A 72,089-nucleotide genomic window follows, 5' to 3' on the forward strand; every position below is an offset into this window, starting at 1 on the left:
GCAGGGGGGCAGTGGAGAGGGGCCCTGAGACGGCAGCCACGGTGGGCCCCGGGCCCCCTAGTTCAACCCTGTATGTTGTTTACTGTGCATTATGAAAAGACATGTAACGGTAAGCTGGAGATAGATCTCTCCTGGTTGATTCTGTATTCTGCACATGAAATGCAGTTAAACTTCCTTTACAATAATAAAAATAACTATTAATAATTAATTTGCCAAGGCTCCTGTTACACTGACTTTGGAGGTTACCACACCTACCCAGACCTAACAACAGGTATGGATCTGTTGAGCTCTGACTTATGGAAAGACCTTCTCCCATAGACTCTATTATAATCAAATAATTAAAAATTAAAAAAAAAATGATTTCCATTTTCTCTGTAATAATAAAACAGTAGCCTGTAGTTGATCCAAACTGAGATATAATTAATCCTGATTGGCAAAACAGTCCTTTTGGGTTTAATTAATGTTTAAATTATTTTTTAATAGACCTAACATAGGGAACCGAAATAACCCTTATCCCGAAAACTCTAGGTCCCGAGGATTCTGGGTAACATGTCCCATACCTATATATTAAAATTATTCATCATTTAAAACAATGGGGATGAGTAAACGTTTTCTGCAGGTACAAAATTCATGGTTTTTCCAGCAGTGAAAATAATCCTCTCCATAATTGTCCCAGATTCTTCAATATACGTAGATGTATCTGCTCTTGCGTTTTGATGCAAATCTAGCACAAGTTATATCTGGGGGTTGTGTTGAAGTGCTTGTTCAAAATGATGTTTGTATTTGATTCACTAAGCAGACATCTGGTGCATGTATTGAGGCAAGTGGGAACCTTAGGAGCTATGCTAGGTCCAGGGTTCTGGTAGGTCCAGGGTTCTGGTAGGTCCAGGGTTCTGGTAGGTCCAGGGTTCCCCAGCATCAGTAAGTGCAATTGTGCAGCAGTTATCAGAAGAGACAGAACGGACACATTAACAGCCATGTGAAAGTACAGTAAGAAACCATACGTATTAGATGTACCTGAAAAGTACAGGTATGAGATCCGTTATCCAGAAAGCTCAAAATTATGGGTTTCCCATAGACTCCATTTTATCCAAATAACCTGAATCTTGATCTGAACTAAGACATAATTAAACCTTATTGGAGGCAAAACAATCATTTTGAGTTTATTTCATGTTTAAATAATTTTCTAGCATCAAGGGTCGAATATCGAGGGTTAATTAACCCTCGATATTCGACTGGGGAATGAAAGGATTTTGCGTAAATCCTTCGAATCGAACGATTCGAAGGATTTTAATCCAAGGATTGAGGGATTATCCTTCGACCAAAAAAAGTTAGCCAAGCCTATGGGGACCTTCCCCATAGGCTAACATTGGGTTCGGTAGCTTTTAGGTGGCGAACTAGGGGGTCGAAGTTTTTTCTTAAAGAGACAGAACTTCGACTATTGAATGGTCGAATAGTCGAACGATTTTTACTTCGAATCCTTCGATTCAAAGTCGTAGTCGTAGTCGAAGGTGGAAGTAGCCCATTCGATGGTCGAAGTAGCCCAAAAAACACTTCGAAATTAGAAGTTTTTTTACTTCGAATCCTTCACTCGAAGTTAATTTATTGGCCCCTGATTGTATGAAGATCCAAATTACGGAAAGATCCATTATCCAGAAAACCCCAGATCCAGAGCATTCTGGATAACAGGTCCCATACCTGTATTAGACTGTGGAGGCCTGTGACTATTTCTTGTTATTTTACCAGTAATGGCTGATCCTGCCCATTAACACTTTCCTCAAACGAAGGAGCTAAGTTAGAACAGCTATTGAAGCTACTGATAATAAAAGTGACAGCGTGTACATTGCAAAGACTTATTATTTATGGCTTTTATAAACTCTTTTCTAAGAATGGCTGAGATTGAGCTTCATCCTGTGGTGCAGCATTTAGAAATATATTCCTAGCTAAGGCAGAAAAAAAAAAAGGGAGATAATGAGTTTCGCTGGGTAATTGATCTCTCCGGAGATGGGTTACGTCTTTCATTCAGAAGGTGATCAATTTTTTATTTAGCACGGAGCAGCTGAATTATTATTTTCCAAAGTGACATACTTGTTTCAATGGCAACTGCATTCAATTTACCATGCAAGGGCTGGTGCACTCTGAGGGATGCAATACATATTTCTGCAAGATCAGAGAGAAAGTGATAATTAAGAGTCATTAGAAAAAAAACAAAATGGATTCATTTGCCGACTGCCAACAGTACCCTACTTACTTATTTATCTGGAGAGTTGTATTTTGCATAATTGCCTAGCAAAGTGGGGTGAGGAAGGAAACAATATGAGCAGCTCTGCAAAATTAAGTGATTTCAATACCATTAGGAAAGGGACCCCCAGCATTTTTTTTTATTCATGAGGCACATTACAAAAAAGTTGGAGAGAGACATAAACATACAAAAAGTCCCTGGGGGTGGCAGTTATGGGCTGTGATTGACAATTGGTAGCCCCTATGTGGACTAGCAGCCTACAGGAGACTCTGTTTGACAAGTGATGGGCCAATTTCTCCCGTTTCGCAAAATTTGCAAAATGGCAATGGAAAATCATGAAATTGGAAAGTTTCACGAAAAAAAAGTGAAAATCTGACATTTTCACAAAAAAACCCGTGAAAATCGGAAATTGATGCCTGTGTCCAAGCTGACGGTGGAGTTAAAGTCAATGGGCGTTCAAATAGTGTTGACGCGCGCCGATTTTTACGTGAGCGACTATTCGGACACGCAACCAAAAAAATTTGGAAGAATTTTCTCAGGGGAGATTTGCAAATTTATTCACCGGCGGTGAAACGTGGAAAAAATTTTGATACATGACATCGGGCTACACGTTGTCAGTTGGGTGCCCAAAGTCATGTGAAGCTCCTGCCTGTCCTCATGCATTGTGTGGAACAGCCTTTCCTGGAGTCCTCCATTACTAGTACTTGAGGATCAAAGACTATTTCAATCCTCTGGTAAATACCTTTGCTGCTTCAATACAGGGTTCACCGCAGTACTACATTAAAAGCCAACAAGTTACGCAGTGCTTTACCCTAGCTTATAACAAACAGGGAATAAATAGTGTATAACAAACAAGGGTTTACAGAGTACAATAGGATTAGAGGGCCCTACCCGTGAGAGTTTACAAACTAAAGGTTAGGGTATAATTGAGACATTAGGATTATAGAAACAATTTTATGATTTGTGATACAGCAATGATTGATTAATTAAGGTACATTGAATAAGCTTCTTTAAACAGGTGGATCTTTAAAGGATAAGTAAACTTTAAAAACAAGTGAATGTAAAATTAATGAGATATTAAAGGATTCATGTAGGAATCTTTCCTACAAGTTTTTCTGGTTAGGAATCTTTCCTAACCAGAAAAACATCAGAGCAGCCTCTTTCTTTCTCTTTCACCAAGTAGACACCTTCTTTGATGACTTGGTGGTTAGACAGAAAATGACCATCAGGTGGCCCTATTGTAACAAAATTCTTATTAAGCACTACTTGTATCCCTTAATATCTTGCAATGAAAAATAAATAAATAATGAATGTGAATGACAAAAGTGCTTAAAATAGCACCCTCATACATTTTACATTCACTCATTTTTAAGGTTTACTTATCCTTTAAGTCTAACAGTTTGAGGAAGAGAGTTCTAGAGGCCCGAGAGAATTCTTGTATATGAGAATGGGCAGAAGTGATGTGAGGAGAAGCCAGGCGAAGGTCAGAAGCAGAGCGAAGGTTGCGTGAAGGAGTGTATTTGGAGATCAGTGAGGAAATATAGGGAAAGGTTTCGCTGTTAAGGGCCTTGAATGTAAGTGTGAGTAGTGAGAATTTGATTCTAGAGGAGATTGGGAGCCGGTAAAGGAATATGCATATGGGAGTAGCTGATGTTGAGCAGTGAGATAGATGAATAAATCTAGCAGAAGCATTTAGAATGGATTGGAGTTGTGATAGGTGTTCCTTTTTGGAATACCTATGAGGAGCAGGTTGCAGTAATCAAGGTGAGAGATGATCAGAGACTGAATAAGTGTTTTGGTTGAGTCGGAACTGAGATATGGTCCTATTTGGGCAATGTTGCGCAGCTGAATATGACAAGATTTTGCAATTGTTTGGGTGTGTGGTGCTCTATTCGCATCCTGGTTTTTCACAAAATGAGGCATTAAGACCAGTTAACTGTTCATATAGGACACCTGCTCTTGGATTGTGCCTTGGCCACTATTACAGTAAATAAATTCAAGAAATTAGCTTATCTTTTCCCAGTGCACCCCATTAAATGAAAGTTTTTTTTTTCCCTAGGTCGGATAATGTGTGACCCTAAGCCTGCACTAGGGATTCCCAGAAAAATAGAAAAGATATACCTGTATGTTTCATGCTTTGATAAATATGTTCCACATATATACAAGATTACTTTGGTGAAATTGAACAAACTTTGTTTGTTTTGTGCCCCTGGCACTCTTCCTCATATGTACAGGTCACAGCCACTTATTCAACCTTTTTTGTCTTAAATTTACAGTTTAATCAATCATGTGATGGCGTCAGCCTCCCCAAAGATATGTTGTGCTATTTTTTTACCAGGAGAACCTTTGAAAACAAATCAGTTTGGCTCAGAAATGACCCAATCATTTTGTAACAGCTTCACAAAAATGCTATAGCTGATAAATGGAAATCCTGGAACAATAGCAGAAGTCAAGAGATGAATAATAGGTCTGTAGCTTCAATAGCAGAACTGAACCACAATCTTAATCGGGGCCCTGTGGGAACTGACCAAAAGCCTTTTTTTAGTACATATCATTTGCCTCTCTCTCTCAAAGTTAAGTTATGCCTTTAATTTACCCATAGTGGGAGATGTAACGCTGCAGGGAAGTTTTGCTACACAAGGAAAACGTTTTCTCAGAGAATGTACATGTTATTTAAATCCCAACCCCAGAGAAAAACACCAAGGTCCCGGCCTCTGCTCACACTTCCACCTATAATCACCACCTTTCACTTCCGGAGAAGCCCTCGGCTACTCGGATGTCGTCAGGTTTTACAGTGAGAGAACCAAGAGGAGAGTTCTGGGTAAACACTGGAACCAAATGTGTGCAGGAAGAATGAAGAACAAGGAGTGTGGTCTAGGGACAGGCCGAGTCAACAACAATCAGGCAGTGCAGTACAAATTCAGGAGACAAGAGTGTAATTGAGGTCACAGGCCGGGGCAAAATGAACAGTATCACTAGCACCACTGTTAGACCACCACGTATTCTCACAGTCCACTTGCTATTGCATTAATCTCCTTGTTCTCCCAATCACTATAGGGCTCATTTATGAACACAAGTACAAGTGCTGTCATGCTAAATGAAATCAAATGTTGTGTGTATTTGGGTCCAAACACACTTCTGCATTGTTGCACTGTGAACCAGTAAGTTGTGAGTCATGTACAAGTAAAAGGAATCACACCTAAATGCTGTTTTAACACCGAATGATGAAAGTGGTTAAAATTTGAACTGAAGCTGGTGCCCAATGAACAAACCCTTGTGCAGTTAGTTTTGTTTTGACATAGGCACAATTAAGAGTCATGAATGTGTCCTTTAGGGTTCTATTTACTAACATTTGGATTTCCTTTAATTCACAAATCTCTAAAAATTTTATTTTATTTTAGTTTATTTTTATTTCTCTAAAACTCTAAAAATTCAAGGTTTATTAAATGTAAAAACCACAAAAAACTCTAATGAACTCTAATTAAAAACGTCGCCAAATAAAAGCAGTCAAGGTCCCATAGAAGTCAATGGAAGTTGTGCTGATTCTATTGGACATTTTTTTAGCTGTTTAAATTTTTTTTACTTATAATTGTCTGAAAAACGCAACTTTTTTAAAGGTTTGTTTTTTTTGGATCATTCAGCATTTTTTTCAGTTTGTACTTTTTATATATAAATGGACATCCCCTTCTCTAAAACCACGAATGCCAAGAAATTTGTTAAAAGATCTGAATAAAAAAGTAAGAAAGGAAAAAATAAACTAAAAAATATGGAACATATAGCGAAAAAAAATCTGAAAACTTGTAAAAGTCTAAATAGCTAAAAAAAAAAGGTCCGATAGGATCATCACAACTCCCATTAAGTTCAATAGGACTTTGACTGCTTTTAATTGGCAAAGTTTTGTATAAGAGTTTATCGTGGTTCCAATATTGTATCCAATACAATTTTGAGTTTTTGCCCCAAAAAAATCCCAACCAGATAAATTCGAGGTTTAGTAAATAACCCCCTAAGTAAATCTTAAATTTTAAGTGTTTTTGAGAAATTTTTAAAACCATGGAATTTTACATAAAAACACAATTCGAGAAAAAAAGAAATCCAAATGTAAGTAAATAGGCCCTAATTGTGGTTTCAAAAAGCTCAAATAGCACTAAAATCCTACCTTCAGTCATTGAGCCTCCTAGTCTTGCCATTGATCTGTTCTGACAAGAGATTTTTTAAAGTATCTTGAATACTAAGTTCTACCATATCATCAAAATACACTGGAGACTGTTATATAGGAATAATATTTGCTACCAATATGTGTACATCATTCATAATAAAGCCTCCAATAGTAAAGACTGAATACATATATATATATATATATATATATATATATATATAAATAGAAAAATATAGAAATATACAGTGTAATGCATTAGGAATGACACCATAGAGGTGATGTTTTTGCCAACGTTAACAATTGGCATTGAGACTTCCTGACAGCTCTTCAGTGCATTTTTTATTAACCTTCAACTTAAGTGCTAACATTAATAATTCTGAGAACTTTGTAAAGATTCTAAGGACTAATTGGTTTCAGGAGTAGCCACACACTTGATTCAAATGTCAAGTATTAAAATGTTGAGGACAAAAATACATATTTCTCCATCGTTTATCCTATTATATCATATGGGTCTCATACGCTGTGGATGTGTGCTTGTGCGGAGCTCGGATGGATCAGAAATTAGTTTCCATACCTCCTGCCACTCTCTATTACCAAACAAGGCTTTCTGTATTTTCTGGAGTCAGTACAATTGAAAAACATTACGCTTCCCTCTCCCAATGGAGTTGGCCCATTGCCCCTTCCCTCATCACAACTGCCAGGAGCATTTCTTACCTCTTCTGTAGTCTGTTCACAGATGTTGTATTGACCGAGGGGACAATGTGGCTGAATAGAAATGTAGAAAAAGCACTTTTAGCCTTTCACCCATGATTTGCATAGCCACATCGGAGATGATAATTGGATATTCTTTTAGCAATGGTAATCAGTAAATAAAAGGAAGGATTTCAATCCATGTGCGAAATTGCAAATACAAATAAATGGATAATGATAAAAGGTTGACAACAATTGCCAACGAATTTATTAAGGATAGAGGGATTGTAATAAATGCTACAGTAAATAGAAAGATGAAGGGGGTTCAGAGTCCCAGCTGAGGAACGCTCAGGACAGTGTTGTAGACCTGGACCAATCTGCTTATGACTGATAATTAATTGGAAATTTTTTATTGAAAACATTTTCTCTATTGTGGAAAAAGATGTGCATGGCCTGGTTTATTCTCAATAACGTTTGTACAGGTATGGAGCCTGTTATTCAGAACGCTCAGGACCTGGTGTTTTCCAGATAATGGATCTTTCCGTAATCTGAATCTTCATACCTTAAGTCTACTAGAAAATCACGTAAACATGAAATAAACCCAATAGTTTGGTTTTGTCTCCAATAAGGATTAATTATATCCTAGTTGGGAGCAAGTACAAGCTACTGTTTTATGAATACAGAGAAAATGGAAATAATTTTTAAAAATGTGGTTTATGTGGATAAAATGCGGTCTACGGGAGACATTCTTTCTGTAATTTAGAGCTTTTTGGATAATGAGTTTTCGGATAACAGATCCCATACCTGTAGTAGTTCTACATGCTTTCTCAGAATTGGTTTTTCATAAAAAAAAAAAAATAGGCATCAGAATTTTATGAATATCTGAAAATATTGTTTCTACTACAAAAATAATAGTTAAAAAAAAGCTATAAGATTTATGGCAAATAAACAGCTGTGTATGGGATTTTATAAGATGAAGTATAAATTTAGAAACTATTTTCTGTATCTATCTTATATCTTCCATGACGGATGCCTTTGATGGGACATACATATTTTAAAGGGATTATATTTTGTTTACAAAATGCATCAGTTAATAAAATAGCTCTCCTCCAGCAGAATCCTGCACTGCAAAACATTTTTCAAAAGAGAAAACACTTTAATATATAATTTAGAATTTTTACAAGTGCTAGATATGTGTCATGTGACTTGTTCTCTGATAAACTTCAGTCACTCTTTACTGCTGCACTGCAAGTTGGAGTGGTATCACACTCTATCATTCCCCATCAGCCTATCAACAGAACAATGGGAAAGTAACCAGCTAACAGTTCCCCGACACTTGAATTGCTTTAAAAATGCTCACATGCCCATCTAGTGGTAGATATGAGAACAGTACTCAATATTACAATTCCCAAGTCTGACCAAGACTCCTCCAATTACATTGAGTAGGAGAAACCTTAGCTTATCTGAAAGCAGTTCCATTGTAGGGTGCTGGATCTTTCTGAAAGCACATGAACAGGCAGAATGACCTGAGATGGCTGCCTAAACACCAATATTACTACTAAAAAATAACTTGTTGGTTCAAGAATAACATATTATTATTGTAGAAACAGTTACCCGACACTTGAATTGCTTTAAAAATGCTCACATGCCCATCTAATGGTAGATATGACAACAGTACTCAATATTACAATGCCCAAGTTTGACCAAGACTCCTCCAATTACATTGAGTAGGAGAAACCTTAGCTTATCTGAAAGCAGTTCCAATGTGGGGTGCTGGATCTTTCTGAAAGCATATGACCAGGCAGAATGAGGGCTGCCTAAACACCAATATTACTACTAAAAAATAACTTATTGGTTCAAAAATAACATTTTTTATTGTAGAATGAATTATTTTTAATGTGCACAGTGTAATTAAGTAATAAACATTATACCAGGCAAATCATAATATAATCCATTTTAAACTATGAGAGCTTTTGTGCTGATCTGGGTAGATTGCAAGGTGTCAAACAGAACATACAAGAAATGTGTTTTTATGTTCCTGCATTTCTACCACAAATTTCTTGGTCCAGCTGCAGGTGTCCACCTATGCAAGTCTTATGCCTGTTTGTATAAGGCAAGAAAAAAGTTATATTCATCAGAAAGGTACACAAGTAAGCTTTGGAAAGATCATGTGAACCCAGTGGTACTTAGTGAAGGATTGAATGTATTAATCAAAGTTGCTGTTGATGAGGCACAGAACCCCATTAATACAGAAAACAAACAAAACTAACCCACAAATCAACCAATATCCATACACTCTGATCTAATTTAAAGTAATCACAAGTAAATGTTAGCTTTTTGTTCTATATTATTTCTTTTTTGCTTAATTCTTCATTAGAACAATCATTAAAATATTTATCACCATGTAGTTTACGGACAAGAAGCTTATGATTTAACCTCATATTCTATGGAACACATTTCATATACAGTACATGTGTGTAAAATATAATGATCTAATTTATCTAGGGCAGTGCTGTCCAACTTTTGGAGTAGCATGGACTGGAATTTTTCTGGCCTATGTGGTGGAGGGCCAATAATGGCAGCCAGTGTTGACCACTTCCTGTTTTTAAACCACACCCACTTTAAACTACACCCATGTTATAAAATAACAGGAAAGTCTGGAGAGTCTTTGCAAGTGTGTAGTTTTATTATCGCACTACATGTTTCGGACCCATCTGGTCCTTCCTCTGGTGCATGCACCAGAGGAAGGACCAGATGGGTCCGAAACTTGTAGTGCGATAATAAAACTACACACTTGCAAAGACTCTCCAGACTTTCCTGTTATTTTATGTTACTGAGGTGGAGATGGCTACTCCATTGGTCTGTGGAAGAGTCTGACTTACTAAACTAATTGGCGGATCACTGAGGAATAATTTCCAGTTTTCATTCTACACCCATGTTACTACAAGAACCTTAAGACCATATCTAAATTAATGGTGGTAGCATGCCAAAAAAACAAAACAAATGGTTGGTGCTCACTGCAGGGAAATCACTCATCACTCATATGTGAAACAAGTTTAATAAGTCATATTAAGACATAACCTTAAATTCATATGCCTTATCCTCCTCTGTGAATAACATAGCAACCCCCAGCACATGATTAAACACCTTGGGGACCCCTAACAAGTATTTCCAAATGATAACAAATCCTCACCAGGTTCATCTCCCACAAGCAGAGTATGGCACGCACAGGCAAATTAAGACAGGCAGAGTATGGCACACACAAGGAGCATAGGTGTAAACAATGCAGGGACCTGTTAATCTCTGTACTGATACCTTTTAAAGCTCACACAAGGTAAGCAGGCAGACTTTCATGTGGAGGGCCACACAAGGAAGGGGTCATCCGGCCCATGGGCTGCCAGTTGGACAGCACTGATCTAGGGAGTGTAATTTACAGATAGCAGGTGATTAAATATGCTAGGAATTGAGGACACATGACATATTGTATAATTAAATCATAAACAACACACGTGAATGCAGAGCTATTAATGAACAGTTGGCTCCATTTTACCATCCAACTGGTTGATAGGGACAGGCTCCTAGTAGAAGTAGGGTTAGAAACAAGATGACAGTTAGGAAAGAGACTGAAAGTGTCATGAAAGGTATGCAACATGTCTCCCATGGATCACAACTGGTACTTCCATATGCATGAATTGAGTTTAGAGCCGATTGCATGTGTGATAACCTTTCAGAGCAAAATTGTAAGTGGTATCTTTCCCCATGGTATGCAAGACGATTCCATCTGAAATGCTTCCCTTTGTGCTTTATACTTAAGGTGCAGGGAGCATCTAGAGCAGGGCTGTTCAACTGGCTGCCCGCGACTAGGGATGTAGCGAACCGCCGATAATGTGTTCGCGAACGCCGTTCGCGAACACCGGCAAAAAATGCGAACAGTTCGCGAACAGTTCGCGAACTTCGAACATCCGAAAATCGTTCGATTCGAATGATCGAAGGATTTTAATCGTTCGATCGAACGATTTTCGTTCGAATCGAACGAAAATCGTTCGATTTTAGCGACCGAATGGTCGAATGGTCGAACGATTTTGACGCGAACGCCTATTGGCGAACGTCGCTTGACGTTCGCGAACTTGCGGCGGACGCGAACAGCCGATGTTCGCGCGAACAAGTTCGCCGCAGAACAGTCCGCGACATCCCTACCCGCGACCCCCCTTGTGTGGCATCCATCAAAGTCTGCCTGCTGTGTCTGCTTACCACGTGTAAACTTTAAAAGGTATCCCTACAGAGATTAGCTGGCCCCTGTATTGTTTAATCAAAATCAGACTGTAATCCCCTGTATTGTTTACACATGAAATCCCCCCTCATTGTTCACACCTGTGACACCCCTATTGTTCACATCCTGAAGCACCATCACTGTGTACATCTTGGAGAGGTCCTGATCAGTGGAAACTGTCTTCTGCTTTATTCTGCCTTCCTTAGTTCCCTGTGTGTGCCATACTCTGTTTGTGTGTGCCCTGCTCTGCCTGCTGAACATAAGGCTGGTATTTGTTTTAGGGGTTTATTTGAAAATAAATTATTGTTAGGGGCCCCTAAGGTGTTTAATCATGTGCTTGGGGTCCTGTGTTAGCCACAGGGGAGAAGGCATGTGGATTTAAGGGTAGGCCTTTAAGGAACAGTTCAATGTAAAAATAAAAACAGGGAAAATAGTCTGTGCAAAATAAAAAAATGTTTCTAATATAGTTAGCCAAAATGTTTTGTATAAAGGCTGGAGTGAGTGTATGTATAACATAATAGCCAGAACACTACTTTCTTCTTTTCAGATCTCTGAGTTAGTCAGTGACTATAAGGGGGGCCACATGGTACATGACTGTTCAGTGAGTTTGCAATTAATCCTCAGCATTCAGCTCAGATTTTATAAGCAACAGATATGACCCATGTGCCCCCCCTCAAGTCTCTGATTGGTTACTGCCTGGTAACCAATCAGTGGAAACCAAGAGAGCTGAAAAGCAGGAAGTAGTGTTCTGGCTATTATGTTACACATCCAGTCACTCCAGCCTTTATACATTACCTTTTTGGCTAACTAACCATATTAGATACATTTTTTATTTTGTACAGACTCTTTGCCCAGTTTTTATTTTTACACTGAACAATTGCTTTCATATGACAACTTTTTTCACATATCAGTGGTACGAAATATCCCTGCAGTGAGCATCAACCATTTGTACTTTTGGCGTGTTACCACCATTAATGTGGACATGGTCTTAACGGTTCTTGCAGTAACATGGGTGTCGTTTTAAAGTGTGTGTGGTTTAAAAACTGGGAGTGGTCATCACTGGCTTCCATTATTGACCCTCCACCATGTAGGACAGAATAATTCCGGCCCTCAGTAGCAAAGAAGTTGAACAGCACTGATCTAGAGCACTAGACTTCATCTGTTTCAAGAAGTGTTTATGGGGTCACTTCAGTGGTTTGGGGAACTATGCCCAATCAGGTTGGGAGTTTAATAAGTCATTTTTAATAAGTTACTCTTCTATGTCTGTTCATATGTCTGTTCATACTGACTGGAATGTTCATTTTTTGATAAGAAATGTTGTTGAGGCTAGTATGCCCAGCCTTATCTGGATGCCATAGTTATGTTTAGTAAACATGGGTGGAACATGAGCAGGAATGTAGTAGGGAGAGTTAGGCAGGTTAGATTTACCCTCAAATCAGGGAAGTGGCACTTTGACATGACTGAGGTGCAATTCCTAGGACAGTGGGAGGGGAGCAGGCTGGTGGTGCCAGGTGGGAGCCCTCCAAGTTGTAGCATTTGTGAATTGTCCCACTCCCATGATGCAAAGACAGGTGTTATTTCTGGGGATGGCAGAGTACTAACACTACTTTATCCTTAACTACAGGTAACTTTTAGCATGTTATAGACTGGGTAATTCGAAGCAACTTTCAATTGGCCTTCATTTTTTTTTTTATAGTTTTTTAATTATTTGACTTTTTCTTCTGACTCCTTCCAGCTTTAAAATGGGGGGCACCCAATTAACTACCCGAGCTTCAAGTTGCTTCTGGAGAAGTTGCTTAAGCTACTCATTTTGTTTTTGCCAATGTTCTTAAATATCTTGAGGCCATCTATATATCTTTTTTTCTTACTTTATGTCCCTGTTATAAGGTGGAGACACACAGATGGAACAACCTTTACTTAGATACGGTCATATGAAAAAGTTTGGGAACCCTTCTTAATTCTTTGGCGTTTTGTTTATCATTGGCTTTTGCAAATGTAACAGCCTCTAGACGCCTCCTATAGCCTTTGATGAGTGTCTGTATTCTGGATGGCAGTATTTTTGACCATTTGTCCATAAAAAATCTCTTTAGTTCAGTTAAATTTGATGGCTGCCGAGCATGGACAGCCTGCTTCAAATCATCCCATAGATGTTTGATTATATTCAAGTTGGGAGTTGTGATGGCCATTCCAGAATATTGTGCTTCTTAATTTCATACAACTGAATAATACTGTTTCACTAAAAATTTTTGTTTGGAAAACACCCCAGTACTCAGATGTTCCTGGGAAATGAAAGCCATACTACTGTTATCTTTTTTGTTGAAAGTGGAGTCAATTATTATGCCGGCTAAGAGGGGTTCCCAAACTTTTTCATATGACTGTAATTGCACCAGATTTTATTTTGCTTCAATTAATGGGGACAGAAAGTGACAAACCATTCCTTAAATGTGTGTTAGCCTGTTATGAATTATTGAAAGCCCACTGGATCCTTGTGTATATTTCAAACATTTGACTAATTTAGTCCTTTCTTCTGTCAGCGGGAATCAATATTGGGTGAAAATAACATTATTTTTCTTATTTATTTCTTAATCTGTGTTTTACATCGTAATAGCTGTTGGCTTAACAAGTTTTCTGTTGAATTGAAAGAATGTCATTTCTGCAGTCTGTTAATGGACACTATGCAAATAATTCAGAGAGATCATTTAGTATAGGCCATCAAAGGTGAGTATAAGGCAAGGCCTTGAAAATCTCTTTGTACGTATTCTTTGGACCAGCAGGTGATGTTGCAGAATAATACATTGTCTGTTATTAAACAGTTTGATGTTTAGAAAATGATGAGGAAATGCTGGGCAGCTACAACCTTCTTCGCAGGGACAAAAAGACAATCAATAAGGTAATAATTAACTTGGCTGGCCAAAGAACGGTCACTCTATAACGTATAATCTTCCCTGCGCAAATTGGAATGCTAACAAAGAGCTGTCTGGTTCCATGCAGGAAGCATTTAAAAAGCATAATAAATAGTTTTCAGGGGTAGCAGAAACCAGTAGAATTTGTTATGAACAGATGCATTTCGGTTCGCTTTAGCTCTAGCGCTCTAACTTTTTTTTCCCCAAAGTTATATCTAGAGCCCTTAACAAGTTATATAATTCATGGGTTCTTAGGTACAATATGTGCTGGCTCTTCATATAAACGTTATAGCTACAAAAACAATAAAAAAAAGACAGGAAAGAGGCACTGCATGTAATCTGTCTCAAAGGGTCATATTTTGTATTGTATTCCATAGAAAAAAGGGAATCAAAAGGACCATTTTCTCAGTTATTGTCTATTTATTTGTGCTAGGCAGTGCTGGAATTGGGAAGGGATGCACAGAGATGTCATGTCTCCACTTCTGTGAAGTAGCATCCCCATGGGGGAGGGATGCAAACGTTTTGGATCCTGGAACCTTTTTTATTGTAATATTGTAATTTATTGTATACTTCTGTATGCAAATGAAATGGGAGGTTAAAAGTCACAAGGAAACAGAGCATATAGAAGATAAAAGAAGAGAAGAGATTACTTGGGAGAGAAGTAGAAAAGAGCTGGAGAAATGTTAGACAGATAAAGAAGGTGGAGGCATCAGAAAGGGTTCCCAAGAACAGGAGAGAAGAAGAAAAAGGGGAAATGAGCAAAATGAGAAAATTAAGGTAAAGAACAATAGCAGGTTGAGAAATGGTGGCAGAATAATACAGGTATGGGATCCGGTATCCGGAAACCTGTTATCCAGAAAGCGCCATATTACAGAAAGGCCGTCTCCCATAGACTCAATTTTATCCAAATAATTCAAATTTTAAAAAATGATTTCCTTTTTCTCGTTAATAATAAAACAGGAGCTTGTACTTGATCCCAACTAAGATAGAATTAATCCTTATTGGAAGCAAAACCAGTCTATTGGGTTTATTTAATGTTTACATGATTTTTTAGCAGATTTAAGGTATAGGGATCCAAATTACAGAAAGATCCCTTTCCAGAAAACACCAGGTCTTGGGCATTCTGGATAACATGTCCATGCCTGTATATATGAAATAATGTGAAGCAATAGAAAATATGATTGGGTTGTATGAAATGCATTATACAGACAGGGAGCTGTGTTTTCAGAAAATGAATTGGCATCCCAGGAAAATTATATGCACAATTTTCATTTTGGGGTCCCTACAGGCCACATACTTTGGTAAATCTATGCATAATCAAAAAAGTCATTAGCAGGAAATACCAAAAACAAAATAGCTTTTATTATTATTATTTTATTATTAACATGTATTTATATAGCGCCAACATATTGCGTAGCACTGTAAAGTAAATGTGATTATACAACTAAAGTGGTTGCTTTAAAGTGGGTGAAACCAGAAAGTGTTGGTGGTTGAGGCTTATTATAACATTGCAGAAAACAAAAATTGGTATTAACCTGATTCAGTTTATATCTCAATTTTTTCTCTCGATCAGGAGCGTATTAACAAAAGAACTTTCTGACACTGAATTGCACAAGAAAATTTGATTGCAACAAAAATCATTAATTTTAACTGATAAATACAATAGCTTGAATATTATAATTACTGAAAATATACCATCAGTTGACCATAAGTGTTTGCCAGCTTCCAATATTTTTCGTTGGAATTTTCCAGATTTTTACCTAAGACTCTGAAGGGCAAAATCTGTATATATACATGAAAATATTCAACAATTTATCATCTTTGTGAACAGTGAGACAGCAGCTGAAACCACAGATTGGAGCAAGTAGGGAAAAAAACAAAATAGGCTTTAATCAAGTGGAAAGTGAAACACCTGCGTGACCTATAAACTAGTAGCTCACATGTTCCACCCTGTGCTGGTGCTCTGCTATCAAGCATTTCTCCGGGAATATAATAATCTTTATGGAAAATAATTCTGCTTTATAGAATATTGGCATTTTCGAGCACAGGTTGCTTTGTCTGCAGCACAAATGATCCTTTTTTTTTTAGCAAATGAGCTTACCCTTTTCAGTAGCATTCACGGGTTACGTGCAATTTTGCTTCTTAGTGGTGGGCAGGTTGGTATCAGTCCCTTAAATTCTTCTGTTACAGAGAAACACTGTTCTTTGAGGTCAATTTTCCAGGTTCCTGCTCTGCTGATGCTCTAGACATCCATGCATTCTCATAAGCTTTGTGAAAGTAGCCTGAACTGAAGATGTTGAAGAAAAATTAGACTTATAGGGGCAAATTCACTAAGATTCGTAGTTGCGCCAGGCGTAGTTTCGCCAGCGCTCCGCAAATTCACTAAAATCCGAAGTTGCGCACAGGGGTAGCGTAAGGTTGCGAAGTTGCGCTAGCGTTGATTCGCTAAGCGAAGCGAAGTTACGCTAGCGATGGTTAATTTGCATACGGCCCCAAATTCAAATTTCAATGGAGGAATACGTAGAATCACTACAAAAGCCTGGGAAACCTTTAAAACATCAAATAAAATTATTTTTTTTGCCCTACACATGTGCCCACTGTATAGTTAAGTTGCCATGAGTTAGGAAATGTAGGGGGGAAGGAGGGGAGCCCCAAAATTTTTTTCGTTCTTTTTCAGCCTATCACCCATAATATAGAAAAAACGCCAGCGTTTTTTGGGACTTAGAAAAATTTTGAACTTTTTTTGAAACAATCCCTATCTACTCTATTGCGCTTCGCCTGGTCTGAGGTGGCGAAGGAAGTCTAGCGTAAAAGGTAGCGTTCAGTACACTGCGCGCGTCAGTGAATTTGCGTAGTTACGTCCGTAGCGTAAATTTGCCAGGCGTAAGGGTGCGAAGTAACACTAGCGAATTTACGCCAGCGTTCGTTAGTGAATTTGCGAAGTAACGAAAATGACCAATGCTAGCGAATTGACGCTAGCGTTAGGCGCTTCGGCGCTCAATGAATTTGCCCCATAGTGTCTTAATTATGCATACTGTACCTTAATTACTTTATCTTGTGTTTGTATCCCCTTACTGTATTATAGGTGGAGCCAGCACTAGTGATGGGCGAATTTGCTTCGCCGAAAAATGCGTGGGAAATTCGTGAAACGGCAAAAAAATTGCGAAACAGCGCCGGCATCTAGTTTTTTTATGCCGCCATCCATTTTTGACGCCAGCATCTGTTTTTCTGACGCCGACGCAAATTCGCTGGCGAAAATGCGCCGGCGTCCAAAAAAATGGATGCTGGCATCCATTTGTTTTGATGCCAGCGAATTTTTGCAGTGGTTTCGTGAGAATTTGCCGCAAATTCACGCCTGGCGAATAAATTCGCCCATCACTAGCCAGCACTGTATTCTGCCTTGTATTTATGGGAATTATATAAAACTGACACTGGGTTGCAATGTATTTATCCTACCATGTTTTCTGGGGGAATAATACGTGGAATAGGAACTGCATTTATCCAGACATGTTATAGGATGTGTTATTAAGGAAAACAGTAACAGAGTTCTGGAGTATTCTACATGAAACTGGAATTATAATTATCCTGTTATGTGTTCCGGGAGCTATTATATATGAGATTGTCAATGCATTTATCCTGCCATGCGTATTCTGAAGTATAATACATGGAACTGATCCTGGGATACTATTAAAGACTACATGTTCCTATTTCTGGCAGCAATCGCCACCCATGAATAGTTGAAGTCAAGATCAGATCAGCAAATGGATGGATTTAATCTGATAACCACTATATATGAGACAAATCGCACCCCCTATATATAGTGCATGGGTGAAAGGAAGCAGTATTCCAGTTCAGCCTTAAGCATCACGTTGACGGCAACCTTTTTATAAACGAGTCACACTCCACTCGCTTCACTACAAGGACCTAAATGTTCATTAAACATTTAAATTGTGCTCTTAAGATAAGCCAAGGCAACAAAAATTGGTAGAAATGACTGTGGATCTAGTGAATCTTACAACTAGGGATGCACTGAATCCACTATTTTGAATTCGGCCAGACTCCAGAATCCTTCGCGAAAGATTCGGCTGAATCCTAATTTGCATATACAAATTATGGATGGGAAGGGGAAAACATTTTTTACTTCCTTGTTTTGTGACAAAAATCATGCAATTTCCATCTCTGCCCCTAATTTTCATATGCAAATTAGGGTTCGGTTCGGCCGGGCAGAAGGATTCGGCCGAATCCGAATCCTGCTAAAAAGGCAGAATCCTGGCCGAATCCTGAATCGAATCCTGGATTTGGTGTGTTCCTAGTTACAACTAGTCTGTACCCATTCTTCATGTTGGAGTGATATTGGTAGTCACATACTTTAGGGTTGTAGGGTTGTCATTTGTCCGGTTTTGACCCAGACAGCCTGGGTTTCAGAAGAGCTGCCTGGGTCAAAACTGCCTTCCTAGTTTTCCAAATTAGGAAAACCAGGCAGGACTCCACTAGATTGACACAGCAGTTGACCAATTGCTGATTACAACGTCATGCCATCATCCTGCCTTATGACATCACAACCACACCCTGTGATGTCACCTCCAGCACCCTGTCCAGCTTTCCAGACAAGGAAAGGTGGCAACTCTAATACAGACTCTCTCTCTTTCCCGAAACTTGAGTAAATACAGAAAGCAATGGTTTGGTTGACCCGAATAGAAAGTTTCCATGAGAAAAATACTCTTAAAACACATGTACAGTATAAGGACAGGGATAAATAGGTGCACACACTCCAAATCCTGAAAATCCTCAGTCCCCCATCCTTAGTCCCTGCCAAATATACCTTCCTTCCCTACTAATTCTCTCCTCTTTGCCTTTTGTGTCATCGTCTTGTCATACCTTTTCTCAATCTCCTTCAAAATATAGCCAAAGGCACGATCAGTTCCAGAAAATTGTCATTTTCTTCTTTACAAACCTGTGCAACTTACGGGTCACAACTTGACTCCAATTGAAGTAATTTGCTGACCAAGTCATACTAATTGAATGCAAAGTAGCTGCGGGTTTCATGTGTCAGATGAGAACTGATTCGGCCAGGAAAAGGAATTGCAGCTAATTTACTGTTTTATATGTTGAATCCATCGCCGGTTCCCATATCGCTATCACCAAAGTGATGAAGATTCCTGTGAACCTGTTATTTACAATCTGGACTTGTGCTGAAGTGCCAGTCTAAATTTTATTCTTCCAGGGTCTGTTACTGATTGACTTTGGCACTCTTCTGTTTGGAATGCTTAATCTTAATCAAAATTTTCATGATGCAGTTAATAGAAACAGTTTGCTCTTCGTCATTGTTTTTGATTACTTTTAGTTATTCTTCAAGAACAATTCCAACTAAGATTCAATGGGGCAGATTTACTAACGGGAGAATTTTCGCCAGCGTCAGCTTCGCACGGCAACGCAACACTTCGCCAGGTGCAAATGCATTACAAATACGCTAATTCACTAGAAATGAAGTTTCGTCCCGGGCGTCGAACGCTGGCGGCTTTTTACTAGCGTTACTTCGGCTGTGCGAGAATTTCATAGCGAAGATGCCCCAGAATTCATTTGTGCCTAGCTAAACTTCGCTAGTGATCTTGTGCTTAGGTCAATTTGCATACGGCGGGTAATTTAAAGTTGTATTGACATCTATAAATGTTGGTGCAAATGCTTGAAGTCACCACTTTTTATTACACATGTCCGGGGAACCTTAATAAAGACAAAAGAGTTAATATAATGCCCTACACTGAGCCCACTGTAAAATGAATGTTCCATATTTTATAAAATGTATTGAGAAAACCACTTACCCAAAAAAGTGGGTTAGGACTTTTGCAGCCAATCCCGCTTAAAAAAAAGAAAAGTCGCCAGCGTTTTTTGAACTTTGATGCATTTTCGGCTCACAGGATATGATGTAAGTGACAGAAGATTGAGGAAGATCTAGCTGCTTTATTGCACTTCGCCTGGTCTCAGATGGCGAAGGCAACTCTGGCAAAAGAGGTAACGTTCAGTAAAATCTGCACCGCTAGTGATGGTCTGTTTCACTAGTGAACTGGCGATGTCCCTGTGAGTGGCAATGCTGGCGAAAAGTCGCTAGCGTTAGCCACTTCACTCTTTAGTAAATCTGCCCCAATGTCTTTCAGTAATTGTCCATTTGCATTAAAGGCATACTGTCATGGGAAAAATAGATTTTTTCAAAATGAATCAGTTAATAGGGCTGCTCCAGCATTCTGCAATTCTTCCATTTCTCAAAAGAGCAAACAGATTTTTTTATATTTAATTTTGAAATCTGACATGGGGCTAGACATTTTGTCAATTTCCCAGCTGCCCCAAGTCATGTGACTTCTGCTCTGATAAACATCAATCACTCTTTACTGCTGTACTGCAAGTTGGAGTGATATCAACCCCCCTCCCTTCCCCCCCAGCAGCCAAACAAAAGAACAATGGGAAGGTAACCAGATAGCAGCTCCCTAACACAAGATAACAGCTGCCTGGTAGATCTAAGAACAACACTCAATAGTAAAAACCCATGTCCCACTGAGACACATTCAGTTACATTGAGAAGGAAAAACAGCAGCCTGCCAGAAAGCATTTCTCTCCTAAAGTGCAGGCACAAGTCACATGACCAGGGGCAGCTGGGAAATTGACAAAATGTCTAGCCCCATGTCAGATTTCAAAATTGAATATAAAAAAATCTGTTTGCTCTTTTGAGAAATGGATTTCAATGCAGAATTCTGCTGGAGTAGCCCTATTAACTGATGCGTTTTGAAAAAAAACATATTTTCTCATGACAGTATCCCTTTAACAATATAAAAAGAGTTCTTCAGAACTTCTTGTTGTTTTGCAGTGAAGGGGTTAATGAATATGGTTTCTGAGTCCCATTATTCCTGCCTGTGTGTTTTCCAGTGACTGCCTGCAGTGAAACACCTGCTTGGTGGCTTTGCCGCTTGCGAGAGCATTTCCATCACTGGAGCATTCATGGACCAGAAAGCTTCCATATACGGACAGTTGCACCTTGTTAGGAGGGGACAGGTGTACAGATATTAATCCTATGTAGAATGCAGGATGACAGATTTCTGATCTAATAGCATTAAAGTTAATGGCACAGGAGATTTGATCTGACAATTAAACCAGAAGAGAAAAGGAAAGCTGACAAGACAACTTAGTGGCCTAAGTGTAATGGCATTAAGTTTATACTGGGACCCGTCTCTCTTTATTCCTGCTTTAATCAAAGTTTTTGCTTTAGTCTGCACAATCTGAACTGCATAATCCAAACAGTGTGCAGGGGAATTTTCTAACAGGCTGAAGACTGAATAACAATTATGATATAGTTATAAACCCAAATACCACGCTTCTGACCACGTTTATGAGGCCTTAGTGATACCGCATCCAACCAATTATGGTTAAAGGACCAGTAACATCAAAAAATGAAATTGTTTTAAAGTAATAAAAATATAATGCAGTGTTGCTCTGCACTATTAAAACTGCTGTGTTTGCTTCAGAAACACTACTATTGTTTATATAAATAAGCTGCTGTGTAGCAATTGGGGCAGCCATTCAAAGAAGAAAAGGCTCAGGTTACACAGCAGATAAGCTCTGTAGAACATAATGGTGTTATCTGTTATCCATCATTTAACCTGTGCCATACAGCCGTTTTTCAATTTCTGCCATTGCTACACAGCAGCTTGTTTATATGAACAATAGTAGTGTTTCTGAAGCAAACAGATCCGTTTTCCCAGTGCAGGGCAACAGTACATAATATTTTCATTACTTTAAAACACTTTCAGTTTTTGGTGTTACTGTTCCTTTAAAAAGTCAAAAAGTGGGAAATTCTTATAGACGGCAAACTCCAGCAATAAAAATTAAAGGATTGTTGTTCTTGCAGGTAAAACATAAGATTGTATTTGTTCTTTGAAACCGTGGCTGTCTGCGGAGTTTAAAGGAACAGTAACACCAAAAACTGAAAGCGTTTCAAAATAATGGCACTATAGTGTAGTGTTGCCCTGCACGGGTAAAACTGATCTGTTTGCTTCAGAAACTCTACAATAGTTTACATAAACAAGCTGCTGTTTATCCATGGGGGCAGCCATGTTACTGTTCCTTTAATGAGCATAAAATTACAGTCTTTAAGTGAATTTATATCCTCTCCTTTTTGACTTGAACTCATTTAGGCTCATTTATCAACACTGGGCAAATTTCCCCATGGGCAGTAACCCATGGCAACCAATCAAATTGCTGCATTCATTGTTCTGCTTGCAGCTAGCTTCAAAAAGCTAATCACTGATTGGTTGCTTTAGGTAAATGCCCATGGGCAAATTTGCCCAGTGTTGATAAATGAGCCCCATTGAGTTTGGTTACATTTATCTATATATTGTTATTTATTAAGCTAAACAGTAAATTAAATTAAAAAACTAAAAATAATTAGGTGAGGGCTAATAGAGAAAAGTTCATGTTGGATGTTTGGTATGTGCTGTCAATAAAAGCAGTCAGTGTACACAATATCCTTTGACTAATTTACAATACAGTTCTTGCAAAAATTGTGCAAGAAATATGTGCAGCTCACACAATTTAATTTACTATGTTACTTTCTATTCAAAGTGTACTCACGAGGAGAGGATAAAAACTCAACTAGAGATTTATATAAAAAGTTTTGTGAAACAAAGTATCTCCACTTGGTAAGTCGCATATATGCATGATGAGCAAATTTCTCAAATTGCACCATGCGTTTTGTTTCACCAGGAAAAAACACATTGATTTTTACACCCATTGACTGCAATGTATTTGGTGCAAGAAAATACAAGAGAAAATATGCCCATTGACGCCAATTTATTGATCGAGAGAAATAGAAAAATACTGAACATTGACTTCAACGCATTTTATAGAAATTTCGCTATTTCGCAAATTTTTCGATGGCTTTGCATATTTTCCAGTGATGCTAATTTTTTTTTTTATCCCAGCTGTAGAAAAAAACATCAAGGGGCAAATTTACTTTGCTCGAGTGAAGGAATAGAATAAAAAAAACTTCGAATTTTGAATGGTTTTTTTTGGCTACTTCGACCATCGAATTGGCTACTTCGACTACGACTTCGAAACGAATGATTCGAACTAAAAATCGTTCGAATTTTCGACCATTCGATAATTGAAGTACTGTCTCTTTAAAAAAAACTTTGACCCCCTACTTCGCCACCTAAAACCTACCGAGGTGCAATATTAGCCTATGGGGAAGGTCCCCATAGGCTTTCTAACAATTTTTTGGTCGAAGAAAAATCGTTCGATCGATGGATTAAAATCTTTCGAATCGAACCGTTTATTTGCGGTAAATCCTTCGACATCGATATTCGAAGTCGAAGGATTTACATTCGGCAGTCGAATGTCGAGGGTTAATTAACCCTTGATATTCGACCATATGTAAATCTGTCCCAAGTGTGTATCACAGTGAAAAAACTTGTATTTTTCTCCATGAAAAATCAAGATGAATCTATTCGAGAATTTTAATAAATATGTGTCACAGAAAAAGTCACACGAGTTTTGTCACGATTATGCCACTTTTTTTTTTTTTTAAATTAAAATTATAAGGGGTAAAATCATTTATCAGCCAGCAGATTTACTAAAGGGCAAAGTGACCATCGCTAGCGAGAAATCCAATCTGCATTGCCAATTCACTAACAGGCGCAGATGACCGTCGATAGCGTCCGTTTGCACTCTATCACCACAACATTTCACTCCGGCGAATGTTCATTGCTCCGCAAATTCACTAAAGTGCGGATTTTACTGAACGTAACCTCTTTCACCTGAGTTGACTTCGCCAACTCAGACCAGGCGAACTGCTAAAATGAAGCTACATCTTCTTCAATCTTATGTCAGTGACATCACATCCTGTCTGCCAAAAATACATTAAAGTTGAAAAAAAGCTGGCGACTTTTTTTTTTTAAGCGGAATTGCCTGCAAAAGTCCTAACAAACTTTTTTGGGTTAACATTTTCCCCCAGACATTTGAGGGCCATGGAACATTCATTTTACAGTGGACTCATGTTTAAGGTATTAGAGGATCTCTTTTGTCTTTATTAAGGTTCCTTGGACATTTGTAATAAAAAGTGGCCACTTTACATATAACTTTAATGTACCTGCCCTACCTATTCAAATTGATCTAAGCGTAAGACCACTAGCGACTTTTCGCTAGGCTTAAACGAATTCTAGCGAATATATTCTATGAAATGCTCGCACTGAAGAAGTAACATTAGCGAAAAGTCGCCAGCATTTATGCCCTTCGCATTTTAGCGAATTAGCGGAGTGGTAACAAATTTGCGCTTGGCAAAGTGGTGCGAAACGGTCGCTGGCGACAATTCACCCTTTAGTAAATCTGCCCATTGTGTTATTGGACTGTCTTTAAATTTTAGAAGATATTTGTAATATTTTATTCTTTCAGAATGCTAATGATTAAAGTCATATTTCATTTTTAAAGACAGGAAAGATTCATGCCCAGTTTTCTTGACGTTTCATGGTTGTTTTACGGCTTTTGAAGAAATGTGTTCGTGGAAAATTGCCCAATGTGTTGGCCTGGTTATCCTAAGCATAGACTAATCTGCCCATTTCACAGTTATGGAGACTTATGTATTCTGTAGCCATATGTTGATCCTGTCTCTGCCGGCATGAAATCTCTGTGTCAGGGAACGATACAGTAGAAAGAAGGTCAACTTTATACAGCACCATGTAAGAAACCAAGGATGGGAAACACATCTGCCACCATTTACATAAACATGACCTCTGGTCTTTAGAGCTACAGTATATTAGGAGGCTGTAATTTGGATATTTTTGAGTTTAAAATGACTTTTAACGACATGGATTTTTATATATGTTCTAAATGCATTAGCATATCAAACAGCCAAATAAATTATGTTTTAAAGGTTCTATAACACAGTGCAAAATAATGTGGTGAGAATCCCGCAACCCCATATTATACATTCTTTAGAAAACAATCTAATGATAGGCTTCCTAGGATGAAAGGGCTGTAAGATATAATGCAGTAGAGTCACTGGCTCAGAGTGAAGGTTATTTACAGGACCACTCATTTTAAAATGGGACTTGTCAGAATGGATAACATTCATAGATAAAATACATTTGCAAGTGTCAAAGCTGAAACTGTCAGTTTCAAATACACAACAAGAGAAATGAGCTCTAACTCGTGTTATTTCCCCCTCCCCCCCATCAATCAAACTAAAGATGTATGGCTCAGAAGACTTTCCTATGTCCCATTATATCAATCTGTTTAGACAGATCATTATCAGACCTTTTTCGTTTGTAATGATAGGTGTGACATAGTGGGTTGTGTGAGCCATGCACTCACTCAAAAATTAAGTGCTCTAATGAGTTTTAATCAATGAATTTCATATAAGATCAGTTATATTCATATCGTTATGCTTTGTTCTTAGATTGTGTTCCAGGGCCAGATCTAGGGTAGAGTAGGTAGATACCTGCCTAGGGTGCAGTTCCCAGTAGACCATCGACAGAAGAGTGAAGAGCGAGTGACGGCTCACTCCAGCTGAATCAGCTATTCACCAGCCTGTTGGCCCATTTATTGGGTCACAATAATAGCAATATATCATTCAGGTTGAATGGGAAATCCGATGAGAAGGTACCACATCATGGTCATGTATTTAGTTTCCTCCCAAATGGTTTGCCTAGGGCCAACATGTGATCACAACTGATGATCAAACAGAAAAAGAAAAGGTAGGCACCTTTTTCAAATTTGAAGTTCATTAGCTTTAGCTAATTACTTTTTGACTTTTCTACTAATTTTTACATTAAGGGGTTTATTTACTAAACTCTGGTTAGGCTTTTTGGGGCACAACTCGAATTTTTTGTTTTTTTTTAAAACTCACATTTTCTGAGATTTATTACAGCCTGATGCAGCAAAAATCTGAAAATCTGGCATCTCAGACCTGCCAAGGTTGTGTATAAGTCAGCGACAGAGGCCCCTATCCTATTTGGAAGTTTCTGTGGTCTGATTTAGAATTAGCTCGAAAATCCGATCAATTCTGGGCTATTCGGGCAAAATTCGTAAAAATTCAGGCTTTTCAGGAAAATAGAGCAATTTAGGAAAAAATCTGAAAAATTTGTATGATTTGGGTTTTTGCTTTATTTTAAGGAAGAATTGAGTGAACACATCATTTTGATGCTGAGCACTGGAAGTGATGTCATGTGGGCATTTCGGCATTTTTGAGTTGATTTCCTTTCGATTTGCATTGAAGCCCAAATTTTGAATTGGGTAAGTTTAGCATAGGAAAGTATAGGTACATAAATACTGGTGTTCTCCCTAATCTCATGCTTGTGTCCAAGGCTTGAGGTCTAATTGAGAAAGGAACCAAGTGCCTTCACCTACATTCTCAAGGTGAGGGGCACTGACTTCCTAGAAACCCCAGTGCACATTTTCAAAAATAATACCCTAATATACCCAGACTAATGGAAGCAGGAATTAAGGGCATACTGTATCTCTCAACTGTAATAGTTCTTGTGTATCTCTAGGCACTATGGGGTTTTGTCAAGGATTAGTTAGGGGGCGCTGTGGAGACTGATGATTGAAGGGTGAGTCCTTGAGGCAGGAGCTGTATGTGCCTAGGAAACAAGTAAATGGAAGGCAGGAACAGGTTGAAGAGGGCGATGAGTCAGACTGGAACAGGTGCAGAGTGGAACAGGATGGAGAGGGCGAAGATCAGGACTGGACTAGACATGATGAAGAGGGCAACAGCTCAGGACAGGAACAGACTGGATGGGACAGGAAGGTGCGGGAGTATATTAGATCAAACTGGGCATAGAGTGCAGAAGGAGACTAGAGTAGAATAGTGAGAGGACTGGAGCGGATAGCAGGAGAGGACTGGAGAGGATAGCAGGAGAGGACTGGAGCAGATAGAAGGAGAGGGAGGAAAAGGCAGGGCAAGATGCAGAGCGAGACAAGAGAGGATATAGACAGGGTACAGGTCATAACAGGAAGCAGAAACCAGAAATGCAAGGTCAGGTCAAAGTAAAGGCAGAATAAGGTTAAGGCAAGATCATGTTTGGAGTGAGGAGCAGAGCAAGATTCAGAATAGAAAACAAAGCTGAGCAGGGCAAGGTCAAGGCAAGGTTAAGCAAGGAAAGATCAAGGTATAAAGCAGGACCGAAGCAGAACTGGAAGGGGAAGGTAAGGCATTTCAAGACAGGACAAAATTCAGAGCTCAGCAGGACAAGACAGGGAAGAGTTCAGACAAGATAAGACAAAGCAAGGCAAGGCAGAATAGGAAGGAGGCTAGAACAGGAACCTGTAGCTAGGGACAATGCCACGCTGCTATGATGGGAATCAGTGCTCAGGCAAGGAGTGTTTGGAGGGTTGGTCTTATACAGGGCAGAGTCAGCCCTGATCGGCTGATTATATCAGGCTGCTGCTGGGCTGAGGCTGCAGAGACCAGGAAACATATAGCAAGTAACCCTACAGGCAGCTGGCCAAATGGTTAAGGTATTGAGCAAGAAACCCAAAGGTCCCTAGCTCAAATCTCAGCAGAACCTGACAGGCTCCTATTGTATGGATTCTAGTTGTAAGGAGGAATTCAAAAGGCAGTGATCTTATACAAGTAAATGATTTATATAAATATCCCTGCAGAACAGGAGGCAACTTCTTTATACTAAATAAGTATTCTAAAATGGGAAACATCATGATACAAATGATCTCATATGAAAGCAAGTTTTATAGTGTTATTGGTCTTCTCAAAACCTCAGACGGAATGTGAGACATCCTACCTGTGAGCGTCTGTTCAAACATATATTTACAAAGAGTTTACAAAGAGTTATTTTTTCTGCAAGAGAACAACATGGCCTGTTAGAGAATCCATGAATAAATAACATCTCTGTTTAACATGCATACAGAAGAACGGAATCTGACAGCAGATAAGAACCACTCGGCTCATCTAGTCATCCCATGCATCTACAATATCTACTCAAAGAATTTGTTCATTTTCAACCCTCAAGGCATCCTTAGGCTAACCTTTTGGCTTTGTGGATAAAGTTGGCGTATGGTTTGTTATATTTCTAACTTTGTGCCCTCTAACTCAATATCATAAAAAAATATATCCATATATATATATATAATTTTCACATACATCATACCCTAATATCTGGTATCACATTGTCCAGCATTTTGTCCTATAGGTGACACCAAGGGTGTTATTTAGTTAAAATCCTAAAATATCCCATTATTTTTTTAAATATACTCCGACCAAATCTGCATGGGCTATTTCCCCTTTTTTATCAATACATTTTCCCGAAAAATTCCCATGCAAACAAAAAAAAAAAACTCCAAAAAACCATGAAAATTTTGAATCGTACTTTTATACAACCCTGGCAGGTCTGAGTTGCTGGATTTTTGGATTCAGAGTTTTATATAATAAATAATAATATATCCTGAAAAATGTCATTCATGTTTTTTTGGCATTTGAACTTTAATAAATAACCCCCCCACCCAAAACTAGACTGTGCTATGTGAACACACACTCATACACAAACATATACACAGGCTGACACACACATGCGTATGCATACACACTCACACTGCATCATTATTATCATTCTAGACCTTATTTATGCTCTATATATTTCTATTCTTTGTCTTCTTATTAATATTTCCATGTTTTGTTTCCATATTCTCATTGTAATTCCCACCTGACTTCCAGGCTCTTTATAGATTCAGTAGCTTATAAACTAGAGCCCCTTGATAAATCATATCTTATCTATGCATTGCAAGGCAGTCCTTCTTTAAGGTTTCTGATTTATTGAACAGGCCTTGCTCTAAAGGTCTTGTTTGTAAGGAAGAATGACAGATGAGGGGAAAGCCATTATTAAATATTCTCATTGCTACATTCTTATTTTTTTTTTTGAGAGATCGGAATGGATAGATAGTCTTGGAAATGCAGAAAACAGCAACTGCATGATTAACATTATTAAACAGCAGCATACCCACGCATCTCAAATAAACTGAAAAGAAAATATTGCTTTTGACTGCTGATAAGTTGTGTAGTCATTGTGATTTTTCAAAATGCATCAGTTAATAGTGCTGCTCAAGCAGAATTGTGCCCTGAAATCCATTTTTTAAAAGAGCAAACAGATTTTTTTATATTTAATTTTGAAATTTGGCATGGGGCTAGTTGTAATGTTCATTTCCCAGGTGCTCCTAACCATGTGACTTGTGCTCTAATAATCTTCAGTCACTCTTTACTACTACCCTGCAAGTTGGAGTGATGTCAACCTCCTCCCTCCCCAACTCCAGAAGCCCATAAGCAGCCTATCAACAGCACAATGGGCAGTTAACCAGATAGCAGCTACCTGACACCTGTGCTGATGGATTCGTTCAGGACCGGATTTACATAGTTGGTGCCCCTAGGCCCGCTGTAGTTTGTCGCCGCCGTCTCCTTGCTTTTATTCGTGTGGTATGTAGTTGGGCAGCATGCTGCCCCCTAAAATCCTGCTCCCCTAGGCCCTGGAGGCCTCTCCACAAATCTGGGCCTGCATTTGTTAGCATTGCTGAAACCCTGCTTTTTGCTGCTTGGGTGCTATTCTCATGTCTACCACTAGGTAGAACATGACTTGGGTCGCATTGAAATCAGAAAGGGAGAAACAATAGCTGTCTCAAAGCAGTTCCATCTTGAAGTGTTAGCTCCTTCTCAAACCTCAGAATCAGGCACAATGCACTGAGATGGCTGCCTCCACACCAATATTATGGCTAAAAAAATACATTTATTGGTTTAATAATAACATTTAAAACTATTTGCAATGTAATTTATAGATAAAAAATAAACCATAAAAATCACGACAGAATCCCTTTTAAACCATGTTTTAGAGATAATTCAGCAATGAATGTGTGAAATGTATATATACACTGAAAAAAAAACAGCTGAATCATCACATGAATGTCTTCATTTCCAGCAATCTCTTACAAATAACTTTAATATTGCACACTTCATGGACGTAAAATAATAGCTGGTGTTGATGCTGCTTCCCAGCATGCTCCTGACCCTTTCCATAGGTCTTTGGCATAGAGCATACCAAGGGACATCCTCAGAAGAGCAAACTGCACTTATAAAAGCACGAGTTGTTCTGGCAAATGCGCAAAAGTTTCGCTCAACATTTTATTTATGCACAGTTGGAGCGGCCTGAATAGAGATGGCTGAGCTCTACTTGGCATCGTAGGATGTCAGCTCATCATAAATGCTCCAAAATGGGTTTCAGCTATTTTTCGGTTCATAGCAGATTGGATTGAAGAGTCATCTGATATGTGCACCTAGTTGATTCAATATTTAATAAAACTCTTTGTTTTCCCCATTTCTCCTGTATTCTTGTACAGGTAAGGGGCATGTTATACAGCAGGGATCTTTCTGTAAGTCTGCTAAAAAATATTTTAAACATTAAATTAACTTATTTGATTAAAATTGAGTCTATGGGGAAGATTTACTAAAGGGCGAAATGGCTAATGCTATCGACTTTTCGCCAGAAATACCATCCGCAGGGATATCGCCAATTTACTAACAGGCGCAGACAACAATTTGCTAGCGAAAGAGACCGTCGATAGCGTTTGTTCGCACTCTATCGCCAGGCGTCTTATCACTTTGGCGAACGGCCGTTGCTCCGCAAACTCACAAAATTGCGGATTTTACAGAACGTCACCACTTTTGAGCGTTTTTCTCGCCACCTCAGACCCGGTGAGCTGCTGAAACAAAGCTACATCTTCCTCAATCTGATGTCAGTGACATCATATACTGTACCCCGGAATGTCATAAAAAGTGTAAAAAATGCAAGCTACTTTCTATTTTTAAAGCGGGATTGCCTTCAAAAGTCTGGCGTATAGTGATGGGCGAATTTAGTCGCCAGGCATGAATTTGCTGCGAATTCCCGCGTTTCACGACATAGCCCGGTGTCAAAAACAAATGGACACTGGCTTCAAAAACAAGACGCCAGCGCCGTTTCATGAATTTTTTGCCGTTTCGTGAATTTCGCATGAAATTATCGAATTTTTCGGTGAAATGCCCCAAATTCGCCCCTCACTACTGACCTATTAAAGATTTTTGTGTGAACATTTTTTTTAACACATTTGATGGGCATGCCACATATATTTTAGGGTGGGCTCATTTCTAGGGCATTAGAGGAACTTTTATGTCTTTAGCAAATTTTTGCTAGGCACCAACGAACACTAGCGAATCTTCACTATGAAATGCTCGCACTGAAGAAGTATCGCTAGCGTTTGGCACCCAGGACGCAACCTCGCATTTTAGTGAATTAGCGTAGTGGAAACTAATTTGCATGTTTGCAAACATGGATCCAGGTGAAGAGCTGTTTTACTTGTAATAGGATACCAAAAAACTCAGGGAGCACAGGGGGTGCAATTGTACGTAGGTCTGCACCCAATCAAACCTGCCGGAAGGGCCGTACATATATATAGGCCCCTGGGGTGCCTATCTTTTTTTTTAAACCGTCCCCACCCTCCACCATGGATTTCCATAGGAATTCCGGTGACTGAGCTAAGGGGGTGAGGGGTAGGGGGCCGAGGAAGAATGCGGAAGTGACATCACGCACATGGCATGCTGATAAGTATGTCTTGTGATGTAAGCACGCACGATGTGTGACATCAGCATTAACGACGCGCGATGTCCGTGAGCCGGCATGTGACATCTGTTCGCCGATGTGTGACGTCAGCGCACACGACGTAGAGGCGTAATTTGGTCCGATGCTTAGGGCGGCATCGGACCTAAATACAGCCCTTCCTGCTGGATGCTGCCTCGTAATAACTCTTTCTGCAGTATTTAACTTACTCTAATTATAATAAAAATAAGGTAAATAAATGAACGGTCACAAATCCTGTAATCAAAAATGTCATGTAGGTTAGATAAAATAGAAGTGAACTGAACACATCAGGAAAGAAAGTGCAAATTATAGAAATGTGCGTATTTTTCAATTCACACAACATTTTATAATTTGCCATGAAATTGCAAAAGGAGTCATTTACATTTTACATTTCTCCTTTGGAAAAACAGTTTATAGAGCGAATGAAAAGAAGCTTAGAGCAGAGGATCTTTGAACCGTTGGAAAATATGAGGATTTCAGGAGATACAGTATGTCATATCATATATATATATATATATGATCGCCTTGTCACTTTTTCTGTCTGATATCCTTCTCTTTCATTTAATCCTCAGCAAACAGCCCTAGTTTGGGATACTTGCACTATTGACCTATCTTTTCTAGGTAACTCCTAATTTCTGTCTCGCTTCCCTAAAGTTTTCCTTTATTGAGAATAATGATAACTGCATTCTATCCTCTACTATTGACCCCATGTCATTTCACAACCCCAGCACAATCCTGCCCATAATCCCCTGTCTCTGACTTAACTTTCAAGCACAATTGTCACACTTCTTAGTCTGGAGGAATTCCTGTACAGTTGACTTTCTTCATTGTTAAAGGTATCCTTTCATGCCTCAAAGGAGAAGGCTCTCTACCAGGTTTAGGGACTCTGTTAGAATAACTTAGGATATAAATTATCGACTATACATTAATCATTTTCCATACAATTTAGAAGCTATAAGCTCCAGTTCCCCAGCTGCATTTGATAGAGTGTCTTGAATCATGTTCAAATCAGCTGCCTGTGCTCTCTGACCTCTAATCCTTTTTACTTATTCTAAGAGGTTGTAGAGAATCCATAAACTTGGTGGGTAGTTCCTCAATAATTCTACTATCCCCCAATACCTTTTTACTCCCTCACCAACAGGATCGCTCACCTTTACACACTCACCTAAGGACTTCTTTAAAACATAGTAGATTCCATCCACAAAGAGATTACCAAAGTCATTCCTAAATAATTCCTCCTACCAGTAAAAAAGGATAATGGCACATGGGGTGTTTTGTTCTGCTGGGGAACAGCAGGGTTCTTATTGCCCCCACTACTGCATGCCACTGGTCCTAATGTGATACAATGTCAAATGTTCAGGTTGATGGATGCTGAGCAGTAACCTCTAAGTGCAATATATAAAAATAACAGGAGCAGTCGTTCTCCTATTCTTGTTGTGTATCCATCAAGACCACTATTGTATACAATTAGGACTAGTGGCAGATGGAGAGAGTGGTGTGGGGCACACTTTTTTTTTGCTTTTACAGTCTCCGCCATACTTTGCACAAATACATCAGACGTTTTTTCATAACAAATATGTGTATTCATGATGGAGATGTGTGAATGTCTCGCTCACAGTCTATATCGGTTTCATGTAATTTTTCTGTGCTCCTCCAAATTCCTATTAGATTATTTTCTTGCTCTATTTGATTTTGTTTTGTTCTCTGAAAAATAAATAAAAACAGTTGTTAAAAAAAAAAAATATGTGTATTCATCAAAATAAAAAAATTATGTCTCAGCAAAAGAACTTTGGCATACTTTTGGCAGCTATAATTAGTTGGCGCAAACATTTTAGAACACATTTTCTCTAACACTACATTCTTCCTACCGAAACTTTGTTAACTTACTTACGCTTATGTCAATTTAAATTCAGTGGGTATAAATAGGTCATACTGTATGTCTATATTTTTTAGTGATGTTGGTAAATTTGCTGGAAGTGGCCACTTTTTTATTAAAGGAGAAGGAAAGGCTACAATTACATAAGCTTTATCAGAAAGGTCTATATATATATATATATATATATATATATATATATATATATATATATATATATATATATATATATATATATATATATATATATATATAAATATATATATATATATAAATATAAATATATATATATATATATATATATATATATATATATATATATATATATATATATATATATATAGACCAAAAATACTGTACAAAAACCGCACTCATAGGACTTTAGAAGCCGAAACGTCGTAAAAAATAAACAGATCTTTTTTGCACCTGTATAAAGTCCTGTGAGTGCGGTTTTTGTACAGTATTTTTGGTCTACATAATCTTTGAATACTGCACCCAGGTAGCTGTTTTTTCATGCATGAGTGCTCCAGTTTTGTGAGAATATATATATATATATATATAATACACAAAAGCCATGAATATCTTGTAAATTATATCCTTATAAACGGTGAGTAGTGATGTCATCAGTTATAAACGATGAGTAGTGATGTAATTTCTGTCACATGACTCACTAAAATTTGTGTATTATAATAAATAAAGTACCCCCAGTTGTAAAATATGAGGATATTATAAGTTACCTCGGAGTTCCATGACCTGTATAAAAACACTCGGCCTTCGGCCTCGTGTTTTTATAGGGTCATGAAACTCCTCGGTAACTTATAATATCCTTATATTTTACAAGAGGGGGTACTTTATTCACTATATATATATATATACCAGTAATGCTGCTCTGTGTCCTCTGTCAAAAGAAACACAGAATTTATTTCCTTCAATTGTATTCACATGGGCTTCTGTATCAGACTTTTTTTTCAGCACAAACCTCTAGGGCTTGAGCATGCTCAGTTTGCTCCTCTCTCCCCCTCCCTTTCCTCCCCTCCCTCCTCCACTTCCTGCTGTTATCTGAGCCCAGAGCTCTGAGTGAGCAGGGAGAGACTCAGGCAGGAAGTGATGTCACACCAAACTAATATGGCAGCTGAATCCTAATTAACCAGATAGAGCTTCTAGAGCTCTTTACTCAGGTATGGTAAAGCATTCTACAGAATAAATATAGTGTTATATCTTGTTCTATTGTGGCTAATCTATTGGCAATAAACTGCTTCAGTTGGTTTCCTTCTCCTTTAAAAATGTCCAAGGAAGCAAAAGGAAGACAGAGATCCTCTATTGTCCTTGGCCATGAGTCCACCCTAAAACCAGCTGTTTGAGGCAGACTGGAAAAATATCCGGGAAAATGCCAGGAAGATGGTCACATGCGTCAAGCAAATTTAGCACATATTTAAAATTTTAGTGTTTTGGTATTATACTCCAGATAAGCTTCATAATATTTTCCTGGACCATTCTCTGGCATGTTGGACCCTTCCAACATGCTGCTTGGGAAACCTTTCCAGATAATATAAGCCAAGTGCTAATCACCCAAATACTAAACCCTAAATGCACCTTGGTGGAAATACTACAATGAGGAAATACTAACAGGATATTTGAACTTGGAATTGCCACCCTTCATAATAACATATCGCATATTACCTGGAATTATGTGACCTATGGGAACTACAAGGACTGACCAACCCATCAACCACTTCCTCAGTCTGAGACACTCAGCTGCAACTTATTCTCTGCCGTATGCCTACGGTGGTCTGGACTGGACCCTTCCTTATTGCTAAATTCCATGGTCTTTCGCAAACGCATCAATTTTACAATGCCATTGTTTTGGATATTCAATTTCTCCTCTTCTCTTGTTCTTAGTTTTATTCTTTTTCTCTCTTCTATTTTGCTTTTTTTCTGTTTCTACTTTTGTCACTTGCAGAACTATCATTATCTAAATGGATACAGATTTAATTGCTATGACTGCAGTCTATCTGTATTATTATTGTGATTAATCTGCTGTATCCAAACTGTCGCAATGTTTATGCCTAAAATTAATAAAAATATCAATTACAAAAGAATTGTAATAAAGTCTTTTTCCATGTGTGTTCTCATGAAACCAATGATGAAACTCCTGGTGAATTTGGCTCATTGTAGGGACATTCGTTTCTGTGTATTTGCAGAGTATTAGGTGTATATATATACTTATACTTTAAAGCCTTTAGAGTGCTCCCACAACCCCCCTGTTTTGATAATATATATATATATATATATATATATATATATATATATATATATATTTATATCTTGATAAAGACCCGAGTGAGGGTTGAAATGTTGATTCAAGTAAAGTTTTTTTCTATTTGCAAAAGCCCCTAGAGTGCAAGAGCATTTTTGTAAAAGAAAAAAAAAAAACTGTATATATATATATATATATATATATATATATATATATATATATATATATATATATATATATATATATATATATATATATATATATATATATATATATATATATATATATATATTAGTGTTTGCATGTACCTACAACCGCAGTGAGAATAACTGAATATTTCCATTCATAGACGTTGGCAATCATTTGATATTGTTTGTTTTCCACAAGTCACCTTCATTAATCATAAGGGAGGTCTTTACAAAATATTATTTCAGTTATTATAGCCTTTATTAATTGAATGTGATTAATAGCTTGCCAGTTGTGTTCTGTACAAATTATTCGTTCTCTTTGCATGCGCTGACGGGTTTGGTGTACAAAACCACAATGGGCTACTTGCAACTAACTGACTTCTGTAGCTGTAGATAAAAACAACAGAAGCTTAGTAACCAGAATGAATTTCCTTTAAGATACTAAAAATAATCTATTTATTATCAATATTTTGCTAATGAATAAAACATATTGTTGCTAGCTCCATAAAATGTTGAGATAGTGAATGGCTGGCTCTGGGAGTTTAAACTGTTGCCAAGATGATCTTTCTTGCATACAATCAAAATTGCAAATCCATCAAAACTCCCATTGGGCCCAGGGTTCTTGTGGATCCATCAACTGTAGTAAGACCCTAAAGACTTGCTGAACATAATTGAGCTCATTTACCACTTCAGTTGCAGTAGGATCATCAATCAATAATGGTAAAGTTAATTTAGTCCAAATACAACTGCAGGTGGTGAGAGTCAGTGGAAAGATAAAGAGATGAGCAGCTGAGGCTCCCAATGAGGAGAAAATGAGGGACTAATTTGCCGGTGGTTCTCCCCCAGTTAGGGACCCAAAAGCATATGTACTAGGGTATGTAGGACCTAGTGTTTCACAGTGCGCCTACTGAAGCAGTGGAACCCTCGAACAATCGCCACCTTCAAGCTGGGGCTAATTCCAGGGCTTCCACTGTGGCCTGCATCAATAAACGCAACAATTAAACAGTTACCCATAGTAACCCAATGGATGTTTGCTTTTAAACAGGTGAGAGTAAATGCTTCCTGGTGATTGGTTTATATACAGTAAGTGACTGGAACAGTACCACAAACCTCTTTCAAAACATAGTTCTAATATTTTATCATAGGAATATGATAAAAAATATAGAGTTTTTGGGCTTTACTGGTTCATGTCTAAAATGTGTCACCAATGCTTTACTGTTTTTTCTAATTTGCAAGATATTATGGCTCATTTACATCTGTAAATACAGTGAGCAAAGTACAATTTTTTTCTATTATGTTTTTTTTTTCCAGAATTCCAGCATCATTGCAGTTGCAAGGATGTGTTGTGCCCAATGCAATTGTTATGGACAACCCAAAATTATTGCAATTTCCTGTAAATCACGTGTAATTGTGGTTGGCATAATTTTTGATGTTCAATGAAAAGCCACATCTTCACCCAATTCATTAGTAGCAAGTGCTCCGGACCTATTAACACACAGTGCTAAGGGGACCTCCAACTCCAGAGGTGGAAGTAGCTTCAGGGTTATGAATCAATAGGTGCAACTACACACACTATAGTGATTTGAAACAACAGCACCACCTTCTATTCATTTAGGCCGATCTTGAAAGCTGGAAAAAAATAATTCATGTCAATTTCGAAAGGTTCAGATGAACAAATAATTTGTTTCCAGTGCTTTCATTTCCTTTAACATATGCTATATTGATTATAAAAATGTACTCAATGAAAGCATGTCCCATTGTACAGCAGGGGTATACTCATCTGAAAAGAGCCTCAGCAGTTCAGTTTTCTCAATTACAGCCGCTCCCTCCACTTATTTGTTATGAGATTTTTTTAATGAAAGATTTATATGCACCCTTTGGTGCCTCTTGTCTACAGTGAATAAATCAGAATATGCAGCCTGCTCTCATAAATGGAATCTTCTATTTGCCTTAATAACTTAGTGGCTTCTGCATTGCATCTCTAGGTCTGCAATATCTTCTTTTCTTACTGAATTGGATTCATAAACTGCACTGTTTATTCCAGACAAAGCTATGCTAGAACTGTGTATATTTCTTTGTTCAATCTATACTCCTTGTGATACAAGATCCTATTGCCGGTATCACGCTGACATTCAGTACACTTAAGGCTTTTATTCTCAAGTTTTGCTTTATTGTTCTTAATCAAGGATTTTCAGAACACATTTTCATTACATTGCATGCAAATCTTCATACCATGTAATACATAAACTAGATGGACTAACTGTTCAGAGCCTCCCTCCCCATAATCCTTTACATATTCATTTCACCTCCAACTTCCTCATTTACACTTATGTTATAACATGGACATATTTGCATTTGCCGAAACGTGGCTTTTGTTTTCTTCCACTGCCCTCTAATTTGGTAATTTAATTTGTTAATTTGTGGAGATTACAAATAAATCCTCATAAAACCTTATTGTTACACTGGGCCAGATTCAATTCAGTGAGAAAAAGTTTCATTACGTGGAAACTCATGGACGAGATTCAATTTCAGGCAATTAAATTCAGAAAAAAATAGCTCATGGTTTATCATCATGTGAAAACTTTATTGAAGTCTATGGGAAAAAACTGGTGGTGAATTAGGAGAAATGTTTTTTTTTCCTCGAATTGAATCTCGTCCATGAGTTTTCACATGATAGACCATTATTTTTTTACTTTTTTCTCATTATCTTTAACCCTTTCAATGCCAGCCAATTTGGCTCATTTGTTACTTTTATTGCCAGACCATTTTTGAACATCTGGCGCGCGCTCGGTTTCTCCTGCCTGCCTTCTAAAGGAGATAGCCAGGGAGGAGAAATCAAGCGCCGCCAGGTGGATTGTCGTCATATCGTCTTTTCAGAAGAGGAGTGCAAGCGGAGTATCGGTAAGATATTTATTAATAAAGTCTTTGTGAATGTAAAGTTAATTGTGTGCTGGTGTTTTTTTCTCATTAAGGGCAAACAAATCTTTTATTAAAAAAAAATGTCATGTTACTGTTCCTTTAACAAGCCTTCAAATAATTTGCCCACCACAGATGTCAAATTTACTGGCCTATAATTGCCAGGCTGAGATCGTAATCCCTTTTTAAATATTGGAATGACATCAGCTGTTTCTCCAATCCATAGGTACCATACCAGATCAAAGCGAATCTGAAAATCAGAAATAGGGGCCAGTCTAAAACTGAACTAAGCTCGCTTAAAACTCGGGGATGTATGCCATTAGGCCCTGGAGTTTACATAAATTTTTATTAAAGCTTTATGGATCATATCCTGAGTCAGGCACTGACTAGATTGAGCTGAGCCATCAGTACAGCTATGACGTGAGCCTGGGAACTCAGATACCTCTATTGTATACACTGAAGAAAATAACTGATTTAGCACATTTGCCTTTTCTTTATCTGTTACAACCATACTGATACCATTATTTAAAGGAGCAACACTCTCAACCCACATCTTTTTACTATTAATATACTTAAAAAACTTTTTCGGGTTAGTCTTAGCCTCCGCCTCTATGCACTCCTCATTTCCTTTCTTTGCCTTCCGGATTGCTGATTTACAACATTTATTACAGTGTTTATATTCATTAAATACAGGTTCTATCCCAACAGACTTGTCGTTTTTAAATGCCTTTCTCTTCTTTTCTATTAACTTCTTTACTTCTGTATTAAGCCACACAGGATGATTCTTAGAGCTTCTACATTTACTCCTTAAGGGAATAAATTGAGAACAGTAAAGATTTAATATCATTTTAAATGACAACCATTTATGTTCTGTGTTTTTAGCTGAAAACTTAATGCCCCAATCAATGCTCTGAACGGCAGCCCTCAAGGCACTAAAATTAGCTTTTCTGAAAATCATGGTTTTTGTTACCTCAGTGTATAATTGTTTTTTGCACCAAACATTAAATTACATTTTTTTGTCAAACTGCATTAAAGTCAATGGGCGTTTTTTTTCTTATGGCGACTTTTTTGTCCAAATGCAATAAAGTCAATGAGAGTATTTTAATATGGAGATTTTTTTGTTGCTGCAAATTTTTGTTGCAGTTTCGCAGATGGCGAATTCCGCCTTGAATCTATGGCCAGTGAAAAAATTCACTCATCGCTAATTAGAAATAAATCGGGAGCAACTAGACTTGCCATCTATACATGCCACCTTCCTCTTTCTGACTCTTTTGGTGCTCAAGTTCATCTAATTCTATAAGTGGAATAGTTAATATGGATCCTATATGGATTGTTCTTCCTCCAATGTTCATTAGGCAAAAGAAAGATGGCAAACATCATATATAAGTATGGAGGCTTTTTTCAGGAGGGGGCAGTAATAATAATGTGGTTGTTGTGTTTAGTGATGGGCGAATTTGCGCAGTTTCGCTTCGCTGAAAAATTAGCGAAATTTGCGAAAAATTTGTGAAACAGTGCCGGCTTCTCGTTTTTGTTGCTGGCGCCCGTTTTTGACGCCCGTGAATTTTCACGGGCGTTTCGCGAATTTATTCGCTGGCGACGAATCTCGCAAATTTGCCGCGAATTCACCCAACACTAATTAGAAAATAAACTTATATTTCAAACAGATGCATTGGTTTATGCTAAAATTCTTTCCATATATCTGAAAAAGAATTGAAAGGCTTTATCACGTTCAAAGGACAATTAATTATCCTTATGGCTGACTTTCTATGTATCCTATAGGCCCGTTGTTTTGCTAGGAAATGAAAAGCCTTAATAGAATGTTCAATAGGGCCACCTATTGTAATCACTACAATATATTGTGCAGGCAGTAAACAGAGACTGGCAATTAATAGCAATTTTCAGAGCCTGCTATTTTCTTCTCCACCTGAGCATCTTTGGCTAAATGCCCAATCTGGATTGCTTTGATATTAACTCCCAGCAGTGCTCTGTGTCAGCTGACTAAATCAAACAATACACCAGGCAAACTATTTCCTATTTTAGCGTATTTCTTGACCTACTGAAAAATGCCTTAATCAGATTTGTCCAGCATGACCTCCATGGCCTCGATTCACGCAACGCTTTCATAATATGTTTATTTGTATTCTAGGCAAGCAGCTTGTTTGCATATAATAATAGCCTACATCACCTTCTACATGACACAGGTCAAGAATATTGGGATCTTGCTTCTTACGGAAAACAGGCTTGACGTAATGTTAATTTGTACTTTGATTTCACAAATGCACATATCAAAATGAATGTAATCATAAAAGGCTCTTGCATGTCTTCTAGCATTTAGTCCTAATTCCTGAGATTTCTACTGTGAAGTTAATTTAGTAAACATTGAAATGTTGGTGTAATAATCTTAAAAATGACATAACATTATGGAGACCAACGGAACTTTTGCAGCAAAATTATTTCCAATAAGAGACATCACTAACACTGTCCAAAATTCACATTTTTCGTGGAAAAAAAACCTTGACTTTTTAGAGATTTATTGTACCCGGAAGCTGCTAAAAATCCGAATCCGAAAAGACTCCATCTTAAACCTGTTGAGGTCTTGTAAAAGTCGATGACGGATATCCCTGAAGTTGTTTCTTGACATTGTGATCTGTGCTGGATAACCCGATAAAGTCTGGGTTTTCATCCGATAATCGTTTTAACACGTTTTCGCAGCAGATGTTTTTTCGCCCGGAGTGTTTTTGAGATAAATTATTGAAAAATGAGTTCAATTCATGGAAGGGAGTTTGGTCGACTTTGTTTTAATAAAAAAATGAGATTAGAGTTTTAGTAAATAACCCCTAAGTCTTCCGCTGTGACTGGGGGGATTTTTTTTTATTTCAAAAATGTAATTAAATATATAGACACAAAGGGCTGGCCCCAAAATCTGCTGCCCAAGGCATGGGCCCTCAGGTGTCTTTATATAAATATACCCATGCATAGGACCACAAACTCATCTAATATACATCTATATATGATATAATTTGCTTCTGTGAATTAGTCATATTCCACTTGTAAATAAAGTATTTCTCTTGCTTTCCCCCATTGCTTAGGGCCAGATTTATCAAGGGTCGAATTTTGAATAAAAAAACCCTTCAAATTCGAATTAAAAAAGACCAACCAAAATTTATTAACAAAAAAATCTACATTTTTTTTTTTTTGGGTGAATAGGCTGTTTTCGAATCAAAGTAACATCATATTCGATCAAATTCAATTCGAAGTTTTTTCTAAAGTCTAAGTCCACCAATTGACTCCCCATAGGCTAAAACAGCAATTTAGATGGCGAATGGTCGAAGTTTTAATGAGGCAGTACATGATACATTTCGTTATTGTCATTTTCTATTTTTTTTCAAATCTGATTAGAATTTGGACTATTTCCTAATTGAAGTACACAAAAAAAATAGCTCGGAGTTCGAATTTTTTTAATTTGAATTTTCACTACAACCCTTGATAAATCTGCCCCTTAGTGTTGTCCTTATACTCCATACCAAGCCACAGAAGTTATTGGCTGTATTGCAGCTGTACTTTAGGAGACACCTAGCCAGCATTTAGTAGCAATAGTTTCCTTCATTTGCACCCTTGTCCATGGTTTAACTTGGCCCCTAATATCCTGATGTCACAATACTTAACTCATCACAATAGCATCCTTAATTATATATTACAATCAGTTCACAGTATTTCAAAGGCTTTAATGAGACCAACATTTATTATGACTGATCCAAACCTGGCATGCAGTTTTATCTTACATGTTTATTATACCGCTACAATCAAAACATAATCAGGAAAATATAAACTGAAAAAGTATTTGTGCAATTATTTGTTTTTTTCCATGAGTTCCTCATATCAGAGAGCCTAGTATAAAGAGTATTGCTAAATTTACTTTATTTCCCGTATTATCTGAATGTTCTTTAATTGACTTTCATCTGTCATTGTACCCTTTTGCTGGAGTTATTGGATATAATATGGAGTCTTGTAAGCAATACAATCAGCAATAATTACAACTGATTGTTATAGCAATATTTCTTCAAAGATAATGGAATTTAGATTAATATTCTGCAATGTGCCCAACGTCACCAGCAATTATTGCTTGAGTTCATGTTTTAATGAAATTTTCAGTAAAATACTTGCCTTTGTTTCCATTGGTTGAACTTTAATTAAGAAAAAAAAAAAAAGATTCAGTTCATGTTTAAATGTACTTTTAGGTTCAGCTCATGCCCTCCAGTGGAGTTTACTAAATTTCCTATAAATAACACTGACGTGAAGTGTTTAGTTCTAGTGTTTAGATCTTATAGGAATCAGACTACAGGGTTTCTGTAAGTAGAAAAACAATGTTGTTGGTTATCAAGTAGGAACTGTTTCTTAGAGAATTCTATAGAAAAATTCATAATGGAGTGGAAGAAAATTCATATGTACAACATATGGCCAAAAATTTAAATTGAATGCCATCTATGGAAAATGAACTCTGGAACAGTGTAAACATGTCCTCCGGGGTGATAAATACAGGTATGGGATCTGTTATCCGGAAACCCTGTTCCAGAAAGGGTGGTCCTGACATTCAATATAATTAATCCTTATTAGAGGCAAAACAATACAGGTATGAGACTAGTTATCCAGAATGCTCAGGACCTGAGTTTTTTTTTTACGGATAATCGATCTTTCCGGAATGTGGAAAATCATATAGGCATTAAATAAACCCAATAGGCTGATTTTGCTTCCAATAAGGATTAATTATACCTTAGTTGTGATCACGTACAAGCTACTGTTTTATTATTACAGAGAAAAAGAAAATCCTTTTAAAAAATTTGGATAAAATAGAGTCTATGGGAGACGGCCATTCCATAATTAGGAGCTTTCTGGATAACAGATTTCCAGATAACAGATCCCATGCCTGTACTATGGGGGGAATGTAATATTGGTTGGTAACACAAAAATCATTTGCAATTTGTTTGCAAAGTGAAACATTTTGCCTTTGCGAAACACTTTGCCCCTCATGTGACAGTAGGATAGTGATTGTGAATTTGATAGTTTTGAATAGTGCACAGTGCAATAACATTTTGTAATTGCAATGCGCAATTAAGATTCACAATGCAATAAAAACCTAACAAAGAATATTACATTGCAACAGGCAAATATTTATTTGCAAAGTTTTGCGAATTTTGTTACATTTCCCCTATATGGTTAAATGAATGTTTGAATGATTTTTTTAGTATGAAATTACAGAGAGACTCCCTTATCTGAAAAACCCCAGGTTCCGAGCATTCTAAATAAAAGTCATGCAGTCCCTCATCCAAGCCCTTGCTGCCATCCTTGGCTTACAGAAGCGCTACCCGACCAAGACAGCGAAGAATTAACTTACCTTCCAAGTCGGGACCCACAAAACCAGAAGTGGCATCTTAGTAGAGCGGAAGTGACATCACTCCATCATCGATTTAGCAGGACAATTGCTGAAATCACAGGTGAGGGTGGGAGGGACCAATCCAGTGTACCCAGGTGGGTTACCCACGAGCTGCCCACACAGTCAGGGAATCAGGGACTTTCTGCCCAAAACCCGACTGCTTTACGGGTATTCTGTGGTACCCAACCTGTTGCAGGACTCTACTGTATGCTGTAATTATGGAAGGTAGAATAATTCATTCTGAATAAAAACAATTTGTATCTGCAGTTGCACTTTGCACCCAGCACGTGTTAATAAATGACCCCTTTGTTTTGGATTCATCTTAAATAATCTGCCATAAAATGTAGTGTATATAATCAAGGGGTGATTCTGATTGGATGACTTCATTACACATTGGGAACTAAACTTATTGAAAACTAACCCTCATACGGCAATCTTTGTCAAGCTAAAAGTTAACCTAAAAATGAATGTTGCCATTAAATAATGCATACAGCGCTCTTAATATATCTTAGATTTGTCCTCAGCACAGTGGTAGTAAACACAGCCAAATCCTAAAATGGAAAGTTAGTTTAAAACATAAAAAAAAAAACAAAGAATATCAAAAAGGTGCTTTAAAGGTTATATATATTTTAAAGGGTATATTGATAATAAAATTGCTTGCAGCTGCATGTAGTGCAGAAGAAAGCACCTGGAAAGCTCTAAAAATGAAAACAAATATTTTTATCTTGAAGCCAAACAGCAGAAGCCCACAGAAGCTGACATATTCCAATCTCGATCAGCTAATAGCAATTTTGACATTGTGTATTCAATGTTCTTCAGAGCAATTTGTTAAAAAAAATCTATTTTGCTGTAAAAAAAAACAAACAGAAAAAAAAATCACTAAATGCCCCTGTTGCTCGGCCTCAGTGAAATGCTGTTTATTCTATTTGACTACATCTCTGCACAACTGCATCAAAGTGTATCGGCAATGTACTGTTGCTAAGAAAGGTTTTATTCCTGCCAACTGTGTGTAAATAAAAAAGTATGTCGATGATGATCATAACAATAGACCAGTTGGACTGCCTGCTTTAATCAACCTCCCAAGATTCAAAACTTAAAAGTTCCTCAATAGATGGATGGAAATAGGATTGGTTTAAAAATGCTGCCATCTTGAAGGATCTTTTAAAAGCAATGTGCCGTGAAGTGGGGGTATTGTGGACAAAACCCTGACAATGTGTTCTAGTTTTTGTTTTGTTTTACACGTAAAACCTTATACAATAAAACCCATATTATAATAATAGTTAAATAAATCATATTAACATTATTTATAGTGGTAACAATAACATAATTAGTAGCAGTAACAGTAATATTAATACTATTATTATCAATGTTTTCATCAAAATGTGAAACTTGTCAGGCACCCAAGGAGATTGACCACCATCATATCTGCAAGACCGGATCTACATAGCAAATTTTCATCATCAGGACCAGAGCAACGGGGATTGGCATACAGGAGATTTAAAAAACGATCATTTCTCCGGTACCTCCCCAGTGTTTCTGAAGCAATGTGAGTGTGGTTGGACAGCATGCCGCCCCTTAAAATCCTGCTGCCCTAGGCCCGGGCCTTGGTGGCCTCTCCACAAATCCAGGCCTGCCTACCTGTCGGTGCATATGTTACCGGTATTGATGATGTTGACAAAAAAGTTGACTGGCACCTGATCCTAACCTGCCCACTTCTAACCCACCTCCCAACTGGACCCAGCAAGCCTCCTCTATTTATAGACCCGCACCTGACCAACCCCAACATAAAGGGTGGGATGGAGCAAATGTGCCTATAAATAGAAGTGCAGGAGACAGATGTGGGGCACAGTAAGGTTGTGGGCTTGGATAGCAGAAGGAAGAGCTCTGCCCAGGAACCTAATTGTGTGTGGCAGTCGACCCTAACGAGTTGAGCTGGCCTCCACATCACTAGTCCTGGGGCTGTATATGCAGTCATACTCAGAAGCATGCGTCCTACCATGAATCTGAATTTAAACACCTTGACGCACAGCTCTCCCTTACGATACTCTGATGTCACCCTTGATACCAAATTTGAAATAAAGAGGTCTTTTCTTTTCCCCAGTTCTTGTCCAAGCTGATTCTTTTTACTTCAGTTCCTATCTAAACTTTTGTTTTGGTCTCCTGGCTATTGACTTGCTTGTTTACTGCCTGCTATGACTCCAAGCTTGATTTGATCAAGATTCAGTCTTCCCCTCTTTCTGTGGCACCCTTTGGATACAACTCTACCATGTTTAGGTTTCTTGACAGTCTGGAGCAGAAAGTTCCAGTGACCCAAAAGGACGTCGGTGAAAACCAGTCCCAGCAGGGATCTCCTACTCGCAAAACAATGCAATTTCCCAAGTAGTCCCAGGGTTCATGCTCCAGATAGTGACATAATCCATAAATATTTGATCATCCGAGATCCGAGAGAGTAAGCCGTTATATATTTAGAGTTCTAATAACAGATTCAAAAGAATAGTTTGGTAACGGATCACCTGTATTCTATTTCAATACTTAGGGGCCGATTCACTAACTTCGAGTGAAGGATTCGAAGTATAAAAACTTCGAATTTCGAAGTATTTTTTGGGTACTTCGACCATCGAATTGGTTAAATTCGTTCGAATTCGAACGATTCGAAGTAAAAATCGTTCGACTATTCGACCATTCGATAATCGAAGTACTGTCTCTTTAAAAAATACTTCGACCACCTACTTCGGTAGATAAAACCTACCGAAGTCAATGTTAGCCTATGGGGAAGGTCCCCATAGGCTTGCCTGTGATTTTTTGATCGAAGGATTTTCCTTCGATCGTTGGATTAAAATCCTTCGAATCGTTCGATTCGAAGGATTTAATCGATCGATCGCAGGATTTGCGCAAAATCGTTCGACTTCGATATTCGAAGTCGAACGATTTTAGTTCCCAGTCGAATATCGAGGGTTAATTAACCCTCGATATTCGACTCTTGATGAATCGGCCCCTTAGTATGAAGAGGACTATGGAGCCAACCTGGGTCAAGGTACTGTACAGTATTTATAAGGACAGGGGGAAACACAGTAGTGTGGGAGGACAAAGTACAGAATAAGTATTTGAGGGGTTAATTCACTTTTGGTTCACCTCAAAAACTATAAGCGGTAGCTCTAATGAATTTTTGTAAAGTTCAGCTGTACTTTTATTTCTCCCCTCCACGTGTAATAAAAATACGAATCAGTGAACATATTCTTTTCTATTGCTTTTTTTCCCTGTAGCTTCTCTGTGGAAGGTACTGTAATACACTAAGGGGCAGATTCACTAACTTCGAGTGAAGGATTCGAATGAAAAAAATTCGAATTTCGAAGTATTTGGTTTCATCGAATTGGTTAAATTCGTTCGAATTCGAACGAAATCGAACGATTCGAAGTAAAAATCATTCGACTATTCGACCATTCGATAGTCGAAGTACTTTCCCTTTAAAAAACTTCGACCCCCTACTTCGGCAGATAAAACCTACCGAAGTCAATGTTAGCCTATGGGGATCGAAGGATTTTCCTTCGATCGTTGGATTAAAATCGTTCGAATCGTTCGATTCGAAGGATTTAATCGATCGAACGAAAAATCCTTCGATCGATCGATCGCAGGATTAGCGCTAAATCCTTCGACTTCGATATTCGAAGTCGAAGGATTTAAATTCGAGGGTCGAATTTCGAAGTATTTTTAACTTCGAAATTCGACCCTTAGTGAATCTGCCCCTTAGTGATTTTTGTACCCAAATAAATTATAAATATCATAACAAACTGATATTTTCCCTTTAAAACCCATTTTGTCATATGTAAAATGAACTTCATATTCAAGTGAGTATAAATCGCATGAAGGAAATGGGCTGGAAAAACCCACAGCATAGAGCAGAAAATAACTTTAGAATGAAGCGTAAAAGTAAAGTTCAAACTAAAATAATTTTCTGTAATACTGTACCTGCAAACTCTTCTGCGACAGCCTAATGTAAAGTTGAAAATGATTGCCATAGCCAAAGGTAACTTCTCCATTTTCATCCTTCTGGATCTGCCTTCTGAATATTGCATTTTAATTTATATTCTCTGCTCCCTGGGTATCTGTAACTGAGCTGCAATCTGCTTCTTTTTGTACTGTCCTTGCTGATCCTTCTCTCCTTGTCATTGATCTCCTTGTCACTTGCAATTAGTGTGGGGGTACTTGTCCCTCTTCTGTTCTCCCTATAAACTCCTCTCTACATCTTTCTTCCCTTCCAACCTTTCTAGCTGATACCTCTCTCTTTGTGACCAGTTCTAATTAAAGATGTTACACCCTTTCATAATCTTATGTAATACAGTCATAGCTAAGTGTCTTTTTCCTAGCTATCGTCTGCTGAATGACACCATCTTAAAATTCATTTAATAAAGAAAAATCAATTATTGTCCATCAAATTTACCAGAGATAAAAAAGCTGTATAATAAAAGTCCTTTTAGAATTAAACATGAAATCCAAATTCTTTTTTTTATTAAAGCATTCATAGCTGTTGTAAACTCATTTACAAAATCTCAGCTGTCAATCAAATATTGCCTCCCCTCTTCTATGCCATAGGCATAGAGGCGGAGTAGGCAACTACTTTCGCTTTCCATTCAGCACTTACTAGATGTCACTGCACTCCGTACATCACCCCTCTCTCTTTACCATATAATTGTTTTGCCAGGGCATGGGGATAAACATGAGGTCCCCCATTCTGGTGCCTTAATATCAGTGTCCACAAAATGGCTCCTGCCTGCTTGCTATAATTATGAGTTCCCAGACCAAAGAAAAACAAGATTCAAATAATTTATATTGTGTAGTTAAAGTTATTTTGCTTGACTAACGTGATAAAATAGGATTTGGTGTATTTTTTTTTTTTGGTGACAGGTCCCCATCAAACCCTGGTCTTCTTACAACATTTACTATTAGTGCGGTTGACATTCTTATCAGCTCAGCAAGAAGCCATGGGTTTTTTTTTTGAGTACTGCAAGCTTCTGCTTCCCACCACTTTCATCACCATTCTTCATTCCAGCCTTTTACCACCAATGTTCAATCTAACTTTCACCACCACTCTTAAACCAGCATTTCACCACCACTCATCATTCAGCATTTCACCACTACTTCATCACCACTATTTAATCCAGCCTTTTACCACTACTTTTCATTCAGCCATTCACCATCATTCTTTAATTCAATTTTAACCACCACTCTTCAACACAGCCTTTCACCACTATTCTTTAATCCAACTTCACCACTATCTAATCCAGCCTTTTACCACCAATCTTCCATCTAGCCTTTCACCACCACTCTTCACCCAGCCATTCACCACAATTCTTCAATCCAATGTCACCACTATCTAATCCAGCCATTCACCACCATTCTTCAAGCCAACTTTTACCACCACTCTTCAATCCACCCTTTCACCAGCATTCTTCAGCCAGCTTTCACTGGCACTCTTTAAATCAGCTTTTAATGCCACTCATCAATCCATTCTTTCACACCACTTTTCAATCCACCTTTTCACCACTACTCTTCAATCCACCCTTTCAGTGCCATTCTTCAATCCATGTTGTAGCCGCCATAATAATGGCACTCTTCATCCAGTTTCCCCATCACTCGTCAATCCAACCTTTCACACCACTCTTTAATTCAGCAGTTTAACACCATTCTTAAATTCATTTTAATTCTGTTCCACTCAATGTATTCAATTTTTATGAATTACTTGAATTTTCGAAGAATGGTAAGAAATAAATAGAAAGCTACTATATTGAAAAAAGTCTGCATTTCTGGTAAACAACTGAAAAACAGTTTTATAAAATAACTCCTTTAAAATTAACATCTGTTATTTTTGCCTGATTTCTTGCTGTATATAACAATAGTATTTCTACATGTGAGGCATTTTTTTCACAGCAGATAATCTTTGTATGCCTTTGTGGATGGGTTAAACTCTTCATGGGAAACCATGGCTGCACCCGTAGCAAATAAACACCAACATGCAGATATTACAATCAATAAGACAAATTTAAACTACAATATGGTGTTTTCGCCTTTAAAGCCGCAGGATTCTGCATCACAGGATCTAATATAATGATTCAATTGCACTTTTCTACATTTTCTTCCAGTTTTTCTGGCTATTTGCATTTTCTCTGTCGTATAAATGAAAAGCTCTCTCTGCTTCAGGGTATTTATATAATATATGCTTTGAAAAATGGCTAAGATATATTGAGCATGGTACCATTCAAAAAGAAAAATGTATCTCGTTATTTATATCATGAATGCTTCTTTGAAGCATGGGTTATGAAGCCTCGCCCTTACTGCCTACTTTATGGAACGCCATAACTTGTACTTATAATTGACTCCCATGTTAGGGGATAGGAAGGGAGTGAAAGGGTTACTGCCTATATGCCTACCTCCGTCTGCCCCTCATAAATAACATGCTGATAAACCCTCCATTATGGAGTGCAAGGACCTGCAGCTTTGGGCATGCACCTATGTGTGGCTTCATCAAAATATTTTGAAACAAATTAGTATGTTCATTATAATATAATTTCAAGGCGCAAGTTATCATGTTTCTTAGGGCAAGGCCAGCCAGGCGTAAATACGCCACTGAAACCACATGCGACCGTCAACGTGCGTTTTTCAGCACGTAGGATTCTTTTCCCAACATGCACTTCTCATTGTTCTCATTGAGAATTTGGACGCCATATTTAAAATACGCTGCGTATTTACGCAAAGTGTGGTTTCAAACGTGCAGATCCCATAGAGTCTATTGATCTGGTAGTTTCCTGACGTATTGGCGTTTCTGCTGAAAAACGCCAATACTGGCGTCCTGTGGCGGATTTCGGCTTGCAAGCGCGAAATTGCCATAGTGCGATTTCCATTAGTTTCAGAGGTAGTGCAGTTTATGCGTATTTAGGCCTGGCTGTTCTTTTTTAAAAACGCAACGTAAAAATGCTGCAAAAACGTCACGTCTGGCCTTGCCCTTACCCACAATGCAGCATATATTTTTTTTACCATAATTCCAGCGTGACTCTTACAACATGTACCGCTTATGTCCACACTGATTGAGTGAGGTAATGGAGTTGCCTCTGATTTGGATACTTTCAACAGATTTTTCCAAAAAGACGACATTGGGGCAAAGTTTCTGATGTGCAAAAGGCATTGAGTAAACAAATAAGGTATATCAGGACAAACATGCTGATGGTAAACTAGAATTTCACATATTCGTTTTCTTATAGTAACATAACAGGGTTTTTCTCCAGCCACCCGTTACTTACCAGTGCCAGACTATGAAACGTTTCTTTCAAAACGGTTGCTTTCAGCATGTGAGTTTAACTTTAGGTTGAGGGACAATGGAAAGATCTGATAATAAGGTAGAGATACTGTATCCACTGCTTCTCCATTTTTAATATTCATTTGTCAGTCTCACTACAGTCTTCTGAATAAGTGTAGATATGGTTCAGTCCACAAAAGGAAGAACCCTTCATCTTCCCACCTACTGTTCTACTGTGGAATCTACTGGAGTTGGTATGCATGTATTAACTATCCAAGGCACTTTCACTAAGTGCCACTGTCCTCACAATTGCAATGTTCTATATATGATAGCAAGCTGAGAAAAATGAATTCAATTACAATTTAAGAGCCAGCCAACAGCCAATCTGGAAGCAATACTGTACTGCAATTTTAGATACAACAAATTACAGACAACATAAGAATGTTGCATGGCGTAGTATTACGGAATATGATTATGAAAATTGAATCTGGTGGAGTGCAAATGTATTTTTCAGGATATTCGTTTCTTGTGATGTCTGCGTAGACATGTCCTAATAAATATGCAGAGATGTCTTTGATCGTTCTGTATGTATGACTCAAAAATGAACAAATTCAACAGTTTGAAAGGCAGACAGATTTGGAGATATGGTATTGCAAACAAACAAAACAAATCAGCTGAGCTGCAAAACGCGCAGTTCTTTGCCCTTCATGCAACATACATAAAGAATACACTTCCCTAGTATTCTAGCATGGGTATGTTTCCAACAAATGGAGTTCAAGGTTAACAAAAGTCCAGGGACATGTATACACTAGCCAACAAGCTTTGGACAATAGGAACAAGAACTGGGTAATACAAATACAGAAACAGGATCAGGCTGGAACACGAAAATCAGGAACATGGACTGGGAGTCTGGCAGGTACAGAGACCTATGACCTGGCAAGGAGAGAAGCCAGTTCAGGGTTTAAATAAGGGCCCTCTGCTGGGAGCTCATTAGAGACCTGCAAGTTAATGCAGAGCAGCTGAGAATAATTAACAGCACCAACCATAGGAACCTCAGAACAGGGTAAGCCAATAACGCTAACCTGCATAATGAAGTGGTAAGGCAACAGGCTGCAAAACATGAGGTCCCTGATTCTAACCCAGCAGAGGGATGATATCTTACATGCTCCCTCCAATAATATCTGGGCCTTGTTGTCCCAGGCTCCCCAGCACCATCCACCCTGTTTCACAGGTAAAGGCCAAAAAGATCAAGAGTCAAATGCTTCATCCCACTTTATCAAACCAACCATTTTTTACCCACACACAAGCATGAAAATAGGGGGTGGCAAATAAGGGCTGATGTTGGCTATTTAGTAGCCTCTATGTTTAATGACAGCCTACAGAAGACTTTGTTTGTGTCACGATCGCCGCCCGGAGCAGGTCCAGGAGCTCCGGGCGGCGCGTCCTTCCCTGCCGGCGTCGCTCCCAAAATGGCGGTGCCCATGGCCGCCACATGGGTAGCGGCGCCGGCGCGATGACGTCAGCGCGTCGACGTCGGCGCAAGGACGCCGATGACGTCAGAATGGCGCCAAATTCAAATATAAAAGCCTTACCAAGACGCCAGAATGGCGCCCAAGTATAGGATTCATTCCTGTGAAGTTTCCTGGGTTTCCTGTCTGCTTTCCTGAAAACTTATCTTGTTCCTGTTTGTTGCTGACCTCTTGCCTGGACTTTTGGACTTTGCTGATATTCTGCCTGCCTTTGAACCCTTGCTTGGACTTTGGTTATTCTCCTTATTTACCCCTTGTTGGACACCGCGACCTTGACTCCCTTGTGGGCTTCCTCCTTGATCCTGACAACCTTCCTGGTGGGAGCATCCCGGCTCCCTGACATTATACTTGGGCCATGGATCCCACTGAGGAAGCTCAGCCAGATTTCGGCAGGGCCTTTCGAGGTCTGCATACTTGCATGGAGGCGTACGAAGCTCGGCAAAATTATGTCGGACGCACGCTGGAGGCGATTTTGGAAAAGTTATCTATGCTGACGCCGACTACTCCAACGCCGACAACGCCCACGCTAGCTGCTGCCGACATGGCTACACAGTCCTCCACTTCTGGTCCACGTATTCCTGCACCGCCTCTCTACAGTGGCGACCCTCAAGCCTGTCGTGGTTTTGTGAATCAATGCCAGATTCGGTTCGCCCTGCAACCTGCGGAATTTAACTCTGAGCGAGCAAAGGTTGGTTTCGTGATCACTCGTCTGGCGGGGAAAGCGCTCGAGTGGGCATCTCCGCACTGGGAGAAGGAGTCTCCCTTAATTGACGATTTCAAAGCCTTCCTTCATGAATTCCGGACGGTGTTCGATGCTCCCGGTCGGGTTGCGACCGCTGCTTCTCGTCTGTTCCAGATCCGCCAAGGAAATCGCAGTGTAGTGGAATATGCCATTGAATTCCGTACCCTCGCTGCAGAGACTTGCTGGAACAATGATGCCTATCATGCTGCCTTCTACAATGGTCTCTCTATCCGCCTCAAGGATAACCTGGTCTCCCGTGAATTACCCACGCAGGTTGAAGACCTCATTGCTTTGTCTGTCAAGGTGGACACTCGTCAGAGAGAACATCAAGCTGATAGGGACAGAGTCAAGAAATTTCAACCCATGTTGGCTCCTCGCTTTCAAAGACCTCTATTACCTCCTACCTCCCAGCAGCCTTCTGTTATTCCTCCGGAGGAACCTATGCAAATCGGAAGAGCTCGTCTCTCTGAACAGGAGAAACTCCGGAGACGTACGGCTGGACTTTGTCTCTACTGTGGGGGTCAATCTCACTTTGCCAACTCCTGTCCTGTGAAGCCTCAGAGTTCTCTTCTTCAAGGTAACCTTGCAAAGACTCATGTAGGGGGTGTTACTCCCAAGTCACAAGAGAACTCTCATAGGTTTCTTCTGCCTTTACAGATCCGTCTGTCCTCTAAGACCATTGTTGGCTCTGCTTTTATTGACTCTGGAGCTGCCGGCAATTTCATGGACGCTCTCTTTGCCAAGCATATGAATGTTCCCCTGTTTCCATTGACTCCTCCACTTCGTGTAACCGCCATTGATGATCGACCCCTTGAATCCGAGTTTATCTCTATGACGACTGGGGAATTGCCTGTACAGGTTGGGACTTTACACAAAGAAAAGTTATCGTTCCAGATTATTTCCTGTCCTTTTGTTCCAGTCGTCTTGGGGCTTCCTTGGTTACGCCTGCACAACCCTATTATTGATTGGTCCTCGGGGCAGGTTCCCCGTTGGAGTCCTTACTGTCAACAGCACTGCCTTCCTGCTGAACCCATCCAGAGGGTGAATATTTCTTCATCAGATTTGAAGACGCTTCCCTCCTTCTACAAGGAGTTCGCTGATGTCTTCTGTAAAAAGTCTGCAGAATTTCTCCCTCCTCATCGTCTCTACGATTGTCCAGTTGATCTCCTGCCTGGAACCATGCCTCCTAGAGGTCACACTTATCCTCTCTCCCCAGCAGAGACCTCTGCCATGAAAGAATATATTCAAGAAAATCTACAGCGGGGGTTTATTCGCCCTTCCACTTCTCCTGCAGGGGCTGGATTCTTCTTCATGGAGAAGAAGGATGGAGGCCTACGTCCTTGTATTGACTACCGGGGTCTAAACAAAATCACCGTTAAGAACCGGTATCCCTTGCCTCTGATCGCTGAACTTTTCGACCAACTGAAGGGGGCTAAAATCTTCTCTAAGTTGGATCTCCGTGGGGCGTACAACCTTATCCGCATCCGGGAAGGTGACGAATGGAAGACAGCATTCAACACTCGTGATGGGCACTACGAGTACCTCATAATGCCCTTTGGTCTCTGCAATGCCCCCGCTGTCTTTCAGGAATTCGTGAGCGACATTTTCCGGGATCTCTTGGGAAAGTTTGTGGTCGTATACCTAGACGACATCCTGATTTTCTCCAAGGACCTTGCAAGCCATCGCTCCCAGGTGAAGGAAGTACTCTCTCATTTGAGGAAGAACTCTCTCTTTGCCAAGCTGGAGAAATGTGTCTTTGAAGTGTCCAAGATTCCTTTTCTGGGCTATATCATCTCCCCAGAGGGTTTCGAGATGGATCCTGTTAAAGTGTCCGCAATCCAAGAGTGGCCCCTTCCGCTGAGCAACAAGGTGATCCAGAGATTCATTGGTTTAGCCAATTACTACCGGCAATTCATTAAGGGATTCTCTTCTTGTATAGCTCCTATCCTGGCTCTCATCCGAAAAGGGGGTAAACCCAGCTCTTGGCCCCCATCTGCTATTGAAGCCTTTCAATCCTTGAAGGATGCCTTCACTTCCGCTTCGGTTCTCCACCATCCTGATCCGGGGTTACCTTTCTTCATTGAGGTGGATGCTTCTGAAGTTGGAGCTGGAGCTATCTTGTCCCAAAGACATCCCTCTGATGGAAAGCTGCACCCATGTGCATATTTCTCTAAGAAGTTCTCGCCTGCTGAACATAACTATGATGTAGGAAATCGAGAACTTCTGGCTGTCAAGCTTGCCTTAGAAGAGTGGCGTCACCTCCTTGAAGGTTCTTTGATTCCAGTCACGATTTACACCGATCATAAGAATCTCGAATTCATTCAGTCTCTCAAGAGGCTGAATCCCAGACAGGCAAGGTGGTCTCTCTTCTTTTCTCGATTCAACTTTATCTTGACTTATCGCCCTGGCTCCAAGAATCGGAAGGCTAATGCTCTGTCGCAAAGTTTCTCTCCGGTGGATCGTTCTCCTGAAAGACAAGAGCCAATTATTCCTCCTGTCAAGATCATCGCTTCATTGTACCCTCTGTTTGCTGATCAAATCCTGGCTGGTCAATCTTCCGCCCCTCCTGATACCCCCATCGGAATGGCTTTTGTACCTCCTGACCTTCGTCTGCCTATCCTGCAACAGACTCATAGTTCCAAACAAGCGGGACACCCTGGTCCTGTTAAAACTCTTGAACTTTTACGGCGTCTAGTCTGGTGGCCGACAATCCGTAAAGATGTCAAAGATTTTGTTTCTGCCTGTACTGTTTGTGCCACTTCCAAGTCCAGCCATTCTCGCCCCAGTGGGTTACTACAACCATTGCCTGTTCCCTCTCGTCCTTGGACGCATTTGGCAATGGACTTCATTGTTGAACTTCCTCCCTCCAGTGGGAACACCGTGATCTGGGTTGTCATTGACCGCTTCAGCAAGATGGCCCACTTCATCCCTCTACGGAAGCTTCCATCTGCAGTGGAGTTGTCACAGTTGTTCATCCAGTTCATTTTCCGCCTGCATGGCTTCCGAGATCGTTTCTGACAGAGGGTCCCAATTCATGGCAAAGTTCTGGCGTTCCCTGTGCAAAGATCTAGGTATTAATCTTCAGTTCTCCTCAGCTTATCATCCCCAGACAAATGGAGCGGCTGAGCGAGTGAACCAAGCCTTGGAACAGTTCTTGAGGAACCACGTTTCCCTTTGTCAAGATGATTGGTCTGATCTCATCCCGTGGGCAGAATTTGCTCATAACAATGCCTGCCACACTTCCACTGGAAGGTCCCCATTTATGTCGGTGTATGGTCAACATCCTCAAGCCTTCCCACAAGACTTTGTGTTGTCTGATGTTCCGGCCGCTGATGACCATGCAGCCCACATGTCTGCTGTTTGGGCTGCAACCAAGTCAAACCTGGAGAAGAGTGCTCTGGTTCATAAGACGTTTGCAGATCGTAGACGTAGACCCTCTCCTCCCTACAAGGTCGGTGATAAAGTTGTCTTCCAGGAACATTCGGTTGAAGGTACCATCTCCTAAGTTGGGTCCGAGGTTCGTAGGTCCATTCTCCGTCTCGGAGGTGATCAATCCTGTGGCTGTCAGACTTCAGCTTCCCCCTGAGATGCGAATTCCCAACGTGTTTCATGTCTCCTTGGTGAAACCCGCTACCTCCAAACGCTTTTCCGTTGTCCAGCCTCCCCCTCCTACTATCTCTGTGGATGGTCAACAAGAATATGAGGTGGAGAAGATCCTTGACTCCAGAATCTCCAGGGGCTCTCTTCAGTACCTCATCAAGTGGGAAGGCTTTGGCCCTGAAGAATGCTCCTGGGAAGGACGCTCTGATGTCCATGCTCCTCGTCTGGTGAGGGAGTTCCACTCCAAATTTCCCCAGAAGCCAAGTCCTGGTGGTCCGGAGGCCCCCCGTGAGGGGGGGGGTACTGTCACGATCGCAGCCCGGAGCAGGTCCAGGAGCTCCGGGCGGCGCGTCCTTCCCTGCCGGCGTCGCTCCCAAAATGGCGGCGCCCATGGCTGCCACGTGGGTAGCGGCGCAGGCGCGATGACGTCAGCGCGTCGGCGCAAGGACGCCGATTACGTCAGAATGTCGCCAAATTCAAATATAAAAGTCTTACCAAGACGCCAGAATGGCGCCCAAGTATAGGATTCATTCCTGTGAAGTTTCCTGGGTTTCCTGTCTGCTTTGCTGAAAACTTATCTTGTTCCTGTTTGTTGCTGACCTCTTGCCTGGACTTTTGGACTTTGCTGATATTCTGCCTGCCTTTGAACCCTTGCCTGGACTTTGGTTATTCTCCTGATTTACCCCTTGTTGGACACCGCGACCTTGACTCCCTTGTGGGCTTCCTCCTTGATCCTGACAACCTCCCTGGTGGGAGCATCCCGGCTCCCTGACAGTTTGGCAGTACACTTGTTTTTATGCAACAAAGCCTGGAATTCAAAAATAAGCACCTGCTTTGAGGCCACTGGGAGCAACATCCAAGGGGTTGGTGAGAAACATGTTGCTCATTACCACAGGTTAGGGACCACTGTCTTACAGGAAACAGTTACAAACTCCCTGGGCCAATTGGGGGAAACTATCACATCTAGGTACCTAAGTTACTGGATCAGGACTTGGCAGATAGAGTAGAAATCAGATTGTAGGGAATGTCCTTGAGGCAGTTAGGGGGATATAACTCAGTATATATATATATCTACACTTTGAGAAAGGCTGTTGTATCAGCCGAAACGTCAGCGATTGTCCACAATAAAAAGCTATTTACTACACTTAAGACCTGCGAGTGCGATCTCCACTTCTTCTATATATATATATATATATATATATATATATATATATATATATATATATATATATATATATATATATATATATATATATATATATATATATATATATATAGAACTGGAAATGCCGGCACAGCACATACACTGGTATAAGGTGCCTGGGTGCAGAGCTATGTATTAGTATTTACAATGGCTCAAAAGAAGATTCGGTTTGGGATTTGGCCAGGATTCGTCCTTTTTCAGCAGGTTTTCGGATTCAGCCAAATCCTTCTGCCCAGCCTAACCGAATTTGAATCCTTATTTGCATATGCAAATTAGGGGCAGGGAGGGAAATTCCGTGACTTTTTTTTTAAAAAACAAGGAAGTAAAAAATGTTTTTTACCCTTCCAACCAGTAGATTGCATATGCAAATTAGGATTCGGATTCTCTTCGGTATTCAGCTGAATCTTTCGCGAAGGATTCGGGGGTCGGCCGAATCCAAAATAGGGGATTTGGTGCATCCCTCATATACATGTGTGTTTGTGTTCATACATTGACAATAGCAGGGGTATTAAGTCTGCATAAATGCTACTAATAATACAGTGTTATTGACATAAGAATGTTAGGCTCATTACGCTGTTATTGTTCTGTCTCACATGCAGTGTGTTATTATTTTGCATGCTGTCTGGGCCGACAACTGCTGCTCAGAACTGTGTATTAGCAATGGTTAACATGTGCAATACGTGCACTACAGGTAGAAAAGGAAGACTTGCCTTAATTTAAGGTCTGAGCATTAATCAAACAATTCATTCACAGTGTGAGATATGAGACTACTGCGTGGACACCACAGGGACTAATTGAGGGTTTCATCAGCGAGACTCTGGGAAATCACCTTGTAATTTTTCTTACATTTTTTTTTTAAGGTGAACAAGAAGCTTCCGTATCAATGCACGATAAAAATAAAATTGGACTCAAATAAGCCTCTAGTACAAACCATAATAATTAAAGGAGACGGAAGTGGTCTGGGTGGTCTGATTCAGGGTGTAGATCTGAAGCAAAGTGAACCTGCCCTTTCTGTACCCTAGCTATTTGGACCTTGCAGATTGTTTGAAGACACAATCCACCACCCACTAAAGCTTGGTGTATGAATTGTAAAACACTTGGAACTGTCCTATTACAGAAATGGAGTGGCCCATATGAGGTCACGGTGTAAATGGAAACACTTTAAAATATAGAGACATCGCCATTGGCCCTACACGTTTTGTACCCAGTAGGCACTTAATAATGAGCTTATGACATCGAACGCATAGACTAAAGGCAGATTTATCAAAGGTCGAAGTGAAAATTTGAATTAAAAAAATTCTGAGCTAATTTTTGTATACTTTGACTAGGGAATAATCCAAATTCGATTTGAATTTGAAAAATTCGACATCAAAAAACCTGCCAAATTGCATTTTTAGTCTATGGGGGACCTCCTAGAACCCATTTGGAGTCAATAAGTGGACTTTAAAAAATCTAAATTTTTTTTGGAAAAAACGTTGAATCATATGATTCAAATTCGACCGAAAACTGACCGTCAATTTAATTTCAGTTGGTCTTTTTGAGTTCGAAGTTTTTAAAACTCGAAATTCGACCCTTGATAAATATGCCCCTTAGTATCTACTGGGCATATTTGTATTTTAACTTTTTTCAATAACTATTGCTTTTACTTTCATATCAGCGACCTTGTGAATTTCCTGGAGTGCTGGTTGGCCGATTTCTGTTAAGAAGCACAAGATACAGTCCACTAGTGATGGGCGAATTTGTCCTGGAAACGGCGAAAAATTTGCGAAACGCATTTAAGTCAATGGGTGTCAAAATTGTTTTGGCCTTCATCAATTTCGACACCTGCGACAAGTTTTATACACAATTTAATGGGCATCTGAATAATTTTGATGTGCGACTATTTTGGATCAGCTTGTAGTTAGGCAGGTTTTATATAGGATTAAAGGTTAAATGTGATGGACATGTCTTACTATGTTACTATGTGATGTCACTATGTAATGCTCGGCACTTGGGGTTTTCCAGATAAAGGATCTTTCTATAATATGGATCTTCATGCAGAACCTTATTTATATAAACAGTCAGTTTGTGAAGCAAACAGAGCAGTTTTACCAGTGCAGAGCAACACTGCATTATCCCCCAAATGTAATAAAAGGCACTAAGTTTGCCCATGGGCAGCAACCCATAGCAACCAATCAGCAGTTAGCATTTACTGGTCACCTGTTTAAAAGCAAACATATTATTGGTTGCTATGGGTTACTGCTCCTGGTCAAACTAAGTGCCTTTTATTACATTTGGGGGTATATTTGTATTACTGTAAAACTCTTTCATTTTTTGATGTTACTGTTCTTTTAAGTCTATAAGAAAATCATATAAACATTAAATAAACCCAATAGACTGGTTTTGCTTCCAATAAGGATTAATTATATCTTAGTTGGGATCAAGGACAAGTTACTGTTTTATTATTACAGAGAAAAAATGTTAATTTTTAAAAAATGTGAGGGGCCTTTCTGTTAGTGATGTGCGGTTGAGAATTTCTCAACCTGCACCGACCCTAACAAGACCCCTCCCAATCTGCACCCGGCCCACTGCTGCACCTCTTTTTATAGACCAGCGTCCGCCTGCCCCACAGTGACATCACAAAAGTGGTGGGGCAGGCATAAGTCTATAAATTTCAGTGCCGGAAGTGCTAGGTCAAAGATTTTGTGCAGGAGTCGACCCGAACCCCCCCCCCACCCGACCCGCGGGTCCCACGGGTTCCGGGCCAGTCCGCGCATCACTACTTTCGGTTATTTGGATCTTTCTGGAATTATAGATTACAGTTCTCATACCATATACTTTTTAAAGGGATACTGTCATGGGAAAACATGTTTTTTTCAAACCGCATCTGTTAATAGTGCTACTCCAGCACTATTTTTTATATTTAATTTTGAAATCTGACATGGGGCTAGACATATTGTTAGTTTCCCAGGTACCCTCAGGTCATGTGCTCTGATAAACTTCAGTCACTCTTTACTGCTGTACTGCAAGTTGGAGTGATATCACACCCTCATTTCCCTCCACAGGAGCCGATCAGCAGCCTATCAACAGAACAACGGACAGCTAGCCAGATAACCAGGCGCGGATTTCAGACGAGGGCGCCCGCAGGCCAGCTTCCTCCGGCGCCCCTTCCCTCCCGCAAGATAGTGTAAGATTGCGCGAATGCGCATATTTTCTTAGTGGAGCACTAAGCGTCTATAACGCTTAGTGCTCCGGGATCAGGGCAAACACTCCTGTGGCTGGGCGGCATGCCGCCCCTTAATTTTTGCCGCCCTAGGCCCGGGCCTTTGTGGTCTCGCCGCAAATCCGGGCCTGCAGATAACAGCTACCTGACACCTTTTATGAAGGATTTGTTTGAATTGCTAAAAGTGGTAGAAATTAGAAAAGCAACAAAGCAGTAAAACCTCTGCTTTTTCATTTTAGCACTGCAAATGCAACCTAGGGTCGTGGTATAATACCATGGGAAGGGGAGAAACAATAGCTGTCTCAACACAGTTACATCCTTTGACTCCTTCTCAAAGCTCAGAATTAGGTACAATTCACTGAGATGGCTGCCTCCACACCAATATTACAGCTAAAAAAAAAAAAATACATTTGTTGTTTCAAGAATACAATTTTAAATGGTAGAGTAAATTTTTTGCAATGTAAACAGTGTAATTTAGAAATAAAAAGTAAACCATAAAAATCATGACAGAATCCTTTTAAAAACCAGGGCCCAAAACGGCAGTGCCTTACCAGGGACCTATAAAGAGGGCTAATTATTAGTGATGGGCGAATTTCTCCCGTTTCAATTCGCTGAAAATTTGTGAAATTCGTGAAATGGCAAAAAATTTGTGAAACTCTAATTTTGCTGCCCGCGTCAATTTTGACGCCGGCGTTAAAGTCAATGGGTGTCCGAACTAGCTACATGGGCATCTGCCCATCAACTAGAGAAATGAGGAAGTGTAGGGATTTTAAGCCATAGGGGCACATTAGCCCCATGGGTCCCTACAGAACATTTTATAATATTTAAAGCAAGACCTTATGGAGCTGATACAAATACAACTGTATTTTGCAGCTTGTTTCTCAACAATACAGAATTTGATTCAATTTTCAGCTCAATGTCTCTATAATAACTGAGGGAACAAATAACAGCTTTTACACAGCGAGCAGAGCTTGTTATCACTTGCCATATGCACACAAGAATAACCCCAGAATATACAAAGTCTCCATGAGGGCTGGGGGGCAATTCTTCTGAGATAACCTGCTTTCAGTCTGATAACAATCAATTTACAAATGAGTTTCTAATTACGCTTTTCAGTAATCAGCATTTCACAGTTCCAGCCTTAAATCATTCCGACATTCCCAGGAAAGGGACCGATAACAAGACAGAATGTTGTTGCAGTCTGGGATTTGCAGTGAGGTGGATTTCTGCCGAAAGCAAACATGCATAAAAGGCAAAGAAGGACACACGTTTTATTCTAAAAAAACCTTCATAGAGTGAGGAGATGTTTTGGTGCTTCTTGGTTAAATGTGTCAGGATAAGCCCAGGATCGATCCCTGGTTTCCTGGGTTCTGGACACGGCACCTTGCCAGATGAGCCACCAGGGGCTCTTGGGGCTCATCATGAACTCTTGTTGTTACTTATGTTATCTGCCTGTTCACAGTTTGTTCTTCTGTTCCTCCCTATTCTCCACCCACCTCGTTTACCCTCATGTGTTCCCCATTCCCAATTACCTGCCCTTTATTAACCCCGCCCTGAGCTTTGCTCAGGGCTGAGTCATAAATGTTTCTGTGCTGTTGTATCCTGGATCCTGTGCCCTAAATGCTTTGGACTTTGATTACCTTGTTCCTGAAATCCTTGTTTCCTGTGTGAGTACCCCATTACCTCGTATCCCGTGGAACCCCTGTTTTGACTTTGGCCTGACCCTATCTTCACCTTGCCCTTCTTGCCTTTGTTTACCCTTTTGTTGCTATTAAATTATCGTTTCAACCCTGCCCATGCCTCCTACCATCTTTGGCTACACCCCAGGGCTTCCCCCATATCCGCTCCCCAGGGAGTGGCTCTCCTCGATCACCCTGGTTCCCAGCGGTGATCATTACAGTATGACTCAGCCAAACAGGAAGCCCTTGGAAAAGCCCTCCATGCTTTCCTTTACCGGTGTGGAACTACAACTCCCTTGGGGTGGGGAGAATGAGGCAATAGTCAGCTCCCATTTCTCTGATGATGTTTGGCAGGATTTTGTATCTGATGATGACTGGGAGGATTCTGTCTTTGTTGAGGATTGGGAGAATTTAGACTTGGATGTAGCTGAACTTCAAACTGCTATCAGGCCTGTGTCTGTTTAAATCGCTTCCAGTCCTTTGGCCCTTGTCTCCTCCACAACCTTCTATTCCCGGGCCTGCTACCCCTCAGCAACTGCTTCCCCAGCAGCGTCGGCTGCCCACTGTACCTGAGGGGGTTTCCCAGCAGCCTCAGCTGCCCGAGGCTCCAACTAAGCTTCCCCATCGACTGGCTCCCCAGAGTCTGCCTCCTGTACTTGTGCCGGCTTATGTGACCCTAGAAGAGGGGCTTCTGCCTTGTCCTGTGCCGGCTTCCCAGCCTGTCCTGTCTGCTGTGCCGGCTTCCCAGCCTGTCCTGTCTGCTGTGCCGGCTTCCCAGCCTGTCCTGTGCTGTGCCGGCTTCCCAGCCTGTCCTGTCTGCTGTGCCGGCTTCCCAGCCTGTCCTGTCTGCTGTGCCGGCTTCCCAGCCTGTCCTGTCTGCTGTGCCGGCTTCCCAGCCTGTCCTGTCTGCTGTGCCGGCTTCCCAGCCTGTCCTGTCTGCTGTGCCGGCTTCCCAGCCTGTCCTGTCTGCTGTGCCGGCTTCCCAGCCTGTCCTGTCTGCTGTGCCGGCTTCCCAGCCTGTCCTGTCTGCTGTGCCGGCTTCCCAGCCTGTCCTGTCTGCTGTGCCGGCTTCCCAGCCTGTCCTGTCTGCTGTGCCGGCTTCCCAGCCTGTCCTGTCTGCTGTGCCGGCTTCCCAGCCTGTCCTGTCTGCTGTGCCGGCTTCCCAGCCTGTCCTGTCTGCTGTGCCGGCGGCCCAGCCGCTTCCAGCCTGCTGTGCCGGCGGCCCAGCCGCTTCCAGCCTGCTGTGCCGGCGGCCCAGCCGCTTCCAGCCTGCTGTGCCGGCGGCCCAGCCGCTTCCAGCCTGCTGTGCCGGCGGCCCAGCCGCTTCCAGCCTGCCTGTGCCGGCGGCCCAGCCGCTTCCAGCCTGCTGTGCCGGCGGCCCAGCCGCTTCCAGCCTGCTGTGCCGGCGGCCAGCGCTTCCAGCCTGCTGTGCCGGCGGCCCAGCCGCTTCCAGCCTGCTGTGCCGGCGGCCCAGCCGCTTCCAGCCTGTGTGCCGGTGGTCCCGTCTGCAGTTCCTGTGCCGGTGGTCCCGTCTGCAGTTCCTGTGCCGGTGGTCCCGTCTGCAGTTCCTGTGCCGGTGGTCCCGTCTGCAGTTCCTGTGCCGGTGGTCCCGTCTGCAGTTCCTGTCCCAGTGGTCTCGTCTGCATCTCCTGTGCCAGTGGTCCCGTCTGCATCTCCTGTGCCAGTGGTCCCGTCTGCATCTCCTGTGCCAGTGGTCTCGTCTGCATTTCCTGTGCCAGCAGCCTTCCCGGTCCCAGACGTGGCTCCAGGTGGTCCTCCGGTCCCAGACGTGGCTCCAGGTGGTCCTCCGGTCCCAGACGTGGCTCCAGGTGGTCCTCCGGTCCCTGGCGGCTCTCCAGCCTTGGACCCTGGCGGCTCTCCAGCCTTGGACCCTGGCGGCTCTCCAGCCTTGGACCCTGGCGGCTCTCCAGCCTTGGACCCTGGCGGCTCTCCAGCCTTGGACCCTGGCGGCTCTCCAGCCTTGGACCCTGGCGGCTCTCCAGCCTTGGACCCTGGCGGCTCTCCAGCCTTGGACCCTGGCGGCTCTCCAGCCTTGGATCCTGATGGTCCTTCTGCCTCTGATCCTAGCAAGACTTTTTGTCCCCCATCTCCAGTCATTGGACTAAAAAGGATGGGGGTCTTTCGTTTGGGTCGCCCAGAGGTCGACCATTAAGGGGGGGGTACTGTCAGGATAAGCCCAGGATCGATCCCTGGTTTCCTGGGTTCTGGACACGGCACCTTGCCAGATGAGCCACCAGGGGCTCTTGGGGCTCATCATGAACTCTTGTTGTTACTTATGTTATCTGCCTGTTCACAGTTTGTTCTTCTGTTCCTCCCTATTCTCCACCCACCTCGTTTACCCTCATGTGTTCCCCATTCCCAATTACCTGCCCTTTATTAACCCCGCCCTGAGCTTTGCTCAGGGCTGAGTCATAAATGTTTCTGTGCTGTTGTATCCTGGATCCTGTGCCCTAAATGCTTTGGACTTTGATTACCTTGTTCCTGAAATCCTTGTTTCCTGTGTGAGTACCCCATTACCTCGTATCCCGTGGAACCCCTGTTTTGACTTTGGCCTGACCCTATCTTCACCTTGCCCTTCTTGCCTTTGTTTACCCTTTTGTTGCTATTAAATCATCGTTTCAACCCTGCCCATGCCTCCTACCATCTTTGGCTACACCCCAGGGCTTCCCCCATATCCGCTCCCCAGGGAGTGGCTCTCCTCGATCACCCTGGTTCCCAGCGGTGATCATTACAAAATGTTTCTTTGGCACAAAGGGAAAATGTCTGTGCTACTACAGGTATAGAACATGTTATCCATAAAGCACGGGATCTGGCTTTTTCCAGATATTTCCAGATTTTGATCGCCATTAGTGATGGGCGAATTTGCGCCGTTTCGCTTCACCAAAAAATTTGCGCAAAATTCATGAAACGGCTAAAAATTCGCAAAACGGCGCCGGCGTCTCGTTTTTCGCGGGCGTTTCGCAAATTTATTCGCTGGCGGCGAATCGCGCAAATTTGCCGCGAATACGCGCCTCCTGAATAAATTCGCCCATCACTAATCGCCATACCTTAGGTCTACTAAAAAAATCATTTAAACATTAAATAAACTCAGTAAACTGGTTTTGCCTCCAATAAGGATTAATTATATCTTAGTTTGGATCAAGTCCAAGCTACTGTTTTATTATTAATGAGAAAAAGGAAAAACATTTTTTAAAAATGTAACTATTTGATTATAATGGAGTCTATGGGAAATGGACTTACCAGAGTTTTCTGGATAATGGGTTTCTGGATAAAAGATCCCATACCTGTCCTATTTCATGTATATAATGCTTTTACTACTCAGGACACTTGCCATTATCCCAGGACACTTACTGGTTACTCCTTGCTTTTCCCAAGACTAGCAAATTGCAACTCCCCCTCAAGTGGGCCTTCACTGTAGTAATTGAAGAATGGATTCCACACTGACCTCCCACAGATTTTTTTTTTTTTTATAAGTGGGTGCCAACGGTTCTTGAAAACAAAAGGTTTTATTAGTGGAACCTCATGACAGTCTCTTTCAAAGGGTTATCGCAAATAATTTTCACAGGTTCTTCTTTAGCATGGTAACACTTTATGCTTATTTCCTAGAGACACATACTAAAATATTAGTTCCTAATTTGAAAAGGCAGAGCATCATTTACAACCAGCAGCTTTGCTAACTAGCAGAGGTTCACCTCCAAAGTACAAGAACTTCATGGTGGTGCTCCTCATGGATTGCTTCTTTCCCTGGGCCTTATTTGCTTCACTCCCTACATTGGTGGGTACTATCCCTTTCCATTCTTCTTGCTTGATGTTTTTCTAATAACCTGTTACTTTTCCATTGCTTTGAAAGGAAAGCAGAAGGGAGCCTGTATGCTCGGTAACCTTGAGTGTAGCCATAAATGGCTTGTAGAGTCGAAGGTGAGGTTTAATGAAAACAGAAACCACAATGTTATATACAGACAAAAACAGTGGCAATCGGCAGGCAGAGGCCACGTAAAGTGGTCAGGGAACAGGACAAGGGCTAAGGAACTTAGAAAGGATTTAGGAACACAGAACAAGGCAAGGGTCAAACAAAAATTCAGTGGAGTAGCAGACTAGGTCAGGATGAGGATCGCAATGATACAGCAACCGGGAGTTGCTTGTAACAGACTTATAAAGGGTTTAAATTGATTTATTGAGGATACATGAAGTTACGAGAAAGGCAAGGACAAGAGAGCAGCAGGGAGAGATATCACATGCACCTTAGTACAAAAACCGCCAATGGCTCAGTGAATAAATGCAGACATAGTCCAATACACAGGGGTTGAATCCAGACCATTGCATTCAATTCTTGACATAACCACTCTAAATCTGTCTTTTTACTCCTAGAGAGACATATTATTTGATCTATCCCTCACACTAGCCAGGCTCCTCTCGTGAGGCCTTTTGGCTTAGGCTCTTCAACACTATTCACCCAAATTAGTCGAAAGAGGCAAAACCTTGGGATACCATCCTTTTTATATATTAGGGACCCACTTGAAAAAAAATTGTGTATAACCCACTAACTTGCTTTATAGGAAACTTTCAGTTTTCACTCTGGGCATGCTTAACCATGCCCGGATTTTTGACAAGGCCACAAAGGCTCGGGCCTAGGGTGGAAAGTTTTTAGGGGCAGCACAACAGTCAGGCTCCACACCGCAACTTGTATATACTTAATTGACAAATGTTTCTTATATTAGTAGTAATAAAGTATATCTCTCCCAATCTGCTGTATGCTTAACCAAGTCTAAGAGCTTACTAGAAAGGAAGCCTTCAAAGCCTTGCTTCAATATGTAAGTACAGATATGGGATCTGTTTTCCGGAAACCCGTTATTCAGAAACTTTGAATTACAGAAAGACCATATACTCAATTTTATTCAAATAATCCACATTTTTTAAAATGATTCCTCTTTTCCTCTTTGTAATAATAAAACAGTAACTTGTACTTGATCCCAACTAAGATATAAACCAGCCTGTTGGGTTTATTTAATGTTCAAATGATTTTCTAGAGGACTTAAGGTATGAAGAAATTACAGAAAGATCTGTTTTCTTGAAAAGCCCAAGTCCCGAGCATTCTGAATAACAGATCCCCTACCCGTACCTGCATATGTAATAGGCATTACTAGGCATATTTAGATGTTTGGTTTGAAATAGGTGATGAGCAAATGCTGCCTGGTGATTGGTTGATGTTATTGACTAGAGCTGCTTTAAACGTTACATCTTTTATTATCATTTTCATCAAGTATTTTTGAGACTATAAATGGTTCCCATATTGCTGAGCTACTTGGTACTAGTTATAAGCTGCAAGATGAATAAAAAATGGGAAGATTTTGAATTGGGTCATTTTCGACAACTTTTCACGTATGCATAAATGGAGGCTACCTTTCTTTCATACTGTTTTAACTAAAAATTCTAATGACTTCATGAAAGCTGAAAATGGTTTGGGGGCAAGCCAAAATAATGCACAGTAGTGATGGGCGATTCAATTTACCAAGTGCGAATTTACGGCTTATTTCTGAAATTTTGCTGCCAACAAATAAATTCGTGAAACTTTCACGAAAATTTGCTGGCGAGAAATCCGTTGCGTCGAAAACATTTCAGAATTATTCGGACGCCCATTGACTTTGACTTTAATGCATTTGCTAAAAATAGGCACACATATAACAATTGTTGCAGGTGGCGAAATTGATGTGCGTCAAAATAATTTTGACTTCAATGAGTTTTGTGAATTTTTCGCCGTTTCGAAACGGGACAGATTCGCCCATCACTAATGCACAGTATCATGAGTTCTTGCATTTAAACATTTAAGTAAAATCTGTAAATCCTTGTTGATTAGGTTCTGCAGGATTCTAGTGAAGAATTCCATTCTATCTTACATTCATACTGATCTAGATCTCTCCATTAGTGCAGGTTCATGGGGATCTGTTATCTAGAAACCGGTTATTCTGAAAGCTCAAAATTACAGAAGAGCCATAGATTCCATTTTATCTAAATATTCCAAATTTTTAATAATGATTTCCCTTTTCTCTATAGTAATAAAATAATACCTTGTACTTGATCCAAACTAAGATATAATTAATTCTTATTGGAGGCAAAACCAGATCTATTGGGTGGAAATCCACTGGCACTCAAAGGATTAACAATAATTTTAACGTAATCTTTTGACTTGTACCATGGCCTTTAAGACTCAAAACAGGGGTTAAACCAATTGCAGTCAAAATGTGCCACATGTATATATTTTATTCAGTTCGCATGATCTTTATGCCTCTGGGAATGGTTGGCGTCTGGATTTATGCCTTCCAACATGTTGATAGATTTCACGCAATGTGACTAGGTCATAATTGCATTGGGACAAAACTGCAGAAAATTCCCCTCGAGGAGCAGCAGAAGCCACAACCAGACAGATGACCGAATCTTAGGAAGAAAGAAGAGAGGCAGAAAAAATAACAATACAAAAAGAGGAAAATGAGCTTCTTGTTTTGAGCTGCATTAAACAGCTGTCTGGGAATGCTTATACTGTAGATCGCCGTCTGCTTTCAAACTAAGGAGCTTGCCTCTCTGCATTACATGTCAGCTTCGGAGAACATATAATTGCCCAACAGGCAAGCCAGCTCCATAACTCCTTGAATTGACAGATTGTGCAAACTGAGAATTGTGCCCCGCGTCTTAACAAACAAGAAATCTGTTTACTTTTGTTTCTTTTTGTAACTTTTATGCTGCCAGGCAAAGAAAGAGAAACATCACTTTACATGTCGATAACATGGATACTTAAGGGGTTATTTATTAAAGGATGAGTTGTGTTTTTCCCAAAAAAATCAAGGTTTTCTAAGGTAGTTTCATTAAAGACTCAAATATTTCGGTTTAAAAAAAAAAAAACTCATGTTTTTTGAGAATTATTATGCCCTGAAGCTGGAAATAGCTCATATCAAAAAATACTCCAGCCAAAACCTACCGAGAGGTCCCTCAAACTATCTGAAGATGTGTGTAGCCTTCATGATGTTTGGGTTTTTTTCTATGGTTTTCACTTAAAAACTCAAGAAATCCAGGCAATTCAATAATTCCAAGCAATATTATATATATATATACCCTCTCCTCTTATACCAACTTGAATACATTTGACACCTTCACCAGTCTTAATGGTTCAGGAATCTCAAGAAGTAAGTTCAGATTGCTACTAGCATTGGAAACATTAGGCCAAAGTAGTAATGGACGAATTTCTCCCGTTTTGCTTCGCCGAAAAATTCACAAAATTTGAGAAACCATGAAAAAATTCATGAAAATTAAAAATTGAAAAGTCGCTTGTGTCAACCCGCATTAAAGTCAAATGGGCGTCTGAATAGTGTTGACGCACATCGATTTTGACGTGAGCGATTTTTTGGACACACGTCCACATTTTTTTGGCGCCAGCGAATTTTCAAGGGAGTTTCACAAATGTATTCACCGCCGGCGAAACGCAGAAATTTGCGGAAGGTCAAGGAGGATTATTACAGACAGATACGTTTGCTGAGGCCGTATCCCCTAGGGACTGTGGGTTTCAAATATGACAAAACAACATGAAATACATTTGCTCTTCTATATAAATAGAGTATATACAGTAAATAGCATTGATTAACCTTCCTCCACCATACTGTACACACACACATACAAAGACTTTTGTGCCCACTCTCTGTTTTTCATTTGGGGACTAGTAACTTCTAGTTATCCGGCCCCAGATGAAAAATCTTTTATGGCTTTTTGTGGACCCTTCCCCCAAAACGTTGGTCAGATTTTTCTCTGTTGGTATATATTGAATATGTGCATCACTCAGGATCTCAAATGGACCCCTGCAGCCTTTGGGTGGGCTGAGTTTGTGTTGATAAAGGGCAGACTTGGAACATGATGTGTGGCCTGGGTGGATAAAGGTCAAGCGTTTACTGGGACCCCATTCTGTTGCCAAGGCCCATTGCCCAGGTACCAAGGTCACTTGTAGTAAAGAGCTTAATGATTATTATCCTGCTTACATCAATTAGAAAAGGAAAGATATGAACACTTGCGCTACTGCAAGTTTTTAGGAGCACTTACAGATGCAGTTGCTATGATGTAAGCATGTCCTCAGTGTTGGGTCTATTTAAGCACTTGTTATTATTAATATATATATATATTAATATATATATATATATATATATATATATATATATATATATATATATATATATATATATATATATATATATATATATATATACAATATCA

Source organism: Xenopus laevis, chromosome 7L, assembly GCF_017654675.1.
Source record: "Xenopus laevis strain J_2021 chromosome 7L, Xenopus_laevis_v10.1, whole genome shotgun sequence".
In the NCBI taxonomy this organism is placed as follows: Eukaryota; Metazoa; Chordata; class Amphibia; order Anura; family Pipidae; genus Xenopus; species Xenopus laevis.